Source organism: Prionailurus bengalensis, chromosome E2, assembly GCF_016509475.1.
Source record: "Prionailurus bengalensis isolate Pbe53 chromosome E2, Fcat_Pben_1.1_paternal_pri, whole genome shotgun sequence".
Lineage (NCBI taxonomy): Eukaryota > Metazoa > Chordata > Mammalia > Carnivora > Felidae > Prionailurus > Prionailurus bengalensis.
Window position 1 is genome coordinate 1,109,394 of NC_057352.1, and position 72,089 is coordinate 1,181,482.

General features: G+C 45.0%; 1 protein-coding gene across 2 annotated transcripts; it reads left to right on the forward strand.

Annotated features, from left to right (window-relative positions):
• Positions 1 to 23,438: 23,438 nt before the first annotated feature.
• LOC122493686 (zinc finger protein 501-like) lies at positions 23,439 to 47,061 on the forward strand. Of its 2 annotated transcripts, XM_043598201.1 has the most exons (6): positions 23,439 to 23,703; positions 23,885 to 24,098; positions 36,884 to 36,965; positions 41,169 to 41,611; positions 43,408 to 43,534; positions 44,397 to 47,061. In XM_043598201.1, exons 4-6 carry the CDS (start codon positions 41,579 to 41,581, stop codon positions 45,680 to 45,682), a joined length of 1,446 nt encoding a protein of 481 aa, XP_043454136.1. In that variant the 5' UTR covers positions 23,439 to 23,703; positions 23,885 to 24,098; positions 36,884 to 36,965; positions 41,169 to 41,578; the 3' UTR covers positions 45,683 to 47,061. The 2 variants fall into 2 exon arrangements, with proteins under 2 accessions (XP_043454136.1, XP_043454135.1); XM_043598200.1 differs by lacking the exon at positions 23,885 to 24,098.
• Positions 47,062 to 72,089: the final 25,028 nt, after the last annotated feature.

Consider the following 72,089-nt stretch of genomic DNA (forward strand, 5'->3'; position numbering starts at 1 on the left):
CGTTAGGGCTCCACCCACCAAAACCAGTTAATCACTTGCTTCTTCTGCTCAAAACTTACTTCAAAAATACCCATATGGCTCATTCTTTACCTCTTTCAAGTGTTTTCTCAATGGACCTCTAATTAAGGAGAACCTCCTTCCCCCTTACTGTGCTATGTAATATATTCCATTGTCTTCTTGTTTTCATTGTTTTACCACATGCTAACTTACTGTGTAACTTCATGATTTTCTTTCATATTACCTGCCTGTGTTCTTTGAAGAATGTTAGCTGCCTGAAGACAATGTCTCTCTTGTGTCCCAAGGTCTCCCATTCACCTACAATACTACCTGAAACAGCATTTGCTCAACGAACATTTGTTAAAGATGTGAATAAACAGGACACCTCAGCTTTGTGTTCATTTTTACAAATCTGGCTACTGTAAATATCCACTTCAACTCTCCTTCTGACCCAGCTGGTATTGCTTAATGTTTTTGAGACTAAAAGCCCTGATAAAAATTCTCTAATATCTTAACTTTCTTCAAAGTTCCCTGATATTTCCCCAGAGCTATGTCTGATACTGTCTTGAATAACTGCATAAGCTTTACAACTAATTTTCTGAAATTTGCATTTTAAAACACTTTTGAGATAACCTCAATCCCCTGTGCAGAACTGTCCCTGCAATTACTGGAAGATAATAATCACCTTGCAGCACAGAGAGGAGATCATGGGACTCAAATGCCCCATCTCAGAGTTCAGATGCTCCCTTTATACCTTGACCTTTACTAAATAGCAATAGTTGGGGTAAGAGAGAGAGGGTTTTGTGTTGCTCTCAGCCTATCAATAATGATGCAATCAGCTAGGAATGCCTGAGGTTTGGTATCACTTGTGGCGAGCCCCCATAGATATTTCCCTGGAGCCAGTGTTATGGCTGGACCACACCTCATGGTTTTTATTATGATTGAAGGATGCAATCAGGGAAAACAATCAAGGAACTTTGAAAAACCAAGGTTAATTACTCACAGGTCGCAAAAGATACAAAGCACACCCAAGGGCCACACAAGGAGGTCGTAATTAGAGAGAAAGAGGGAGTTTGGACCTGGGGCCCTGCCTTGATTATAGTCATGAGCGGGCTGCCTAGGGTTTCACAGGCTCCCTCTTTATTGGAGAAGTTAAAACATAAGAGTGGGAATGAGGGCACAAAGGGAAAAACAGGGTCACTTCAATGGTCAGTTATTTAGGTTACCTGGGGCTTTATACCAGTTGTTTTACTAGTAGCTGTTATATAGCTGGCAATACACTTTCCAGATGCACGTGTTTGAAATTGATGTCTTGGCGATCAAAAGCTTATTGTCAGTCCCTTACACTACAGGGAGGGATGAATAGGTGGAGCACAAAGAATTTTTAGATCAGTGAAACTTCTCTATATGATATTATAATGGTGGATACTTGTCATTATACATTTGTCCAAGCCTATAGAATGTACAACACCAAGAGTGAAACCTTACACAACTATGGGCTTTGGATGATAATGATATATCAATGAAGGTTCATAAATTGTAACAAATGTACCACTCTTGTAGGGGTATACTGGTAATGGGGGACCTTTGGAGGGAATGCAGAGATATAAGGGAAATCTGCTCAATTTTGCTATGATCCTAAAACTGGTATAAAAAATAAAGCCTATTACACACACACACACACACACACACACACACACACACACAAAGATAGCATTAGTTAAGTTGCTTTCATATTGAGATTTCTCAAATTGCTAAAAGAAATTGAGTACATCTTAGTCTATGGGGTAAAACATATGGATAACAAGTGTTTTTCAGTGTGTAGGACACAATCACTGATGATATAGGCAAGGGAGTTTTCTGTGGGATCCAGGCGCAGAGCTCCTGTTTGTCCACCGGCTTCAGTCTGACATCCTTCTTCCTTCCCTGTCACGACCCCCATCACGACCGTCTATGGAGCCTTTCTAGGCTTCCTGTCCAAACATAATGAAACAACACCGAATAGCGCTTCAGGCCACAGCATTTGAAGAGCAATAATATAACGTTTCCAGCTATTCAAGGACCATTTTATGACTGAATGATTATGGGACGATAAGGCCATTTATGTTGCGTAGATCTGGGAGCATCTCACATGAGATTTTTAACCTCTGGGAGCATGCTGATTTGATGGAGTCTGAAACAATGTTTTTCCTCCGCCTTGTCAACCGGCGAACCTCTTCCTCCCTTGAGGTAGGAGTCCCATTTTCCAGCTTCCCTCGCAGCGTCGCGCAGCCAAGGCTCTGGGTCAGGATAGAGAACGCGCTCTCCCGCCACCTCGCGAGCTCCAGGACCACATTACCCAGAAGATCGTGCGTCAAGAAGAGCCAATGACCGACCAGGACGAAGCATATCCGTGCGTGCGCATCGCGTGAGAGGGACTTCCGGCCCCTTGCCCGCGTTTTTGCGGTTCTTGGGGATCCCTGGCGCAGCGTTGAGACGCGCATGACAGAACGGAGTAGGCATGGCGAGAGCCATGCTCACAGCCGAGACGCGGGCTAGCGGCTCGGCGACGTTGCCGGTGCTGCTCTGCGCCGGGGCCCGGACAGGCATCGCCCGCCCGGGTGTCCGCTCCGCCCATAGAGTCCGATGGCGACGGCCGCGCGCAGGGACCCGGCTGAGGTAAACGCGTGGCCCGCGCCCCCGCCCCCCCCCCCCCCCCGCCCCCAGACCCTCCAGGCTGGAGCGCGGGGCGTCTGCTCGCGTCCCTGCGGCCCAGGTCTGGTGTCCGGGCCCGGGAGGTGCTCGCGGGCAGGGACCCCCGCGTCTGAGCGCCGGCGTGAAGGGGTGCGGGAACGGGCTGCTGGAGCGGGGTTGGCTGGTGCAGGGCTGCAGGGGGCGCCGAGGGAGAGGATTCGGGAGTGTGGGGGTCCACCCTCTAACCTCGGGAAACGGAGGGTGTGCGGCGGGGGCACGGCGGTCAGGAGGGTTGTCCCTTCATGTGAGGACTCTAGACGGCAAGGAGAGTTCTGGCTAAAGGAGGGACATGATTTCCATTAGGTTTTTTTTTTTTTTTTTAACATATGAAATTTATTGTCAGATTGGTTTCCATACAACACAACACCCAGTGCTCATCCCAAAAGGTGCCCTCCTCAATACCCATCCCCCCCCCTCCCTCCCACCCCCCATCAACCCTCAGTTTGTTCTCAGTTTTTAAGTCTCTTATGCTTTGGCTCTCTCCCACTCTAACCTCTTTTTTTTTTTTCTTTTTTTTTCTTCCCCTCCCTCCATTAGGGTTTTAAAACTCCCCCAGGCAGTTCAAAGGAAGAGCAGATTGGAGGAGGGTTCGTTGAGACCCTGGGAGGGTGGATCTTTGTGCAAGGTCCCACAGCTGCTAAAAGGCCATACTGAGCACTGACGCCCAGTGGTTAGACAGCCAGTCTGAGGTCACTTGGCTTCAGGACCTGGGAGGGGTAGAGAAGGGCATGAGCCCATCCACCTCCCTTTCCACCACCATCGCATGACACCTGCCTTTTCCCGCAGAGTTCCAGGACTGCAGAAATACTTAGGGAACCAACACAGGTATGTAGAGGGGGCCCTGATCCCTTACTGGCCCTGAATGCCACTCAGATGGCAGTCCTGGGACTCTTACGTGCCATTTTCCTAGTCCTTGGGTCTGGGGACCCTAGAGAAACCCCATCTCAAGGTCCTGAGCTCATGCCAGGGGTTATACGCAGGTGTTCCATTCCTGTCAGCTAACATGAAGGAGTGTGTGGAGTTAACCCAGGGTCAGGTACCAGGAAGTGCAAATACATAAAGGTAAAGCTGAGCTCAGGGTGTTCAGGAACCACGTGTCTCCTTTTCTGATATGAACAAAGAGCAGGTGTCAGGATGGGAATGACTGTCTGAAAAGTTGAGTGTGAATTCTGGAGGTAGTGGGAGGTTTGGGCCAGAGGAGAGAGGTAATGTTAGCAAGGTGGAAACAGTCTCCTTCTGTAAAGTGGAGAACAGACCATGGGAATGAGAGAGGAGCAAGGAAAGCCAGGGTGGAAGCTACTACTATAGTCTAGGTGAGGGTTAATGGACCGGGGCTGTGGTTTAGGGTGGTTGCATTTCTGGATGCGGCCGTGGGATACAAGTTTTAAAACAGGGAAACTGGGGGCGCCTGGGTGGCGCAGTCGGTTAAGCGTCTGACTTCAGCCAGGTCACGATCTCGCGGTCCAGGAGTTCGAGCCCCGCGTCGGGCTCTGGGCTGATGGCTCAGAGCCTGGAGCCTGTTTCCAATTCTGTGTCTCCCTCTCTCTCTGCCCCTCCCCCGTTCATGCTCTGTCTCTCTCTGTCCCAAAAATAAAAATAAACGTTGAAAAAAAAATTTTAAAACAGGGAAACTGGGTTTTCTCATGTGGGTGGTGAGGGAGGCAAACGGAGGTATCAGGGATAACCCCAGAGTGATTGATCTTCGCGCCTGTAGGGATGGAAGTTCCAACTGAGATGAGGAAGTTGGTAGTAGGAATAATATTCACTGGGGATATCAGGAGCTTTGTTTTGGCCACGTTAGGAGTCTGAGGTATTTCAGAGATCACTTAGTGGAGGCATCGAATTGGCATCTAGAAACACAAGTTGGGAAATCAAAAGAGGGGTTCAAATTGAAGACATTCAAAATGTGGTAGTTACTCTATGGGCCCAAGTAAGTAACCTGTGGTTACATTTAGGAGATATAATCTTCATATTCATGTTCATGAAGCTGTTTATGGGCCAGGAGGTGGAGGGTAGAGACTGAGCACTAGGTCTCTTGCTTGGGACCTGAGTGACGGCATTGGAATTCTTAAATGCAGGTGAGGGAGGTATGTGGCACTTAAGGTAGGGTGTATCAGACAGACTAGTCTAGCAGGTGGCTGAGGCTTCCAGGATAAGAGTGGACATGAAGACATAGCAGGAAGGGGTAATCAAGGCAAGATGTCACTCAGGCCAGAGCTCTTGTTTATTCACGTCTCTGTGGATCCACCAAGATTTGTGAGGATTTGGTGGGGGCTGGGATGTTTCATTCAGCCTGGTGGGTATGATCAGGGCAAATATATGGTCATCTGTGAGAATCAGTAGGACTGGGGTGGGTGATACATGGACTGGGCTCTGAGTGAGGGTTAGGTGGACACAGAAGGTTGTCATTGCCGAGGAGACAGCCTGGGCAGCACAGAAATGGAAGAGGGCCCTGGGTATTGAGACCCACAACTGATTCTGTGTGGCTGAGTCTCAGTAGGGAGGCCTTCATAGAAGGATTAGGTGTTTCCAACTCTAGTGGGAGCCATGGGCATTCTTGGGTTGTATTAGGTTCTGTTAGAATTTTCCAAGTAGCTCTGGATGTTTTCTGTTAAGTTCATTTTATGGCTTAAAATGAAGGCCCATTTTTATGTGCTGCCTTGACACCTGTTGAAGCCCCAAGTGGCTGATGTGGCCAAGAGTGTATTCTTGGGTAAAGTGTCCTAGCCAGGCATCCCTTTTCATCGAGAGGACCAGAGCACTTCCTGCTTCGGCCTTTGAAGTGGGCTTCACTTGTCTACCGGCCCATGGAGTTATTCACACAAGCCGTTCACATCATCCTGTGGGAACCAGATGGTACCCCAACTCTTGATCTTGTAAGACTTGCATCTCACAGCCCCTGGTGGTTCACTCTTTTCTAGTATACAGCATTCACATGGCCCTGTAAGGTGTGTGGTGTCCTCCCCTCTGGGCTGTGAATATATGTAGTAAACTGCTGTTGATCTCATCTGTCCAGTGTCCGGTACTTTGTGTTTGGCCGTCCCCATAAGCCTAGGACAGGAATTCTCAAACAAAAGTGACTTACAGGGAGGCCAAGGAGGTGCCTGTTCCACGTGGCATTGTGCCACCAGTGTCCAGGAACATGAGGCTGTGCATTCTGAAGAATACTTGGAGAGGGAGTATGTCTGAAGGTCCCAGGGCCCTAGGAATGACACTTACACGACAGATCATATCAGGGTGGAGGAGTAGCTTGACAGAAGTGGGTGCATTCATCCACCCAGGACCACAGCTCAGACATCTGTTCACCTGTGTGTTGTTGCTGATGATCGGACCTCATGACTCATGACCCCACGAGTAACCAGCAGTGCAAGCTGTCCCAAGGCCTGGTTTGTTTCCTAGGTTGGAGGCTTGGGAGGAGGGTGATCTTGGGGTAGATGTGTACAGGAGGGATTGGGTACTCAGGAGAAGGGCTCTTGGTGGTTTCATCTGTCACCATCATGACAGGACACTGTGACTTTTGAAGACGTGGCTGTGTACCTGTCCCGGCAGGAGTGGGGTCTCCTTGATGAGTTTCAGAGACACTTCTACCACGATGTGATGCTGGAAAACTTTGAACTTACAGTCTTTCTGGGTAAGGCCCTCACACCACCCCTGTACCCTTAGATGTTCTCTGCTCTTCCCCTTTTTCCCAGGGGCTCGTCTGTGCTTCCTGTATCAGGACCATGGACACTACTTCTTGCCCCAGCTCCCCAAGTATGTGCTGTGGCTGGTAAGGCTGAGGTATGTGCACTGCCCTCTCCTGCAGCAGTCCCAGCATGGGGTCAGGCGTCTAGCAGTCACTGTAGTTGATTCTACTTCGCTTGCCCTCTTCTTGGCCTGTGACTTTGTACAGATCCAAAGCACCAGAATACACCAGCGGCTACTTCTTTCCTCTAGCTGACATTTCTTCATGCCTGCTGTGCCAGGAATTGCTAACACTGACACGGTTACGACTGTCTTGCGAGACACTCTTCTGAAGTTTTCTGTAATCGGTTTCGCCCCCTGTGGTCTATCACATGCTGAGTTGTGGCCCAGTACCGTCTGCTCTTTTGTAAGGTCTTTCCCTTCGTAGTTGCGTTACACAGGTGCCATGTATTTGCTCATCTGGGGAGGGTGGAGAACCTTTAAGCAGTTCACAAATGGCTGTTCAGCCACAGCAACATGGGTTCAGGGAGACCCTGATCTTGACCGGGGGTGCCTGGGTGAGGGTATAACACCGGGGCTGTGTTGAAACTGCAGCAAGAGTCTATGCTCTGTGATTGGTGTTTTGGTACCGGCAAGTACTTCTCATGTCTGCTGTTTCTTCCCCAGTCTCGATGCTTGGCCTCCTTGTCAGCTCTGCATGTCACTTCCGCTCTCACGTCCTGTGCGAGACCAGTCTGTCCCTTTTGGGACTCTATGTCTTACCGACTTCCCTCACTGCTCCCTTCTGCAGTGCTTCGCGGCATCGACCGCTCCGTATTGTGTCATGAGGTGTGCATGTGTCTTCAAATAGTACTTGACCATGAGCTGCTCTGTCGCGGTTGGAGTTTCTTGGTCCTGGACGTACCCTTCTTCATAGTGGTGACATGTCACTGGTAACAAGGGCCTGCTGAAGCTCTTTGCGGAGAAACCGGTTATAGACCCTGCTCTCCTGCACGTCACACGTTGTAGCCATGTCCCTCGCCATTGGACCCCTTCCCCGTGTTCTGCTCTTTATTTCCTTGCAACAGAGCAGCTCTGTCCTCAGCCTGAGCCGATTCGGGTTCTGTAGACAATCCCTGGACTTGTCCTGAGTTTGTCAAACACATTCTTGTGCGTGGGCGGTCCCCCCAACTGCAGTAAGCATGGATCCTCCTCATTTGGTTCCTTTCAGGTTGTTGGTGTGGAGGAGACCACGAGGAGGAGCATTTCTGTAGGCGTGCCACAGGTGAGGACTCCAGGGCAGGTGTGTCTGCCCAGAAGGCCTGCTCCTAGGAGATACGAAGCTTCGTCTCGAGGGACATTTATGTGCACCAGGGAGCACATACCACGTGGAGGCTGTACACCCATGGGGCAGGTGGGCAGTGAATGTTTTATTGCAGACCTCCTGTAGCACCAGAAGCAGCACATTGGAGAGAAACACTTGCGGAGCAGAGTCTCATTTGTGAAGAGCTACAGGTTCTGTGTCCCAGAAGCGCTTTACCTACATGGCGAGGCGGGGCGGGGGGGGGGGGGTGTCGGGAAGGACCTTAGGAATGACTTCTTGAGCAGCTCAGTGTCTCTTCGATGTAAGTCCCTCCCATTGTGGAGAAACCCAAGAGAGTACCGAGTGTGCAGTGGCCTCACATGGTATGAAAACTCATTCGAAACGGAGGACGCATGAAAGCTTTCAAGAACAGATACACATCTGTCCAACACCAGAGACCGCTCTAGAGGAAGACCTTCCATGTGTGGTGCGTGTTCCATGTGTGGAAGTCTTGCAGCAGAAGGCACCGCCTCAGTCACCATTGGAGAGGTCACACTGGAAGAGGGCCTCAGGGGTGCAGGGAACGGGGGAGATTATTTAGCAAGGTCAACCTCACTGAGCATCACAGAGGTTACACTGGACAAAGGCCTTGTTTGTGCAGGGAATGTGGGCACCTCTTTACTTACAGATCCAGTCTCTTGAACCTGAGGTTTCATACTGAATCCAGGCCTCACGGGTGCAGGGAATGGGGGAAATCTTGTAGCCAGAGTTCTGTGCTCCTTCAGCATCAGAATTCATGCTGGAGAAGGCCTTTTGAGGACAGGGAATGTGGGAAATCCTTTAACTGAAGCTCTGTGCTCCTTCAGCATCAGAAAGCTCACACTGGCTGGAGGCTTCCTGCGTGTGCGGAGTACTCAGGTGGACGCCCCGTCTCACTGAGGACCCAGAAAGTCACATGGGAAACTTAGGTCATTACTGTAGATGTGCAGGGTATGTGCGATCTCTGTACTGCTGAGAACCCTGGAGGTGGTCCCTTGTGAGGGATCTAAATTCCACCTGAATTTAAACTCCTACATCTGAACAACCACCAAATTCCAGGTATGTGCGAGGTATGTTTTCTTTTTTCATTAAAAAAAAAAAAGAAACTTAATAAGTTTATTTTATTTTTGAGAGAGAGAGAATGCAAGCAGGGGAGGGACAGAGAGGGAGGCAGACACAGAATCTGAAGCAGGCTCGAGGCTCTGAACTGTCAGCACAGAGCCTGATGTGGAGCTCGAACTCAATGTGGGGCTCAAACTCCCCAACCGTGAGACCGTGACCAGAGCCATAGTCAGATGCTTAAATGACTGAGCCACACAGGTACCTCTGGGAGAGGTATGTTTTAAAATCTGTCTTTGCCTGGGGTGCCTGGGTGGCGCAGTCGGTTAAGTGCCGACTTCAGCCAGGTCACGATCTCGCGGTCCGTGAGTTCGAGCCCCGCGTCAGGCTCTGGGCTGATGGCTCAGAGCCTGGAGCCTGTTTCCGATTCTGTGTCTCCCTGTCTCTCTGCCCCTCCCCCGTTCATGCTCTGTCTCTCTCTGTCCCAAAAATAAATAAACGTTGAAAAAAAAAAAATAAAATCTGTCTTTGCCAGATTTATGCCCCCCAGTTCTGTTGCTGAACCCGTTCTACGTCTACCCTGTGGAAGGTGCCCATGGTATGTATCATTCACTAACTACATTGTGTTCAGGGAAGTAGCACTTTCCTGTTGGTGGAAGGGTGTCTGAGAAGCCTGAGCTTTCATTCCTTTCTCATTTCCTTCTCTCTGATGATTTAGGCCATGGATCTGATCCAGTTTGGGCCTGGAAGACTTTGCTCATGACTTGAAAACAGACTTCCTTTTTCAGGGATGTTATTGGTCTCACATGACTTTTTTTTTTTTTTAATGCTTATTTATTTATTTAAATCATTTATTATTATTATTTGATTTACATCCAAGTTAGTTAGCATATAGTGCAACAGTGATTTCAGGAGTAGATTCCTTAATGCCCCTTACCCATTTAACCCATCCCCTTTCCCACAGCCCCTCCAGTAACCCTCTGTTCTCCATATTTAAGAGTCTCTTCTGTTTTGTCCCCCTCCCTGTTTTTATATTATTTTTGCTTCTCTTACCTTGTGTTCATCTGTTCTGTGTCTTAAAGTCCTCATATGAATGAAGTCATATGATGTTTGTCTTTCTCTGACTAATTTCATTTAGCATAATACTCTCTAGTTCCATCCACATAGTTGCAAATGGCAAGATTTCATTCCTTTCTGATTGCCGAGTAATACTCCATTGTATATAAATACTACATCTTCTTTGTTCACTCATCTGTCGATGGATATGTGGGCTCTTTCCATACTTTGGCTATTGTCAATAGCACTGCTATAAACATTGGGGTGCATGTGTCCCTTTGAAACAGCATACCTCTATCCCTTGGATAAATACCTAGTAGTGCAACTGCTGGTTTGTAGGGTAGTTCTATTTTTAATTTTTTGAGGAACCTCCATACTGTTTTGCAGAGTGGCTGCACCAGTTTGCATTCCCACCAGCAGCGCAAAAGAGATCCTCTTTCTCCTTTCCAACATCTTTTGTTGCCTGAGTTGTTAATATTAGCCACTCTGATAGGTATGAGGTGGTTTTGCTTTGTATTTCCCTGATGATGAGTGATGTTGAGCATTTTTTCATGTGTCGGTTGGCCATCTGGATGTCTTCTTTGGAGAAGTGTCTACTCATGTCTTTTGCCCATTTCATCACTGGATTATTTGGTTTTTGGGTGTTGAGTTTGATAAGTTCTTTATAGATTTTGGATACTAACCCTTTATCTGATATGTCATTTGCAAATATCTTCTCCCATTCTGTCAGTTGCCTTCTAGTTTTGCTGAATGTTTCCTTCACTATGTAGAAGTTTTTTATTTTGATGAGGTCCCAATAGTTCATTTTTGCTTTGGTTTCCTTGGCCTCTGAAGACGTGTTGAGTAAGAAGTTGCTGTGGCCAAGATTAAAGAGGTTTTTGCCTGCTTTCTCCTCAAGGGTTTTGATGACTTCCTGTCTTCCATCCATTTTGAGTATTTTTGTGTATGGTGTAAGAAACTGGTCCAGGTTCATTCTTTTGCATGTCGCTGTCCAGTTTTCCCAGTACCACTTGCTGAAGAGACTGTCTTTAATCCATTGGATATTCTTTCCTGCTTTGTCAAAGATTAGTTGGCCATATGTTTGTATGTCCATTTCTGGGTTCTCTATTCTGTTCCATTGATCTGAATGTCTGTTTTTGTGCCAGTGTTTGTTTATTTTTGGGAAAGAGAGCGAGTGCATGTGCATAAACTGGGGAGAGGCAGTGAAAGGGAGGGGGACAGTATCTGAAGAGGGCCATGTGCTGACAGCAGAGAGCCTACACAGGGCTCAAACTCAGGAACTGTGAGATCGTGACCTGAGCTGAAGTCAGTTGCTCAACCAATTGACCCACCCACATGTCCCCTTCATGTGGCTCTTGTGATGGAATTTTCCAGCCTCCAAAGCACAAACCTGGGACCACTGTTCTGGTTTGTGTGATGAAGGCCTTATTTCAGGCACCTTTAATCTTGGGGGTTCCAGTCCCTGTGTTTGTGGCGGCTTGAAAACAACCTTTTGAGCTGTTCTGCTGAGAACAGTTGAGTTGTGCTAGCATGAAGGTGTGACCGGCTTTTGTTGGGATTCCAAATTTGGTGCACCTCAGATGGGATAATATTACAGCAGAATACGTGTAGCTCTCTCCTTTTGGCCTAGTTTGTGTTGCTGCTCTTAGCCTCCCGGAAAGACTGCAGGGCCTTATGGTCCTTATATGTAGCTTCGATGTTGTGGTGGTTTGTCGGTTCAGAGGTCAGCCTGAGGAAGAGACCATTGTGACGACGTCTGGTGTTTGTGGGAGTAACAGAGTATTCTGTTACTCATTCATAGGGGATTTTGCGCTTTGCTCAGCACTGGTAAGGGAAATCTGTTCCACAGATTCCTGCAAAGGAGCATGTGCCCTGGTGTCCAGAATTCTTTAGGTTAGTGGTACCGGTTGAAAGATTATAGGAGGATGGGGCTCCTGGTGACTCAGTTGGTTAAATATCTGACTCTTGATTTCAGCTCAGGTCGTGATCTCACAGTTGTGGGATATAGCCCCACATCGGGCTCTGCACAGACACCGTGGAGCCTGCTTGGGATTCTCTCTCTCTCTCAAAATAAGTAAATAAACATTTTAAAGAAAAATTATAGGGGTACTCATAATTATTATAAAAGACTGGACTTATAGGGAGTGAGGAGACTACAACAGACTGGTTGGATTGTGCCTCTTCTAAAAGAGCATCCACGACGTTTAGTTCCTGTGGCTGTGAAGGATGAGAATCCGAAATTCTCAGGATTTCCAGAAGAGTATATCTTGTGTAGCCGAGGGCCTGTCAGAAAGAATAATCTGAAGGTTTTACGAATCTTACAGCTCTTTTTGGGCTATCTCAAGGCTGTTGCTGTACAGGGAGGAAAACTGGGGGCAGGGAGGGGTAGAGAGAAAGGAGATGTCTTGGTCAGTGATGTGGCCTTTGTGCCTCAGACTGCAGTCCTTTTGAATCAAGTGGAAATGGCTTTCATTGCTCACCAATATTTGTTATCACTGAGGAGGGCATCTGCTCCAGGAGCATGAGGAGAGATGGTGGAGTGGATATTGGAGGATTTTACAAAATAGTAGGAAGTCCAGATTTTTATTTCAAACCATGTTTCTAAAGCTTTGATAAGGTGTAGATGGCATGCAGTAAACTGTACAACTAAATAACCCAGGAAACCCCTCACTGTCATGATAATGGACGTGCCCATCACGCCCATATCTATAATGATGCCTTTCTCTCTCTCTCTCTCCCTCCCTCCCTCCCTCCCTCCCTCCCTCCCCCCCCTCCCCCTTTCTCTCTCTCTCGCTTGCCTGTCAGGCAACCATTGGTTTACTTTCCTTTATAACAGATTAATTTGCATTGTCTGGAATTCTACATGATTGAAGTAATACATTGTTTACCCTTTTTCTTTTACTGCCATGGATGCCCTCTGCAGAATGTTTATTTTCAGATTCAGCAATGATACTTACATAATCATTCATTATTTTTATATTACTGAGAGTATGATGTTCTATGAACTACCACTATTTGTATTTTCATTCGTCTCTTTATGGATATTGACTTCTTTCCAGTTTGGGTGGTTACAAATAAAATTGCTAGACATTTTAATACAATTCTTTATGTGGCTGTGTTTCATTTCTCTTGTGTTAGTACTTCAGAGTGCAGTGCTGGAGTCACAGGCTAGGTGAATGTCTTAGCTTTTTAAGAAATGTCAAAACTGGGGGTGCCTGGGTGGCGCAGTCGGTTAAGCGTCCGACTTCAGCCAGGTCACGATCTCGCGGTCCGTGAGTTCGAGCCCCGCGTCAGGCTCTGGGCTGATGGCTCGGAGCCTGGAGCCTGTTTCCGATTCTGTGTCTCCCTCTCTCTCTGCCCCTCCCCCGTTCATGCTCTGTCTCTCTCTGTCCCAAAAATAAATAAACGTTAAAAAAAAAAAAAAGAAATGTCAAAACTGGTCTAAAATAGTTCTCTCGGGGTGCCTGGGTGGCTCAGTCGGTTGAGCATTGGTCATGATCTTGCGGTTCGTGGGACTGTGTCGGACTCTGTGCTGACAGTTCAGAGCCTGGAGCCTTACTTCCGATTCTGTGTCTCCCTCTCTCTCTCTGCCCTTCCCCTGCTTGTGCTCTGTCTCTGTCTCTCTCTCAAACAATAAACATTAAAAAAATGGTTCTCTCTACTAGCGTTGTATGAGAGTTCTGGTTCCTCTATATCCTTGCCAGTAGTAGATACAGTTTTTAAAAATTTTGACCCCTTTAATGAATATTTAGCAGTATTTCCCTGTGGTTTTAGGTGAATTTCCCTGATGTTTCATGATGTTGAACATTTTTTCATTTGTATATTTGCCAGATACATGTCGTCTTTGGTATAATGTTGGTTCATATCTTTTACCTGCTTTTTTTAAAAAAAAGGTTAGAGGTACCTGGGTGGCTCAGTCAGTTGAGTGTCCCACTTCAGCTTAGGACATGATCTCATGGTTTGTGGGTTCGAGCCCCATGTCCAGGTCTGTGCTGACAGCTCGGAGCATGAAGGCTGCTTCAGATTCTGTGTCTTCCTCTCTTTCTGCCCCTCTCCTGCTCATGCTCTGTCTCTCTCTCTTGAAACAAATGAAAACATAACATACCAAAACATATTGGATGCAGGGAAAGCAGTTACACAGAAAGATTATAGATCTAAATGCCTACATTAAGATAAAAGATGGATCTCAAATAAACAACCTTACTTTACACTGCCAGGAATTAGAAGAATAAGCCCCAAATTAGCTGAAGAAAATAAATGGTAAAGATCAGAACAGAAATAAATGAAATAGAGACTAGAAAAACAACAGAAATGATCAATGAAATGAATAATTTTTTAAAATATTTATGTATTTTGAGAGAGAGGGAGCAGGGGAGGGGCAGAGAGAGTGGGAGAGAGAGAATCCCGAGCAGGCTCTGTGCTGTCAGTGCAAATCCCATTGTGGGGCTCAATCTCACCATGGGGTCACGACCTGAGCCGAATCAAGAGCTGAACACTTAACCAACTTAGCCACCCAGGTGCCCCTCCTTTTTTTTTTTTTTAATGTTTATTTATTTATTTTGAGAGAAATTGTTCTAAGAAAAGCAAAATTGACAAAACTAGATTAGCAGAGATAAAAAACAGGATCGAATTAAAATAAGATAAAAAGTGGAGGCTTTGCAGCTAATACCACAGAAATAAAAGGATCACAAGACTACTGTGAGCAAGTATAGAGCACTGAGTAAGAAGACGAAAGCAGTGGGGCACCTGGGTGGCTCGGTCGGTTAAGCGTCCGACTTCGGCTCAGGTCATGATCTCACGGTCCGTGAGTTTGAGCCCCGAGTCGGGCTCTGTGCTGACGGCTCAGAGCCTGGAGCCTGTTTCAGATTCTGTGTCTCCCTCTCTCTCTGCCCCTCCCCTGTTCATGCTCTGTCTCTCTGTCTCAAAAATAAATAAATGTTAAAAAAAAAAAAAGACGAAAGCAGTAAGGTTTGGGGTTTTAAGGTCCATCTGGTGACAGCAATGACTGAAAAACTGTCCTTGTGCCCTAGATGAGAGCTGTTGAAATTCTAGTTACAGGGAGAAAACCAAACATTCACATATTTTTCGGAATCTGGGAAGAGAGCTCTCCACATCACAAATGACGTGTGTGTTCTTGTACATTCTGTCAAGACAGAATTCCACAGTCCCTTCGGTGTTAGGTTGGTTTTGTTTCATTTGAAACAGTATTTCTTCTCTCAAACACGGAAGTCCTACAAGATTTTTGATTCATAATTCATGACCACTTACCCATTTGTAACGCAAATGAACTCATAGCAAACCATTTGCCTCATCCCTGGAATCCAGTCACTCAGACCACAAATAGGATTTAAAAGGTTTTCCTAAAGCACAGACATTTGTGAGTAGGAGGAATGCAAAGAACAGAGGGGTTGAGAGATAGGATGAGCTTAGATGAAAGCTGCTTACGTAAGGAAAAACATCTTAGGGAAACATTTGAATTTTGAAACTCATAAAATCACTTAAAACCTTTGCTCTCTGAAGTAACTCAGTCTTTTCCTGAAATTCATGTTTTCTCCCTTTAAGGGGGGAGGGAAGATTTTTCTCTTTTGCAGGTCACAGGGTTTTTTCCTATGGAAGCACAATCCTGATTTCTTAAGCATGTTCTCAGCCAGCTACAGAAGCATTCATCATAATCCAGATGGTGTCATGAGATGTGGAGCCTCTGCCTGGACTGGGAGCTTCCCACACACTGTGCATCTTCCCTTCATCTGTGAGAGTACGTGACAGACACGGCCGCGGCTCTGCAGCGGGAACAGGCAACGTGAAGGTTCCAAAAGGCAGACGGGACAGCAGACGGAAGACAGATGCAATCTGATTGCACTGTAAAGATGAGGTTTCATAACTACATCAAAACTACACTCCATTCTTGAGGATTCTACCAAATCATATGAAAAACAAAAGATGTCCGACATCTAGGAGCTGTCCTAAATTCAACTCCATAACATTTCGTCTTCATTTGTCAGGAATAAAGCCATATGAAGAATATTCCAAGTCTGAGGAGCCTTTCCAGATGGCTCATTGTTCTCCTGTGTCCCGGTTTCTGGAAGTTTAGTACACTTTTACAAGTGAATACATTTAGTAAGTTACGCATGGCCAGGTGTGATCTTGGATCAATAAGCTAGAGAACAGACACATAGGGTAAAGCAAGAGAGAGTGATACAGCAGACAAAGGTGAGAGAAGAGGGAGGGGAAGAGAGAACAAGAGATGAATCATGTGAGAAGCCAAAGATTAAAAAAATATCAGAAAGTGGCACAGTTCTAGGAAAATGGGACAGATGGGACAGTATAAGTCTTCAGTAGTGACGAAAAGGACTGCGTGTCAGGAACTGAACGAAAGTACATTTTCTAACAATTCAAATGGACTTAAACGGAGACAAATCAATACAGAATTCTGGTAAAGATTTATTTTGCCGAGCCAGCAAAGTGTCTCCGTGCCCCTATGTAAAAAGAATTGGTAAGAACAGTTTTTGGAAGCACAGTGGATTCACAAAGGAAAGCATGCATTCAGACAGCAGTTACAGGAGTGCACTGGGATGCTGTGCTGCTTGTTGGGGTACTCCTTTCTGAGTCCTAGTCTCTGTTGGGTTCTGAGCCTGGCACTCCCCCTCTTATCAGGATAACGTCCAAGCTTCTGTTGTTAGAGAACAGGTGGTACAGCTGTGCATTGAAGATCTGTATGTATGTGACTAGGACCCTTTCCCATCTTCTAGAATCATGTGCTAATGTCCTGAAACTCAGATTCATAATACAGTTGGATGAGAATTCATCATCGATCAGTTTCTAGAATCTAGAATTACTTTCAAGGTTCTGAATAACTGTCAGGAGCTAAGAATAAGCAGTGAAGACTTTGCCCTCACAGCCTACAATCTAACGTATGTAGAGAGTGCCTAAAATTTTTTTCTCAAGTAACTAGCTGCAGGACATTTTTACTATAAACCTATTTTTCATATCGACTTTCACCTAGAGATCAAAGGGGAAAGAAGAGCTACTGACACTCATGTATTCCATGCCCCTAAATGTTTACGTTTCCCCATTTAAATGTGTAAAAGCTTTTAATTAAAACTGTGATGATCTTTTTTTAATTTTTAAATAAGCTTATTTTTTACAGTTTATTTATTTATTTTGAGAGAGAGGGAGAGAGAATCCCAAGCAAGCTCCACACTGTCAGCATGAAGCCCGATCTCACAAACCGTGAGATAATGACCTGAGCCGAAATCAAAAGTCATTCGTGCAACCGACTGAGCCACCCAGGCATCCCATCAAAACAAACTTATCTGTTTTTTTTTTTTTTTAATTTGTAATGTTTTTTTTTTGAGAGAGAGACAGTGTAAACATGAGAGGGGCAGAGAGACAGACAGACAGAATCTGAAGCCAGCCTCCTGGAGCTGAGCTGTTAGCACAGAGCCCGACGCGAAGCTAGAACCCACAAACTGCCAGCTCGTGACCTGAGCCAAAGTTGGACACTTAACCAACTGAATCACCCAGGCACCCCTGAAGTAAATTTATTTTAGAGCAGTTTTAGGTTCAAGACAAAATAGAGCAGAAAGTTCGAGGAGTTCCTATATACTGCCTGCCTGTCCCCAGATGCACAGCCTCCTATGAACATTCAATATTAGCGATGTCCATTTGTTACAATCAATGAACCTAAACTGACACATCATTATTACCCGAAGTTCATAGTTCATTTTTTTTTCATAGTTTAAGTTAGAATTTGCTTTTGGTGTTGTACATTGTATGGATTTGGTGCATGTGTAATGATACATATCCATCATCATAATATATGGAATAATTTTACTGCCCTGACAGTCCTTCATGCTCTGCATATTCATCCACCCCGTGCCTTAACCCCTGGAAACCACTGATCTTTTTACCGTCTCCAAAGTTTTGCCTTTTCCTAAATGTTATATAATTGGAATCACACAGTATGTAGCCTTTTCAGATTATTTTCTTTCACTTAGTAATATATTTTTTTGGTTCCTGTGTGTCTTTTTCATGGCTTGAAAGTTCATTTCTTTCTAGTGCTGAATGATATTCCATTGTATGAATGTACTAGGGTTTATGTATCCATTCATCTATTAAAGCAAATCCTGGTTGCCTCTCAGTTTGGCAACTATGAATAAAGCTACTATGAACATCTGTGTGCAGGTTTTTGTGTGCATGTGTTTTCAACCCATATGAGTAAATACGAAGGAGTGTGATTACTGGATTGTGTGATACCAGTATGTTTGGTTTTGTTAGATACTGTCAGACTGTATCCCAAAGTGTCTTATGCAACTGTTCACTCCTACCAGAAGTGAATGAGAGTTCCTGGTGCTCCACATTCTCACCAGCATTTGATGTTGTCAGGGTTTGGGATATTGGCAATTGTGTTAGGTGTGTAGTAGTATCTCACTCTTAATTTGCTATTTCTTAATGACGTGATGTTGAACATCATTTCATATGCTCGGTGGTGATATATGTATCTTCTTTTGGTGAGCTGTCTGTTAAGGTCTTTTGCCCATTTTTTAAACGGTGTTTTTTGCCCATTTTTAAATCAAGTGTTTTACTGTAGGGTTTTAAGAGTTCTTTGTATATATTTGATAACAGTCTTTGATTAGATGTGTCCTTTGCAGATGTTTTTTTCTGGTCTGTGGCTTATCTTCTATTCTCTTGACATTGTCTTTTGCTGAGCAGAAGTTTTGAATTTTAATGGAGCCCAGCTTATCAATTATTTCTATAATGTATTGTGCCTTTAGTTTTGTATTGAAAAAGTTATCACTATCCCCAAGGTTATCTACGTTTTTTCCTATGTTATCTTCTAGGAATTTTATAGTCGTTGTTGTTATGCATTCAGGTCTGTTATCCACTTTGAGTTCATTTTTGTGAAGGGAATAAAGACTATGTTTAGATTTTTTTTTTTTTTTTTTTGCATCTGGATGTTCAGTTGTTCCAGCGTATTTGTTGAAAAGGAAAAGATTGGGGCGCCTGGGTGGCACAGTCGGTTAAGCGTCCGACTTCAGCCAGGTCACGATCTCGCGGTCTGTGAGTTCGAGCCCCGCGTCGGGCTCTGGGCTGATGGCTCAGAGCCTGGAGCCTGTTTCCTATTCTGTGTCTCCCTCTCTCTCTGCCCCTCGCCCGTTCATGCTCTGTCTCTCTCTGTCCCAAAAATAAACAAATAAACGTGGAGAGAAAAAAAAAAGAAAAGGAAAAGATTATCTGTGTTCCATTACATTGCATTTGTTACTCTCTCTGTCAAAGATCATTTGACCATAGGTCTGTTTCTCAGCTCACTGTTCTGTTCCATTAATCTTTTTATCGATTCTTTGGCCAGCAACACACTGTCTTGATCACTGTTGCTTTAATTTTTTTTAATGTTTATTTTTGAGAGAGACGGAGGTTGAATGGGGGAGGGGCAGAGAGAGAGGGAGACACAAAGTCTGAAGCTGGCTCCAGGCTCCGAACTGTCAGCAGAGAGCCCAGCGTGGGGTTCAAACCCATGAACTGTGAGATCATGACCTGAGCTGAAGGAAGTTGGTCATTTAACTGACTGAGCCACCCAGGCATCCCCTGTCACTGTTGCTGTAGTAATCTTGAAGTTGGGTAGTGTCAGTCTTTGACTTTGTTCTTTTTCTTGAATATTGAATTAATTAGCTACTTTGGTTCATTTGCCTCTCCATACAAACTTTAGAATCAGTTTGTCGATATCCACAAAATAACTTGCTGGGATTTTTACTAAGAGTGTATTGGATATGTAGATAAATTTGAGAAAAACTGACATCTAGACAATATTGAGTCTTCTTGTTCATGAACCTGGTATGCCTCTCCATTTATTTAGTTCTGGATTCTGTGTCTCTGTCTCCTCCGCGGAGTCCTACCCAGACAGGCGTGCTCTGAAACCTCAGGCTGGCCGCCCTTAAACCTCAGCCCCAGAGGCTAGCATCAGAGGTCAGGTGCACCAGCCGCTGCATCCCGGCTTCCTCCTACAGAGGCAGTGTCCTCACTTCAGGCTCAGAAGCCGGGGCCCCACTTCCTCCTACTACAGAAGGTGATGCCCCACCTGTGGCAACCAAGCAGTGCTGGTGCCTCTCTTGCACATGTGTTCATGCAATCTTGGGAACCTGCCCTTGGGTCAGGAGACTATGCATTAGGAATCTCAGGTGAACCTGAGCCCTGGGACATGGTTGCCAGCCTCTAGGCCTTCATGCTGTCATTACTTGGTCTGGTTTTTCTTCCCATGGGGAGCTGCAGAGGGGCTTGACCAGCCCTTGAGGACTCTCCTCACAGAGGAGTTTTCTTTGGCCTTAGAGAAGGGGTCCTGCCGGGACTGGGAGGTGACGGATAGCCACAAGCCCTGCTTCCTCACAGCAGCTGGCCGGGTTTAGTACATGCAGTGCACAAAATGCATAACAGTCTTTAAAAGAAGGCAGCTTGGGGCGCCTGGGTGGCGCAGTCGGTTAAGCGTCCGACTTCAGCCAGGTCACGATCTCGCGGTCCGTGAGTTCGAGCCCCGCGTCAGGCTCTGGGCTGATGGCTCGGAGCCTGGAGCCTGCTTCCGATTCTGTGTCTCCCTCTCTCTCTGCCCCTCCCCCGTTCATGCTCTGTCTCTCTCTGTCCCAAAAATAAAATAAAAAACGTTGAAAAAAAATTAAAAACAAAAATTAAAAAAAATAAAAGAAGGCAGCTTTAGGGGCGCCTGGGCGGGGGGGGCGGGGCTCAGGCAGTTAGGCGTCCGACTTCAGGCAGTTAGGCGTCCGACTTCAGCTTAGGTCATCATTTCATGGTTCAGGAGTTTGAGACCCGCCTCCGGCTCTGTGCTGACAGCTAGGAGCCTGAAGCCTGCTTCGGATTCTGTGTCTCCCTCTCTCTCTGCCCCTCCCTTGCTCACGCTCTGTCTCTCTAAAAATAAATAAACATTTAAAAAATTTTATGAAAAAATTAAAAGAAGGCAGCTTTCAGTCTACAAGGTGTCAAGAGAGGGAAGTATCAGGTAATGGGTGTAAAATGAGAAAGTAGCTTTAGGTTGTCCAAGATGTATTAAGTGAGAAAATCAAAACATGGGTCAGTGTACAAAGTCTGACTTAATTTTTCCTGAGAAAAACAGTTGATACAGGCATACATTTGAACACAGACACACACGTGCAGATACAATTCTGAAAAGATAATGCTCTACTGTACGTGTTTTTCTCCAAGAGGGAGAACTGTCATAGACTTTTCACATGCTATTTTATAATTGTATATAATGTTTTGTATTAGGGAAAGTAACCTGTACTGATCTCTTCTCCCCCTCTCCCTCCTCCTTTTCAAAATCCTGCAGATTTAGAGAGGACTCCAATTACTGTGAGAAACACCATGACCTGAAAATCACAACAGTACAGTGGAATGTTATCAAATGTACCAGAATCACCTGGAAAATTGTTAAACCACAAATTCTAGGTCCTGATCCCCAGAATCTCTATTTCACTAGGTTAGTTTCTGAAGTGAGGATGAGCTTTTCTTTTCTTTTCTTTTTTTTTTTTAATGTTTATTTATTTATTTATTTTGGGAGAGAGCAAGCAGGGAAAGTGCAGGGAGAGGGAGAGAGAGAGAATCCCAAGAAGCCTCTGTGCTGTCAGTGCAGAGCCCAATGTGGGGCTCAAACCCACAAAACATGAGATCATGACCTGATCTGAAACCAAGAGTCGGACGCTTAACCGACTGAGCCCTGAGAATGAGCATTTCTAACAAGTCACCAGGTGACACTGATGGTGAAGGTCTAGGAATCAAACTTGAAAAACAGGGTTCTATGAAAAATGAGGCTGCCTAGTTCCAGGCCTTCAAGTCCACCACTATGAAGAAATGCAGGCTCCCAGAAGCAGAGCCAAGGTTTCTCACGTACATCCCCTGAGCATCTGTGCAGGAGCAAGTCAGGCTAATGGCCTACTTGGCTAGAGTCCTTCACTGTGGAGCCCTTTGAGTGCTTTATCCACCAAAGCTATCTAACCACCTGTGTATTTTGCCTAGAGCTTATTCCAAAAATGCCCACCCAGTTATCCCTCATATATTATCCTTCAAGTTTTTGCTCAATGACCCTCCAGAGAGGCCCGCCTTACTGCTCTATGTAATACACATACCATACTTCTAAGCACATTCACCTTATCTTCTTCTTGTGCCTACCACATTCTAACATGCCGTATGATTTAGTATTTCTTCTTTCATGATTTCTGTGACCTCCTTGTATATAATATAGCCCCCAGGAGGACAGAAATCTTTTGTCCCTTTTGTGTCCTAATGTCTCCTATGCGTGTACAATAAGTTCTTGAAGCCAAATACTCATTGATCATTTGTTAGAACAGAGAAAAAACACACTTTAGCTTCCCTTTATAGTTTTACAGTTCTGCCTATTCCTCATGTGCCTGTTAGCTTTCCCTGAATGCCAATATCGCTTCATTTCAAGAATGAGTAAGAATCAAATTTTGGAGACAAAGTCTTCAGAATGATTGTTACAGTCACATGCTCAGCTTAATTGTATTTCTTCTCAGACAACACTGATATAATTTCTCTGAGATCTTTTTGCCATCCACTGATATTTACATTAATATCACAATTCTGACACAAATTCTGAATCCTTACATAGCCACTATTAATAGCTTTCTGTAATTTGCATTTTACAACTGTTTTTCTCAGATAATGTCAATTCCTCATGCAGAATATTCTCTGTAATCATAGGGGAAATGATAACCACTTTCCAGTAATGAGATGAAATCATGGATTTAAGTTGCTCCCTACATTTTGAAGTTCACAACACCCTTTTCATACATGCTACACCTGTGAACACAAGCCACTGAAGCTGTCAAAGTAGCAGGTTCTTCACAGTTCTATTTTTGAGACTATTTTCATTTTTGAAAATGACTATCAGGCTATCCAAAAAGATTAAATAGATTTTAAAAAAGAGGTAAACATGTCGCTCACTAGGTTGGACACAATAATTTACAGTCAAGGGAGACATTTTCTGTAGTAATTACAGAGCTCACCTTTTATTCCTGCTTCAGGGTAGCCCAGCCTCCCTCTACAATATTTCCTGTCATGACGCAACCTGTTTTTTCTCTTGTCCCTAATCAAACATAGACCGATAAAACGACTGTTCATACACTGCACAGTATATGGATTTGAACTGCAACGTGACATGTTAGCTTCTGCTACCAGTGGACACATTTTGTCTGAATGACTACGGATAAGTGCATTTGGATCTGTAGCCTCTGGGAGCAAACTGAACTTCACGAAGTCCGAAGTTAACACTTTTCCAAACGCTTGGGTGAACAGCTGCAGACAACACACAACACGCCCCAGAAACTTGAGTTCTGCTCCTTGAGGAAGGGACAAAGACCCTTCTACTCCCTTGGACTCGCAGACGCCATCCCCCAGGGCAGCTCGCGGCTCTAAACTCGTCCGCAGGTCTGCTGGGGAGCGCTCTTGCCCGAGGCACCGGAGTCCGTGGGAACTACATTACCCGGCAGGCTCCGCGTCTAACGGCCCCCTCGCCGAGCCAATGAAGGTTTAGCACAGGGGCCTTCCGTGTGTGACACCTAGCGCGGGGCGGGACTTCCGGCGTCCTCCTCCGGGCGGTCATTTTGGCTTCTCCCCTGTGTTCATCCGGGCAGAAGTTCCGGAGCGGTGGGTCTGCGCGGAGGTGACGTGCCGGAGAAGGAGTCGGAGGAGCCGTTGTCCCCGCCGCACAGAGGCGGGTCTGAGGCTCGGCGACACCGCCCGGGGCGCCCCGCACGAGGGCCTGCCCGCTCCCCGCCCCGCTCCGCCCACAGGCCCGGATGGCGGCAGCCACGCTGAGGGACCCGGCTCAGGTAAACGCTGCGTTCCCCGGCTCCTCACCGCCTCCCAGGTCCTAAAGCGCCGGCGGAGGGGCGCCTGCTCACGTCCTCACGTCCCAGGCCTGACTGTCTGGGACAATAGGGCACGGGTAGGTGGGGTCCCGTTTCTGACAATGGCCGTGAACAAACATGACATCTCCGCTTCTCTGTTCAGCTTTACTGTTGTGGTTGTGATGAGGAGCGGGGGAGTGTTGCAGGCAGAGGAGCCGACCCGTGCCGAGGCTGGGAGGTGCGACTCAGCTGGCAGCGTTCGGGAAAGCTGGGGTCCGGTGTGCCTGCGAGGAACAGTGTTTGAGGCGGAGTCACACCTGGAATAGCAGGCCGAGGGTTCTACCTGCATCTCGGGATTCTGGAAGCTGTGGAGAACGGTAAAGAAAGGAGCGACACGAATTACGTCAGGGCTTTAAGAGCTTCTCAAAGGTAGTTGGTTGAGGGTGGTGGAAACATTGAGGCGCTGGAAGGTTGACTCTTCAAGGACGCAGAGCTAGGAAGAGGAAACCCTGAGGCACAGAGGTGAGGCATCCGGTCCCAGATTCACCTGGCTTCACGGGCCAGCCTGAGCGCACTCAACCTGACGTGGCCCTGTTCCTCTGGAACCCGCCTGTTAAAACATGGCTACGGACGCTCTCATGGAACCTGCACCGGTCCGCGTACGGTGTCCCGGGCCCACACTGGCTCCTCCCCCTCTTGTGTTCTCTGTCCCCTAGTGCCTGGGGACTCTCCGTGCCGTTCCTCCAGACCTTCCAGACCTTGGGTAGAGGGACCCTCGAGAAACCCCAGGCTTCCCCCCGCCCTGGGTCCATACCAGGGATTATATAGAGGTGTTTCCGTTTTGTGCGCCTGAGGGAAACAGCCGAGGAAAGGTTATCTCCATACTGGCACACAAGAACGCTTAGAGCTTTAGGGAAGCTGGGAGCGTTAAGGAAACCACAGATTCCTTTTCCTTCAGGTGGGAACAAAGAGCAGTGAGACAGGATTCAGGACTGAAATGGCTGCCTGAGAAGTTGCTTATCTGTTCTGGAGGTGACTCGAGCTTTGGATTAGAGGACGGAGATGATCTTACCCAGGTCTTCCTCTGGCTTCACTGTGGAGAAGAGATCGTGAGGACGAGGGAAGAGGAAGGAAAACTAAGGTGGAGCCCAGTGTAACATTCCAGTTCAGGGTTCACAGAACAGAGTGGTGGCTTAGGAGAAGTAACTGGATTCTGGATCTGTTTTTATTAAGGGCCAATTAGATTTCCTAATGTGGAAGGGAAGTCGCATGCTTGGTCTGCTGCTATTGCTGTAACAAAATGCCATAAACTAGGTGATTTATAAACAGCAGAAATTTATTTCTCATAGTTCTGGAGGCTAGAAGTCCAAGATCAGGCTGGCCAGTTTCTGTGTCTGGTGCGGGCCTGCTTCCTAATTTCAGCCCAAAGGCCCCAGCTCCTAATACCATCAGCTTGTGGGGGGTAGAATGTCAAAATATGAATTGGGGTGGGAGACATAAACATTCTATAACAGTGGGAAAGTGAAGCACTTTCAGAGATGACCCTAGGGTTTTGATCTAAGCAACGGGAAGGATGAAAATTCCATCAATTGATACGGGAAAATTGGTCATAGAGTAATTTTCACTGGGGATATTGGGAACTTTGTTGTGGCTATTTTAAGATCTGAGGTGTTTCAGACACCACTGGGTAAAAGCATCAAGTAGGCAGCTGAACACCCATGTTTGGAAATCTGGGGAGGGCTTCGGGATGGAGACATCCAAAATATTGTGGCTACTGTATATGTCCAGGTAAGTGAGCTGTGATTACAAGAAGCAGTCTCTAGGCTATGATGGTAAAACCATTTTCAGACTAGGAAAGGGAAGTAGCCGAGGTCTGGGCCTCTTGCTTGGATGTCTGATTGATGGCATTAAGTTTTACATACTGAAGTTAACAGAAGTGAGTAACATGAAGGGAGAAAACATTGAGGATGGCGTAGACTCATAGCCGATGAAGGGTACCAGGAGAAGAGTGGACATGAGATGGACACAGAAGCATAGGAGTTGGCTCATTAATACTCAGTCCTTGGAGCTAGTGTTTATTCCACTTAAGGGACTTCATGGATTTTGTGGCAACTTTGGTGGGGCCTGGGATATTTCATTCAGTATGGAGGATAAGATTAGGGGCAAATCTGGGAGAAACACTGGGACTCAGGTAGGTGACCAGTAGGGCTGGGCTTTGAATGAGGGGTTAAGTCAAAATCAGAAAGTTCTGACTGAAGAGGGCACAGCAAGGGCAGCACAGAAATGGAATGAGGCCATGGGTATCTGCAATCTGCAGGTCAGTCTGGGTTGTGGAGGTTGTAGCAAGAGATCAAGTTAAGCAGGAAGGACTACATACCAGGCTTCACAGCTGCCTCTGGCAGTGAGGATCATCAGAGGATCAATGGAATCTTGATTGAATTTACAAAAAACTCTCTGGGTACCATGCAGCAAGTAACATGGGGAGGCCAGGGAGATGCCTGTACCTTCCTGTGGAGCACGAAGTGGCTGTGGCTTCTAAGAAGCAGCAAGGGAGAACCTCTCTAGGAAATGAAGGTATTTAAAGGCAATCATATATGCTGTAGCTAACACACACACTCAAACACAGGGAATATGCATTCCCAGAAAAGATTTGAGTGATCCCAGAACCTCTGAGGTAAGGAGATTAGTGAAGGTCTTCCCCTGCACAGGGCCAGTTCTTAATGACTGGAAAAGTTGGCTTTTATTTATTTATTTATTTTTTTTTTTAAATTCAAATGCCTACATCTCAACAAAAGATCACAGAGCATACAAAGAAATAAGGAAACATGGCCCAACCAAAGGAACAAAATAAATGTCTGGAAACTGGCCATATAGAAATGTAGGCCTCTGAATTACTTGGCAAAAAGTTAAAACAGCTGTGCTAAAGATGCTCAGTGACTTAAGAGAACACAAACAACAATGTCAGAAAACAATTCATGCACAATGTGAGAATGTCAATAAAGAGATAGGGACTGTAAGAGAGAACCAACCAGAAATTCTAGAGCTGAAAAACAATTAAGCTGAAAACTTTACTAGAGAGGTTCAGTAGCAGACTTGATCAGGTAAAGAATCTACAAACTTGAAAACAGGTCATTTGAAATTGACCAAGTCAGAGGAGCAAAAAAAAAAAAAAAAAAGGAGAAGAAGAAAAGTAAAGAGAGCTTAAGGGGCATGTAGGATACTAGCAGCTGACCCATATATGCATTATGGCAGGCCCAGAAGGAGAAGAGAGGGACTTTATTTGCAAAACGTATCTAAGGACAAGTATCTAAAATACATAGAGAACATTTATAACTCGATAGTTAGAAACAGTTTTTAAAAACAGGCAATAGGGGGCGCCTGGGTGGCGCAGTCGGTTAAGCGTCTAACTTCAGCCAGGTCACGATCTCACGGTCTGTGATTTCGAGCCCCGCGTCGGGCTCTGGGCTGATGGCTCGGAGCCTGGAGCCTGTTTCTGATTCTGTGTCTCCCTCTCTCTCTGCCCCTCCCCCGTTCATGCTCTGTCTCTCTCTGTCCCAAAAATAAATAAACATTGAAAAAATAAATAAAAAATAAATAAAAAATAAAAAATAAAACAGGCAATAGATTTGAACAGATATTTTAAAAAAAAAAGTTTGTCAAAAATTTACATAAAAAGATGCTGGAAAGAGTCATTAGGAAAATGAAAAACCCATAATGACTTAACCACTGTGCACTTTTAGAATTGATAATGTCACGGAACCTGTTCTGGGTCACCTGGCAGAAGAACCAAGCAGCACTCCAAGATGTTGGAAGGCTGGAGGTTTATTTTATGCTGGCAGGCTCAGAGGAGATCCCTCTCCAGAGGTCTGAGCCCCGAGCATAAGCAGAGGGAATAATTTACAGTTTGTTACTTCTGCATTCTGCATTAGTAGTAATTTGGTGTCTGTGAGCGTGGCAAGTGGGGTGGGAAGAAGAACCCGGAAGGGAAGTATTCAGTCGAGGACTGGAATTTCCCTATCAGTCCTGTTGGCCATCTTATAACAGATTTTTCCCTATCAGTAACATTAAAAACTGGCCATACCATCTTTTGTTAAGCATGTGGAGCAAATGGAACTCTCATCCACTGATAGTAGGAAGGGAAATTGTACAAGCACTTTGTAAAGCAATTTGGCAGCATCTTTAAAATTAAACATACAGGGGTGCCTGGGTGGCTCAGTTAAGTGTCTGACCCTTGATGTCGGGTCGTGAGACCGATTGAGCTCTGTGCTGAGCATGGAGCCTGCTTGGGATTCTCTCTCCCTCCTTCTCTCTGCCCCTCCTCCCCTGGTGCACACACTCTCTCAAGATAAATATACATTTTTTTAAGTTTATTTTTGAGAGAATGCATGCATGTGTGAGCAGGGGAGGGGCAGAGAGCAAGAATCCCAAGCAGGCTTCCCACCATTAGTGCAGAGGCTGATGTGGAGCTTGAACTCATCAACTGTGAGATCATGACCTGAGCCGAAATCAAGTTGGATGCTTAACCACTGAGCCACCCAGGTGTCCCAATAAATAAAATTTTTTTAAAGTTTATTTGAGGGGCGCCTGGGTGGCTCAGTCAGTTAAGCGTCTGACTTCAGCTCAAGTCACGATCTTGTGGTCCCTGAGTTCGAGCCCCGTGTTGGGCTCTGGCTGATGGCTCAGAGCCTGGAGCCTGCTTCCGATTCTGTGTCTCCATCTCTCTCTGCCCCTCCCCCGTTCATGCTCTGTCTTTCTCTGTCTCAAAAATAAATAAACGTTAAAAAAAAAAAAGTTTATTTATTTTGAGATAGCATGAGTCAGGTAGGGGCAGAGAAAGAGAATGCCAAGCAGGCTCCTTGCTGTCAGCACAGAGCCTGATGTGGGGCTCAAACTCACAAACTGAGATCATGACCTGAGCCAAAATCAAGAATTGGACACTTAACCAACTGAGCCACCCAGGCACCCCTAAATAAACATTTTTTAAAAATAAAATTAAACATACAGCTTTCATACAACCCAGTCATCCCATTCCTAGGTATTTATCCGAAGGAAATAAAAGCATATGTTTATGCAAAGACCTGTGAACAAATGTTTAAAACAGCTTTACTTTTAATGGAAAAGGGAGAAAAAACTCAAAGTCCATCAAAAACAGTTGAATGAATAAACAAATTGTAATACCTCTATATAATGGAATATCACTTAGGAATAAACAATTTTCTTTGTCAGCTGTAACAAAATACCATAGACTAGGTGGCTTAAAGAACAGAAATGTATTGTTCAGAGTTCTGGTAGCTGGGAAGGAAGTCCAGATTAAGTGCTTATTGCTTTGGTTCCTGATGAGGATTCTTCTTGGTTTGCAGATGGCTCTCTTGTGTCTTCACATGATGGAAAGAAAGGGAGTGACAGTTCTCTGGTGTTCCCACTCCCCTCTTTTTTTATTGAAGTATAGTTGACATTAATTTTAGTTTCATGTGTACAACATAATGATTTAACTATTACATACTTTACAGAATGCTCATTATAAGTGTACTATCTCTCACCAAAGTTATTACAATGTTAGTGACTATTGTCTATAATGTACTTTTCACCTTTGTAACTTGTTTTAGAGCTGGAAGGCTGTGCCTTTTAATCTACCTCACCTGTTTTGTCCATCACCCCACACTCTTCCCTTTTGGCAACCACTAGTTCTCTGTATTTGTAAGTCTGCCTCTGTTATTGCTGTTGATAGTTTTGTTTTCTACATTCCATAGATAACTGAAATCCTATCTTACTTGTCTTTCTGTGACTTATTCCACTTGGCATAATACCCTCTAGGTCCATCCTTGTTGTAAATGTCAAGATTCCTTTTTTTTTTTTTTTTTTTTTTAAGGTAATCTCCATGCCCAGTATAGGGTTTGAACTCATGACCTGGAGATCAAGAGTTGCACTGTCTACCAGCTAAGCCAGCCAGACACCCTATGATTTTTTTTTTTAATGGCTAAGTAATATTCCCGTGTGTATCATGTCTTTATTCATTTATATATCAGTGGACACTTAGATTGTGTCCATATCCTATTTATCCTATTTATTGTAAATAATGCTGCAATACAATCCCTGTAAACAGGGATGTATATATCTTTCTGAATTAGTGTTTTCATTTTCTTCAGGTAAATACCCAGAAGTGGAATTACTGGATCATATGGTTTTTCTATTTTTAGTTTTCTAAGGACCCTCCATACTGTTTATTTCTTTGTGATCCAGTCTTGGAAGGTTATATATATATATATATATATATATACATATATATATATATATATATATATTTTAGGAATTTATCCATTTCTTCTATGTTGTCCAATTTGTTGGCATATAATTAATCCTTTATATTTCTATGGTGTTAGTTGTAACTCCTCTTTGATTTCTGATTTTGAGTCCTCTCTCTTTTCCTTTATGAGTCTGTCTAAAGGTTTATCTCTTTTATCTTTTCAAAGAACTGTCTCTTAGTGTCCCTGATCTTTTCCGTTGTTTTTCAGCCTTCATTTCTTTCTACTCAGACCTTTATTATTATTTTTTTTTTCATTCTACTAACTTTCGACCTTGTTTGTTCTTGTGATTACTTTAAATATAAGATTAGATTGTTTGAGATTTTTCTTGTTTCTTGGTAGGTCTGTATTGCTATAAACTTCCCTCTTAGAACAGCTTTTGCTTCATCCCATAGATTTTGAACTGTTGCATTTCCATTTTTATATGTCTCCAGCTGTTTTTTAATTTCTTTGACCTATTGGTTGTTTAGTAGCATGTCGTTTAGCCTCCACGTGTTTGTGTTTTCCATTTTCTTTTCTTGTAATTGATTTCTAGTTTCGTACTGTTGTTGGAAAAGACACTTGATATGATTTCAATCTTAAATTTATCGAGACTTGTTCTGTGGCCTAACATGTAATCTATCCTGGAAAATGTTCCAGATGCATTTGAAAAGAATGTATTCTGTTTGGAAATGATGTTCTGTGTATATCTGTTAAGTCTATGTGTCTAATGTGTCTTATTGATTTTCTCTCTGGATGATCTGTCCATTGATGTAAGTGGAGCATTGAAGCCCCTTTTTTAAGAAGAAAAAAAAAATTAAACATTTATTTATATTTGAGAGACAGAGAGAAACAGAGCACAAGCTGGGGAGGGTCAGAAAGAGAGGGAGACACAGAATCCAAAGCAGGCTCCAGGCTCTGGGCTGTCAGCCCAGAGCCCATCACGGGGCTTGAACTCACAGACCGCGGGATCATGACCTGAGCCGAAGTCAAGACACTCAACCGACTGAGCCACCCAGGAGCCCCGAAGTCCCCTTCTATTACTGTATTGTTAGTTTCTCCCTTTATGGCTGCCAATATTTGCTTTATATTTGTAGGTGCTCCTATGTTGGTTTCATAGATATTTACAGTTATTCTATTCTCTTGTTGGATTAATTCCTTTATAGTTATGCATGACTTTTGTCTTTAACAGTCCATGTCTTAAAGTCTACTTTATTATTATAAGTATTGCTACCCCAGCTTGTTTTCACTTCGGTATGCATGGAATATGTTTTTTCATTCCTCTATTTTCAGTGTGTATGTCTTTAGATCTGAAGTGAGTCTGTTGTAGGCAGCGTATAGATAGGTCTTGTTTTTTTTTTTTAATCCATTCAGTCACCCTACATCTTTTGATTGGAGCACTTAGTCCATTTACATTTAAAGTAATTATTGGTAGGTATGTACTTAACTGCATTTTGTTTTTTTTCTTTTGTGCTCTTCCCTTGTGATTTGTTGGCTTTCTTTAGTATTACAAGTTTTTAAGTTGGTGGTCATGTAAATTCTAAAAGCACTACATTTATTACTCTCTTCCCCCACGAAGTTTTATGTACATGATGTCATATTTTACATCTTTTTGTTTATATTGCTTAACCAATTTTTGTAAAAGAAAATTAATAAAACCAAAATTTTACTACTTTTGCTGTTTAGCCTTCATACTAGCTTTATAAGTCATTGATCCACTACCTTTATTATATACTTGTCTTACCAGTAAAACTTTTCCTTTCATAATTTTCTTCTAGTTATATGTTTTTCTCTTTTCTGCTTAAAGAATTCCCTTTAACATTGCTTGTAAGGCCAGATGAGTGGTGATGAACTGTAACTTTTGTTTGTCTGGAAAAGTTTTATCTCTTCTTCAATTCTGAATGATAACCTTGCTTGGTAAAGTTCTTGGTTGTAGGTTTTTTTCCTTTCAGTATCATGCCACATGCCACTCCCTTCTGGCCAGAAGTGTTTCTGCGGAAAATTCAGCTGATAGCCTTATGGAGTCTCCATTGTATGTAGGTAACTGTTACCTTTGCTTTTGCTGCTTTTTTTTTTTTTTTTTTTTTTTTTTAATTTTTTTTTTTCTCTCAACGTTTATTTATTTTGGGGACAGAGAGAGACAGAGCATGAACAGGGGAGGGGCAGAGAGAGAGGGAGACACAGAATGGGAAACAGGCTCCAGGCTCCAAGCCATCAGCCCAGAGCCTGACGCGGGGCTCGAACTCACAGACCGCGAGATCGTGACCTGGCTGAAGTCGGACGCTTAACCGACTGCGCCACCCAGGCGCCCCTGCTTTTGCTGCTTTTAAGATCATCTCTTTAGATTTTGTTTCTACTTTAACTGTTATGTGTTTTGGTGTGGACCTGCTTGGGTTCATCTTGTTTGGGGCTCTCTGTGTTTCCTGGGATTGGTCATCAGTTTCCTTTCCCCAGGTTAGGGAAGTTTACACCATTTTCTCTCTTCTTCGGAGACTCCTACAGTGCAAATGTTGGTACAGTTGAGGTTGTCCCAGAGGTCCCTTAACCTATCCCAGTTTTAAAAAATACGTTTTTCTTTTTGCTATTCAGCTTGAGTGCTTTGCACTGCTGTATTTCCACTGCCATATCTTCTGGCTCACTGATCCATTCTGCTGCATCTTCTAATTTGTGAATTCCCTCTAGTATAGTTTTCATTTCAGTTACTGTATTTTTCAGCTCTAGTTCTTTTTTATATCTCTTTATTGAAGGCCTCACTGAATTCATCCACTCTTCCGCCAAGACCAGTGAGCATCTTTATGACCATTACCTTGAACTCTTTATCAGGTTGATCGTTTCATTTAGTTCTTGTCCCAAGGTTTTGTTGTGTTTCATATTTGAAACATACTCCTCCTCTTTTCACATTTTGTCTGACTCCTTGTGTTTGTTTGTATGTATCAGGTAGAGTGTACAGCCATACCACCCTGAATGTGCCTGGTCTCATCTGTATGTATTAGTAGATCAGCTACGGGGGTTCTGGTCTTGAAAAGAATGACCTTTTATGTAGAAGGCATCCTGTGGGGCCCAGTAGCCCAGTCCCCCAGTCACCAGGACCAGTTGCTGCAGGGTGTGTCCCCTGTGTGTGCTTTATGAGCTCTTTTGTAACTGGGCCAGGACTGCTGTGGGCATGCTAGTGGGTGGGGCTGGCCCTCAGCCCATCTGTGTGCAGTGACCAGCCGTGACTACTACAAGCATACTGGTGGGCAGGGCTGGTCCCTGGTGTGGCTGACTGAGAGGCCAAGCTGTAGCTGCTGCTGGTATGCTGGTGAGGGGGGCCGATCTCTCCTCCCTGGGGCAGGACAGGAGTTGCTTTGGAGAGGTGCCTGTCTGGGGCTGCCTGCAGGCTGAGGCAGGGCAGGAGCTGCTTTGGACGGGTACCTGCTGGGGTGAGTAGCTTAGGTCGAGTGGGTTTGCAGGGGGATGCCAGGAAGGGGGGAGGGTCTAGCAAGGTAGCACTGACAGACGGTCCAAACTGACTCCCGCAAGCATCCAGTCAGCTAGGCTGAAGGAGAGCAAGAAAAATGGCTCCTGCCAGCACTTCTCTTCCTTAAAAAGGCTTCTACAGATCCTTGCTCCTCTGGCATATGCTCTAAAATTAGTCAGTAAATCTTCATATGTAATACAGTTATTTTTCAAACTTCTGCCTTTTGTCCTGGGTTTCAGCCTGAGTGTTATGGTATGCTGACCCTTTAAGAACAGAATCTCAGTTTCCTATATAGCCTTCTGGCTCTCGCATTACCAGAGTTAAGCTCTGCTTATTTCAAAGTCAGACATTGTGGGGCTCATCTTCCTGGTACAGGTCCCCAGGACCAGGGGTGCCGGATGTGGGGATCGATCCTCTCATTCCTCAGAGAGGACCTCTGTGCCTGTGGTATCCCTCCTGCTTGTGGCTTGCCATGCTTGGGGTTTGGTTATGGACCATATCTCTGCTCCTCCTACCCTTCTCGATTTGGCTTTTTGTCTTGAGCCGTGGAATAAGTGTTCTGCTGGCCTTAAAGTCATTTTCAGAGTGAGTTGTGTTATACTTAGTTGTTGCCTTGTTGCGTTTGTGGGAGGAGGTGAGCCATGCTGCTCTGCCATCTTCCTCTGTTGTCTCTTACGTGGTTACTTAGATCACTAATCTCTTGATGAGAGTCCCAGCCAGATGACCTTATCTAACATAATTACCTGTCCGTACTTCACCTTCTAATTCTACTACATTGGGTTGGGGGGTTCAGCCTATGAATTTGGGGGGCACATACCCACTACATAACAGGAATGAAATGTGGCTATATGTAATAACTTGGATGAATCTCTAAATAACTATGCTGAGTGGAAAAATTCAGACAAAGTGAACACACAGCATGGTTCTGTTTAAGATTCTTGAAAATGCAAACTAATGCATTATAACACAGGCAGATCAGTTGTTTCCTGAGAATGGTGGTTGAATGGGGGAGAGATGTAGTGGAAAGGGTTGTAAGAAAATTTTGGATGGTGATGAATATGTTTCCTGTCTTGATTGTGGTGATGGTTTCAGTGGTGTAGGTCTACGTTAAAACTCACCACATTGTACACTTTAACTGTATTCAGTTATTATAATTCAATAAAGCCACGAAAATACAAATAAAAAATACTTTTGCTTCTAGCAAAATAAAGAATGTATCTGAGGAGAATGGTTGGAATGAAAGCAATAAGGAGAAGAAACTGTAGCTACCAGCATCACATCCTGAAGAAGAGAGGAAACTGCATTTGTTTCTTCTTTCTTTTCCTCTGCCCAGTGGTATCAGTATGCAGTTAAGGATAAAGCAGAAACCCCCCCTAAAAAGATAAGAGTTGTTGGAGTCAATATCATACCATTAGGGCTTGAGGGGGATCCAGCACCAGATACTCCTAAAACCATATAACCCAATGTTCCTAATGAGAGGGAAGTTTGTGCTGGATTTTGGGAATTATAGTCATTTTTAAGCCAATGGGATAGGCAGAAAACTGCCCCACTTAAATGTCCTTGTCTTTTTTAGGTTTATTTATTTATTATTTTGAGAGAGAGAGAGAAAGGGCACGTGCACAAGTTGGGGAAGGGCAGAGAGAGAATCCCAAGCAGGCTCTGTACTGTGAGCACGTGGAGCCCGACTCAGGCCTCGATCTCACAAACCCGGAGATCGTGACTTGAGCCGAAACCAAGAGTTAGATACTTAATTGACTGAGCCACCCAGGTGTCCCTTAAATGTCTATGTCTTAATGTCGGATTACACAGCAAAGGAGAGTTAAGGTAGTAGGTAGAATTAAGAGTACTAATCCACTGAGCTAGAAATGGGGAGATTATGCTGGATTACCTGAGCCTGCCCAGTATGATTGTAAGCGTTCTTACATGGGGAAACGATAGGCAGAAAATGGAAAAAGTTCAAGTGATGCAGGGTGAGAAAGACTCAGCTGGCCGTTTCTGGCTTTGAGATGAAAAGGGGCCATGAGCCCAGGTCTGTGTGTGGCCTCTGAAACTGGAAAAGGCGAAAGAATAAATTCTTTCCTAGCGCCTCCAGAAAGGAAGGCAGCCTTGCTGACTCCAGTGGAGACCCGTTGTGGACTTCTGACTTCCAGAACTGTAATTCAATGTTTGTATTGTTTAAGCAGCAACAAAAAAGTCAGAAGGCCAGTTTCACATGTTAAAATGATACCCAGTTGAAATTGTGCATTATCAGTATACTTAGGGTTGCCAGATTTAGAAAATAAATAATATATATATTTTTTACTATAAGTATGTCCCATGCAATAGACCTTATAAAGTTATTCATTACTCATCTGAAATTCACATTAAACTGGGTATCCTATTCTGTTAGGGAATTCTAGATATATTAGAAAGCACTGTGAGCATGTTTTGCTATTTTAAGAATCCTGGTTATTCTTTGTGATGAAGAAGGATAAAACAAATGCATTTATTACTTAGCTGACTGCTGGTAGGATAACCTAGGATAAGATCTGAAAGTGTACACAAAAGTGTCCAGTTAGCTTCAGGCTATTAGGAGAACCTTGTGAGTGACTTGGAGAACATTCTGGGGCCCTGACACAGGTATGCAGATGCACTACTGAGTGTCAGAATAATCAAATCGTTTATGAATCACAGTTTGATCAGCGTTAGGAGCACCCAGAAACACCCCTTACTTGTCCCTTTTCCATGCCCTACCCAACCACAAATATTCAAACACAAACATGCACACATCCCCCTCTCGTGCTTTACTTAATAGAAGATTATGACCTGAAGTTTCAGCAGTGGGAAAGTTACCGATCACATCCACAACTACCTAATGCTCCATGAGGATTTATTCAATTCCCAGTTGATAGATGTTAGGTTGATTCTGTGATTCTCATCTTTGTCATTAAAAAACAATGTACATAAAATAGTTTTGTAATTATGAAAGACTTGGTCTTATGATTATTACTAAATTGAAACAACTTGTTATGTGAGCAAAGAAATTTTCTGGTATAACGACCCAGTGTTCCTTCTTTGTCACTAGAGTCTTATTCAATTAAATCAGCCTCTAGCACACTCTCTAAATTGGTTGATAAAGTAGTTTCTTTTAACCTAAATATTGTCTTCCTCATTCAGACTAGAGTTGATATCTTTGGAAATTTCTTGCAGTTTTCTCTATAATTTTATGACTTAATATTGACATTCCCATGAGAGTGCCAGTTTGTTGAGCAGAAACAGGAGTGGGGGGCGGCGGTGGGAATGTATACATTTTTCCTGGGATATTGCAGATTGGAAGGCTTAGGAGGCATAGGAAATTTAGTCAGCATCTGTGATATTAATGTAATGTGTTTGAGCTTCGTGGTCTGGGCTTTTGACTCCACATTGTCTTTGTTCTTTACAGGTCCAAGCAGTGGGTTCAGTACCTTCTCAGCAGTGGACTCTCCTCCTGTGAAGCCAGAGCCATATGCACCATCCTGATCCTGGTATGTTTGACTCTTTTTACTCATTTACTTGTGTTTTTTCCTTTTGGGTAACCCTGACTCACAAGCACCTCTCTTCTCTTGTGTCTGCATGCTTCTCAGCATTTCCTCCCATTGTGCTCATTAGCAGTGACAACTTGTTTCTCAGTTCTGCTTGAGGGCAAGGAAAACATCTTTTTCCAAATACAGGCTCTGGGCTCTAAGTTCCTTCCAGAATATAAACTGTCATTTGAGCTGCTGGGAATTTTGCTTTCAGTGTTGAATAGCCATTGTAGGATACAAAAGAAGCTGTTGTATGAGCAATTATCCAAAGACAGAATTTCATGAAAATGTAAATGTATGTCTTTTTCAGATTTTGAGAGTTTAACGGTAGGAATCCAGTGCTGATCTGAATTTTAAGCTAACGTCCAAAATGTTTATTTTGTAAACATTGGATGAAAAATGTTTTGTGTGAAGGTATGGACAGTGCATGTGGACCTTGAGGAGTATAAATCTCTAAATTGACTACATAGTATTTTAATCTAATGCTATGAATGATGCAGAAAAGGTCACATGTCTTGTGTAGGGACCTGTTTCCCTTTATGTCCTTAGCAGAAGAAGGTAAAAATGTGAGAAAGCTAGAGGTTGGTTTGTGTAGTTTGAGCTCAGTTCCAACTTTCTTCTGAGGGAGGGTGGATTGAGAACACTACTCATTTCTAAAAAGTTTCTGCTTTTATCAGATGGATGCTCAGGAAGGCTTCTTTCTGCCTATGTTGATTCTTACGCCAAAGTAGCTTATTTTAGGCCATCAACAGAAACACTTTGGGTACAAATTTGGTTCCACACCACTGCAATAAAGCAAGTCAGATGAGTCGTTGGTTTCCCAGTACATACATAACTGTTGTCTTTACAGTATATAATAGCATTATGTCTTAAAAACAGTATACATACCTTGAGAAATACTGTCTTCTAAAAAAAAACATTAACCCTCATCTGAGCTGTTAGTGAGTCATAATCTTTTTGTTTATGACCCTGAACGTGGGGGTGGCTATGGCAGTTTATTAAAATAAGGCAGTGAAGTTGCCATATCAGTGGATCTTCCTGTCACAATTTCACCAAAGCACACGATGCTGTTTGATAGCATCTTATCCACCAAATGGATTTCTCTAGTCTTCAGGCCTCTCCCCAGAGTAGGTTCCCCCTCAAGCAACCAGTTCTCTGGTCATCCACTTCCGGTTTTATTGTGAGCTTGTCCCTTGCAGCAACTTGGTCACATCTTGTCTACTTTTTTTTTTTTTCTTAACATTTATTTATTTTTGACACAGAGAGACACAGCATGAATAGGGGAGGGTCAGAGAGAGAGGGAGACACAGAATCTGAAACAGGCTCCAGGCTCTGAGCTGTCAGCACAGAGCCCGATGTGGGGCTTGAACTCACGCACAGCGAGATCATGACCTGAGCCGAAGTTGGACGCTTAACCGACTGAGCCACCCAGGCACCCCGCATCTTGTCTACTTGTAATTCTAGTTCTCTTGCCATTGCCAGCGCATCTGCAGTGACTTCTTCCAAACTCCTGCTACCGATGAATGGCAGCTAAATGGAATTCCAGAAGGATTTCAGTTTACTTTTCTGGCCTTACAAATCATATTCTTAAGACTTGAAAGTCAAAATTACTCCTTGATCCACAGGCAACAGAATGGATGTCGTGTTAGCAGGCATGAGACATTAGTCTCATCATACATCTCCATCAGGATGCTTTGTCACTGAGCAGTGATATTTTGAAAGAGATCTTTTTTTCTGAGCACTGTGTCTCAGCAATGGGCTTAAAATATTCAGTAAACCAGGAGCACTTGGGTGGCTCCGTCAGTGAGCGTCTGACTTCGGCTCAGGTCATAATCTCGCCGTTTGTGAGTTTGAGCCCCACATCAGGCTCACTGCTGTCAGACTGTCAGTGCAGAGGCCTGCCTCTTTAGATCCTCTGTCCCTCTCTCTGTCCCTCCCCCACTTGTGCTCTCCCCAAAGTAAATATTTTTTAAAAAATTATTTAGTAAGCCATATTATAAACAGATGTGCTGTCATCCAGACTTTGCTGTTCTATTTATAGCACAGGAAGAGTAGAATTCCTAAGGGCCCTGGGCTTTTCAGAATGATACGTGAGCCTTGGCCCTAACAAGCTTGACTTTTCCAGCTATGAAAGTGCTAGATGGCAATCTTGCAGTCGAAGGCTGCTCGGTCTGCATTTGGAAAATCCGTGGTTCAGTGTCACCACCTTCATGAACGATCTCCGATCTCCGCTAGGGCTACCAGAGCACTTGCTGCAGCTTCTGCGTCAGCACCTGCTGCCCCACCTGGTCCTTTGCTGTTAGGAGACGGCTTCTTTCCTTCAGTGTCACGAGCCAACCTCTGTTAACTTCAAACTTGTGTTCAGCAGCTTCCTCACCTCCCCTGGCCTTCATAGAAGGGAGAGAGTTAGGGCCTTGCTCTGGATTAGGCTTTGGCTTAAGGGAATGTTGTGACTGCTTTGAGCTTCTGTCCAGAGCACTAAAACTTTCTCTGTATCCGTAGTAAGGCTGTCCTGTGTTCTTATCATTTGTGTGTTCACTGGAGTAGCACTTTTTTTTAAGTGCTTATTTTTGAGAGAGAGGGAGATAGAGGATCCAAAGCAGGCTCTGCACTGTCAGCGCAGAGTCTGATGCAGGGCTCGAACTCACAAACCACGAGATCATGACTTGAGTTGAAGTTGGATGCTTAACCAGCTGAGCCACCCAGGCGCCCCTGGAATAGCACTTTTAATTTCCTTTAAAGACTTTGTGGGTTTTTTGCATTCATAACTTGGCTATGGGGATAGTTTTTGGCCTGTCTCGGCTTTCAACATACCTTCCTTACTAATCTTAATCATTTCTAGCTTATGATTTCAATGAGAGAGACTTACAACTCTTCTTTTCATCTAGAAGCTATTGTAGGATTATTAATTGGGATAGTTTCAATATTGTGTCTCAATAAGGAAGCCTGAGGGTAGAGCAGTCAGAATACCACAGCATTTATAAATTCTAGGTGGCCCTTTGAATAGGGCCTCATTACCTGCAAATCCCAAACCTGTTAAGTATTTCACAAGAGAGTCATGAGGTTTAAGATGTTTTCTAATTGAATGTCCAAAAAGATTATTCTTGGTGCATGTACTGTTTGTCCCCCGCCCCCCCGGAACTGTGAGAAACTCTTAGCATCAACACACAACAGGTTTCTCTCAGCCTTTCATACCATATCCTTTAGGTAGCAAATCATGGGGCACCTGGGTGACTCAGTTGGTTAAGTGTCTGACTTCGGCTCAGTTCATGATCTCCTGGTTTGTGAGTTCGAGCCCTGCATCAGGCTCTGTGCTGACACCTCAGAGCCTGGAACTGCTTCGAATTCTGTCTCCCTCTGTCTCTGCCCCTCCCCCATTCACGTTCTGTCTCTGTGTCTTGAAAATGAAGAAACATTAAAAAAATGTATCAAATCACAAATCATGTTCTTTGCGAACTCAATTCAGGAGTATATACATCAAAATATCCTTCATGAGTCTATATCTTCATCTGTTTAAGCCCCCTACATAGATAAATTATACAGTTTTATTTGCTGCTTTCTCAGACACATGGAGTAACTCAGAACTACCTCTACAGAAGTGAGTACTCGTGCACGGTGCTCCTGTCTTTCTGTTCTCTCTTCTCAGTCCTTGCATAGGTAATCCTCTTATGGTAGGTGCTACATAAAGCCGTAGGAGCTAGTGAGCACAACTGGTGTCGGTCAGATCTCTAACGTGACACAGAATTCGCTTTGGATCCTTCTGTTTTATAACCCACATCTCTTGAGAACCCTAATAACATTTGCAGAGTGTGGAGAAAGTTCTGCATGGAGAATTGGGCTTGGAAAGCCTTGGAATCCCTTTCATTTCCAAGTGTGTGAGGCTATAATGGTCTCCGTCATACTCCTCTGTAAGTGGCTGTAAAACTGGACCAAATACCAGAATCCATGGCCTTCGGGTGTTGGAAAAAAGCACTGACTGGGCGGTGACCCTTGAGAAAACAAAACCATGGCAGATGAGGTCCCACACGCTATGTGAGTGACAATGGAATGCTGTGTGCATTTGGATCTGTAACCTTTGGGGGCATCTGGGATAGAACTTGTCGCCTCTGGGAGCACATGGACTTCATGAAGTCTGAAGCAGCATCATTGTTGCTAACTCTTTAGGTGAGCAGTTGCCGGCAACTCCCCAGGAACCTGGCCTGGCCTGTTGAGGAGCGAAGCTGCTTCACCCGTGTTCCAGGAGGTTCTGATGTGCGGTGCCCTTCGCAGAGGCCCACGGAGCTGTGAGAACCACACTGCCCAGAGGACCCTGCACCAAGCGACGTCAGCGTGGAGCCAATGAAGGTCCAGGAGACGGGCGTTTCCACGTGTGCCAACTCCTCAGGGTGGAACTTGCGGGGTCCTGGTGGCAGTCATTTTGGCAGCTCTCGAATCCATTTCCTGGTCAGAGGCTCCAGAGTGCTGGGTCGAGACGAGGTGAGGACTGCAGCGGCCCGAGAGGAGGTGTCCCCACTGCTCAGAGGAGGGTCTGAGACGCCGGACCGCTCCCAGCCCTGCTCTGCCCACAGAGTCCGATGGCGGCGGCCGCGCCCAGGGACTCAGCTCAGGTAAATGCACAGCCCCTGGGCCTGAGCTCTGGGCACCCGCTGGCTTCCCTGCGGTCCAGACCCTGGGGTCCCAGACAGGGAGGCGCTCGTGGGCGGGGGCCACGTGTCTGAGCACCCGCTTGCAAGCTCCAAACCGAGGTGTGAGTTTTGTGCATGCGTAAGCAGAATATGAGGCAGAGTCATGCCTAGACTTACAGGCCAGGGGTGGGAGTGGGGGGTCAGAGGAACAGTGGAGACCAGATTTCGTTGAGCCCCACCCTCTACAGATGAAGCACTTTTAGGACCTATCGAAGTAAGAGGAGGGTGTTCAGGACCCTGGAGAGACATTAAACTAGAGGTTATGTGGGGGGAGGCCTTCTCCATTCTAGCGGTCAGTAAGATGAGGTTGTCCTGGGGCACAGCTACCCGTTTGCCGGAGCTGTGAGTATTCAGAGAACTGCAAATGTTCTTTCGTTCTGATGGTCTGGATCTTCTCTTACCCATGCTTCGTAGCTGCAGAAAACATACCGGGAAGGTTAGCGGGGAGGCTACGTAGATGTAAATTGTGGCCATGGAGGTAACGGGAGTTGTTGGATTTAAACTTCCTTCTTCAGGTAGAACCAATCTGATTTTCTACTGTGGAGAGTGAGTTAGAATAAAGCCCTAGGGGCCACCCCTGTCTCTTTGTCTCAGAAAGCTTTGAGTGCAGGCACGAAGTGGGCAGCTGGATATAAAGTCTAAAAATTTGAGGTGGTTCAACATTAGATGTGTAGGTGGCGCTTTGTGTTGCATTTAGGAAGGGAAATTCTGATTATGGCAATAACATTATTAAGAGGCCAGGAATTTGGACACTGAGTTCAAACCTCTTTCTTGGAGCAAGTGGCCTCTCAAACACGGGTAAGGGACAGAAGACTTTCAGGGGAAGAGTGGACATGAGCAGGCTGCTGCTTATTTGTGGCAAGCTTTCATGGAGCCTGGTGGGTGAGCTCAGGGGCAAAGATCATTAATTCCCAGTATTTGGATATAGGGTCTTTAAAGACCTTATAAAGTGAGGCTCTAAATCCAATATGATTAGTAGTATCCTTAAAAGAAGAGGAAATTGGAACACATACAATGAAAGGCAGGTCTTCATAGTGGATTTGAGGTTGCCCTGGAAAGTGGGGTCCATCTTGCCAAGCACTTTTTTTTTTTTTTTTTTAATTTTTTTTTCAACGTTTATTCATTTCTGCGACAGAGAGAGACAGAGCATGAACAGGGGAGGGGCAGAGAGAGAGGGAGACACAGAATCGGAAGCAGGCTCCAGGCTCTGAGCCATCAGCCCAGAGCCCGACGCGGGGCTCGAACTCACGGACCGCGAGATCGTGACCTGGCTGAAGTCGGACGCCCAACCGACTGCGCCACCCAGGCACCCCTTGCCAAGCACTCTTGATGCTGTGGGCTCAGTACTAGGGAGAGGCACTTACGGGGTAAAAGAGGTGTGTGAACTGAGGGACCCCCCCCAGTCCTTCAGTATCAGGGACTTAGGTGGGAGGGTGGAGTCTATCTTTGGTTGTACCTGGCCGGTACACTGTGGAGGATTTCAGGGACATTGCCTGGTTGGGGGCTGGAGAGGCCATGCCCACCCGAGCTTAAGATTATGTCTGTCTGCCCACATCGTCCTTGTTCTTGTAGAGGGTTGGACATAGTGATTTACTGGCAGCAGGGCTTGGTATCTCCTCTCAGTCGGGCGGCCTGCGAGGAGGATGAGTGTGGGATATATGTGTGGGTCCTGTGGAGAGGGGACTGTTTGTAGTTTCATCTCTCCCCCATTACGACAGGATACTGTGACCTTTGAAGACGTGGTCGTGTACTTCTCCTGGGAGGAGTGGGGTCTCCTTGATGAGACTCAGAGATGCCTGTACCACGATGTGATGCTGGAGAACTTTGCACTTGTGATCTCACTGGGTAAGACCCTCACCCCCACTCCGTGGTATCCTGCCCCTCACATTTGGGTTGTAGAGATTGTAGGGACTGCCATCACCAGGGCCGGGCTCAGCAACTGCCCTCTTGCTGAGCCCGCAACATCAGCGTCCAGCACTGTTGTCCACATCCATGGCCCCTGCCCAGGTTTTTCCCCTCCTTCTAGCTCATGTTTCTTCTGGTCTCTGGCAGCAGTTGCTTGGAGGACCAGGGACTGTTTGTACACACAGTATTATTTTTGTTGCCAGTTTTTGGTCGTGTGCAGAATTGCTCTGGGGCATTGCTAGTCCCTGCCTGTCCTTGCCTCAGGGATTTGTGTCATCCAAGTCCCGCTTCACTCACCCGGGGTTTAGAAGAGTCCAGGGTCTTAGCAGGATGGCCCACTGGTGTATTTATGCCAGTGGTCGCACACATCATTTCTGTCTTTCCTTCCCCCTTCCTCAGGTTTTGTCCCTTGCTGTTTCCATCTTCCATACATCAACCTTTCTTCTCTACTGTTCCCAGTGTTAGGTTACGCGTCCTTAGTCTTTGAATACCATCTAGTCAGTTGCAACCAGATGTTCTGGTGCCTGGACATAAACTCCCACACAGCACTCCCAGCTGCAGGCCAGTGGCAGGGGTGCATTGGAGAACCTGCTTCTTCCTGTGCTGCTGCCCCCCCGCCCCCAGTCTTATGACATTAGAGTTCCAGGACTGCAACCCTTTTACCAACCCGACCCCAGCACCCTCATCTTGAAAACACATCCAGTGGACTCGTTCTTTAGTGTGCCCGACAGACATTTGTGTTGAGCCCTCCCCTTCCACCAAAGATAGCATGCACTTCACACCAGCGTCTCTGGGCTTTCAGGTTGCTGGTACGGAATGGAGGACGAGGAGGCACTTTCTGTGCCACGAATGTCACTGGGCAAGGCTACAGATCCAGGTCCACCCGTGTGGAAAGCTCATCCCTGCGAGAAGTGTGTCTTGGTTGGGAGAGATATTCTGTACCTGGCAGAGGACCAAGGACCACATCCGGGCCAGAAATCCTACACCTGTGAGGCATGCGGGAAGCAGTTGTGGTTCAGCACAAGCCTTCACCAGCACCAGAAGCACAACGAAGAGAAGCCATTCAGGTGGGACATGGAGGTTGTGACAAGCTACAAGTTGCACGTGTCAGGGAAGCCCTTCCCCTGCGGGGAGATAGGGAAGGACTTCCTGGCCATATTGAGTCTCCTCCAGCATCAGGCCACTCTCAAAGGGGCAAAACCACACAGCAGCTTCGAGCATGGGGAGTCCTTTCAGGGCGGAAAAAGTCCACACACATGCAGCGACTATGGGAAATCATTCAGCTGTGACTATAATAAACTTTTCCAGCCTCAGCAGCTTGACCCTAGAGAAAGTTCCCATGCCTGGGAGAACTGTGCAAAACCTTTTAACCAAAGCTCCATCCTGAGTAATTGCCAGAGAGCTTACCCAGCAACAAGGTCTTACGAGTGCAACGAATGTGGGAGATCCTTCAGCCAAAGCTACAACCTCATTCAACACCACAGAATTCACACTGGCGCAAGGCCTTACAAGTGCAGTGAATGTGGAAAAGCCTTCAGCTTCAAATTCAGGCTTGTGCAGCACCTGCAAATTCACACCAGAGTGAGACCCTATGCGTGTGGCGAATGCGGGAAAGCCTTCAGCTACAGCTCTACCCTCATTAAACACCAGAGAGTTCACACGAGAGAGAAGCCTTACAAGTGTGGCGAGTGTGGGAATTCCTTCAGCCAAAGCTCCAACCTCATTCAACACCAGAAAATTCACAGTGGAGCAAGGCCTTATAAATGCAACGAATGTGCAAAATCCTTCAGCTACAAATGCAAACTTGTTCAGCACCTGCGCATTCATACCGGAGAAAGGCCTTATGAGTGTGGTGAATGTGGGAAATCCTTCAGCCACAGGTCCACTCTCAATCAACACCAGAGAATTCACACTGGAGCCAGACCTTATAAGTGCAACGAGTGTGAGAAATCCTTTAGCCAAAAGTCCAACCTCATTCAGCACCGGAGAGTCCACACAGGAGAAAAGCCTTATGAGTGTGGGGAATGTGGGAAATCCTTCAGCCAAAGCTCCCACATCATTCAGCACCGAAAACTTCACACCAGATAACCTCATGAGCTCAACAACTGTGGGGAAATGGCTCGTAAGCTACATATATGTTACATATGTGCAGCAGATGTCGGTGGAAAGCCTTCATCTAAACGTCCGGCCTTGTTGGGCCCCAGAAGGTCCTGCTCAGAATATGGTATTTCATAGAACTAGAGACCTTGTGAGGGAGCCAGCTCTTGGCAATTGAACGTCACACACATGTGAACGTCCACACTGGGGAGATCCCCCAAAACTCCTAGGTTTGTGGGGAAGCTTCGGGAGCCCTGCATATTCTTACTCTGCTCTGCCAGGTTCCTCATTCAGGGCAGAGGTCCTTTCTCAACCACTGTCAGTGATGGGTGGGGGGGGCATGTAACACAGCAAGTCCCTTCTTCCTCATTCGGGTTCTGACCCAGTTTTGACAGTGCCAAGGGGTTGAAATGAAAATACTGTTTACCTTCTAGACCTCCTTGCAGTGCACCACGAGGACATCGTATTTCTCTTCTGACCACCTGTAGGGCTCCCGCGAGAGTGGTTCCTCTTTCCCAGGGCTGTCGCACGATGTTGAGCATTATCATGGGGAAGCTGTTCCCGAGCACTGCAAAGGAATCATGTGCCTTCATGTGTAAAGTTCACTTTCTGGTGTCATTGGCTGGTTGTAAAACTACGATAGGAGCCAGGTTGAAAACCCGTGATTGTACAGAAACAGAAGATGGCAGGACTTAGGATATATAAACATCTAACAAAACTTGCGTCCACTGACATGCTGGTTTGTACACTCCACACCAGTGTTCCTCCTATAGTTGTGGAAATCGAGGCCATCATGCCAATCTTAATTTTTAGCCCATCTCACAGATATTTGCTGCGTAGGCAAGAAAATGGCAATAGGATTAGAAAATCCCACTGAGATCTGTAGCTTTTCTGACCAGTTGCTGACCCAGATAGAAATGACCTTGAAACTCTTCTTTGATGCAGGGCATCCCTTCCCCAGGCATGAGGAAGGATGGCGGACTCTTGTGCAAAAATATAGGGGACCCAGACCTCTATTTGATTTTTAAAAAAAGCTTTATTGAGGTATAATTAACATGCTGTAAAACTGCACATATTTAAATTGTATACAAAACCATGGGTGGTTATAAATCTATATAACTCCTTTTATTTTGTGCCCTTTTTAAACCTCTACCCTGCACAGTAAATTATTTTGTATTTTTTACATGATTCGAGTCAAATGTTTTACTTTTTTAAATTGTGGTTTCCTTTATGCTGAATAATTTTGAGAGAGCACATTTTTTTATTGCTGAATGCTATTCTGTATGGATGTACCATGATTTTGCTTACCCCACTTACCTATGCGCTTGCTGATCACCACAAATAAAACTTCAAATGTACGTTTTGCTGAACCTCTTTGAACCTTCCCCATTCATTGTTTATTGCCTTGCTCCTACTATATTACTGACCCTGCAGCCCATTACCACCACGAAAAAATCATTTCAAAGTCAGTGGAGACTCTATGCAGCAATGTTGCCACTAAAAATACTGTAGACTTTAACAGATTACCCACAGAACTACTACTGTCTTAGGTAAAAACCTGAAATTCTTAACAAAAAATTTTAACATTTATATGTATTTGAGAGAGAGAGAATCCGAAGTAGGCTGCAGGCTCCCAGCTGACAACACAGAGCCCAAAACAGGGCTCAAACCCACAAGCAGTGAGATCCAGACCAGAGCCGAAGTCTGACACTCAACTGAATGAGCCACCCAGGCGCCCCGAGAAATTCTTTCTTATCCCCAAACCATGAAATGGAAGACTGGTAAGCATGTTCAAGAAAAAAATCTCACACACACCGGGGAATTCTTGCAAGAAACGCATTAGCATTTGGTTTCCCACTGGGATTTCTGTATACATGATGGCCTTTCTAAAACTAGGAAAAATAACATTGCAGCAGACTGCCTGCCTGCCTCACTCCCTTCCTTACTCCCTGGTTTCACACCAGGAAAATCGCACTCAAAATGGGATTCATCAACTCAGGAACAATGTGGAGAGGGTTCCAAAACTAGAAGCTTATGATCTGTTACTGGTTCCTAAATTCAGCACCTTCACAGCAGCAAGTTCTTCCCCTGTTTGTCTTCACCGGATTGTTCACACAGTGTGATTATAACCTTCAATTCGAATTCTGAGGCTGGTTTTGCTTGTTTCCAACAGTGGCAAGAACAACCAGTAAGGCATACCTTCTTTCTTGCAATCGTAATACTTAGGTACAAAATCTTTAATGCTTACTTTTTAAGTTGCTACCCCTGTATAAAAGCTGTCGATAGCATCCTTTCTGCCAGCAAACACCTTGACGACCCACAGACCCACACGCCCACTTCTGGTGGGCAGATACCCCGTCTTCTCCCTGAAATTACCAGTGACAAGTGAAACCCATCAAACCCAAGACCCCCCTCAGAGCCCTGCCGCTATGCTGTGAGCCATACCACGAGTCACACTGAGTCATACAAATCCTATTCTAAACTCCCGCCCCCGCCAATGGTTTTTGGGTGAGCGCATCACAAGATCATAAAGAACCACCAGGCCAGAGGTATCACAACTATAAATTAGGCAGTGTGTTAAGAATGGACTCACAGCGCACACCCACTTTTATCAAATTCTGAACATAATTGAATATGCACTTGGAACTTAAATGCCCCTCCACAAGATTACGTCCACGGAGGTGTACATACTTCTTTCTGAGGTGAAATCACAAAAGGAGTTGGTCTTGGCCCCAAGCGCTGGGTTAACATGGGTGGTTCATGCTCGGTACGTTACCCTTTCCCTTTATACTTTCGGACAGATCATTTTTATTCTTTTAAAGTTTGTTGTAGGGGAGGGAACGAATCCCCAACAGGCTCCTGAGCCAAAATCAGGACTTGGACTCCCAACCAACTGAACCACCTAGGCACCCCTTGAACAGCTTTATTAAACCTGTCCCCAAGGAAGGGGACATCTGGATTAAGTAGGGATTGCCGCATGTATTCATACTGAGATGGCACAACTAACCCTAACCCAATCGAGGATGACCTTTACTGCTAAACCTTCTTGGCTCTCATCAGTCCTTATTAATTACACACAGCAAAGTCTTTTTCACAGCCAGCCACACCAACACCAAAACACAGGAACCAGAGCAGCCGAAAACTCGGCTCTAGAGTTTTCCCTGTTCCACGCGGCACCAATCGCCTCGGGCGCCCCTCGGGGAACAGCACGACAGCCCGCGCGGTTCAGCCACCACCAGGGCGGGGCGCACCTGGGCTACCACGGAGCCCCTGGCCGGGAGGGGTGCGCCGGGCGGGCTGTGCACTCTCCCGCTTCCCTGCTCCGCGCTTCGGGTCCTCTCCAGTGCCCTTCCCGAGTGCTTTTCAACTCCCGCACCTGTTTTCCACGGTCGGCCTCACGCCAGCTTGAGCCTCAAGTGGACCCTAACCAGGCGCTCTGCGTCCCAAGCGACCTGACACCGGGAAGGCCCCACTGGCCAGGAGGCCCCAGCAGCCCCGGGACTGGGCCTCCTGACGCCACACTCGCCGCGCCCCACCCGGAGGCAGGCTCCTCCCTGGTCTCTCATCGTTAGACCGACTTCGTGCTTCAAATTCAGCGGGTTACCACTTCCCTTGGGAGTCCGGGCCACCGTGATCAACTGCCGGCAGTGCAGGGAGAGATGCCGCAGAGAGCCAGAGGAGATCTGGGCACCGGGCCACCGTCTACGCCCATCTTCACCCCCCCATGCCCTGAGGGAGAAGGGGACACAGGCGGTCACAAGCCGGCCGGACCGGGAGTTCCTGCGGGGGAAAGAGGACGGCACCATACATGGTGTGGAGCAGGACTCCGGCCTCCCGCCCATCCGCCCGGACACGTGCGCCAGGGGTCCCCATGGCCAGTGGACCCTGCCGCGCCACCACCGCGGGCGCAGGCCCACGCACGACTCGGCCACGGACATAGCTCTCCAGCAGGGCCGGGAGTAGAGGGGGTGCAGCCCGGGGCGGGAGTACATTCTAAGGGTCCACGATCAACGTGGCCTGCAACTCACTCCACCCTCGGCTGCAACCTAACAGCCGCGGGAGTTTCATTGGTAGCCCCCTCCCCCCGCCCCACCCCGGGTGGAAAGGCCCCAAGCCCGTCCCCAGAGAGGACCCCCGCCGAGATCAGACCCCAGAGGTCAGAAGGCTTAACCTGGAGCCCGAGCTCGGAAGCACCCCCCCCCCCGCCCCGCAGAGCGCAGTGTCCATGTGCTCAGTGGTGTCACCCCTGACCTGGGGGACAGTCCGGCAGAGGACGGGGCCTCCCGACTGTCCGTGGGCACCGCAACCCGAGGTGGACAGGGGATCCCCAAGGGCCTTTAAGTCTCCACGCCAGTACGAGCTGCCCGGGCCTCCTACTCCGAACCATGCCAGAGCTTCTGGGGTCCGACCCCCAGTCCCTCTCCGCACCTGCTCCCCTCACCACCGAGGGCGCACAGGGCTCGGGGCGGGAAGCCAGACACAAGGCTCAGGGCCGGGGTGGGGTGTGGGGGGAAGAGCCTCGGGGGCGGGATCTGGGCACAGGGCCAAAGACCCTGCACCACGAGGGCAAAGGTAGCTCCGCGCGGAAGCAAAGGTGGGACCCGTGACACGCGTGGTGGGAGGGGGATGCCACAGGCGGTGGGTAGGCACGGAGCACCCCCTCACACGGTGACCTCGGGGACGACCCAGTGCTCGCTCGGAGCTGCCGCCGCCCTCACCGATGACCCTGCAGGTTCCACTCCTGGCACTGCTCTGGTCCCAATTCCAGCTGAGTGGCCGCGCGCCTCCGAGACGCAGACTCCATGTACACAGCTTCCCCCGTGTGGTCAGGGGGTAGCATGCGGTAGACCTAGCACAGAGGGCACCAGCTCCTCAAACCGCTGACCTGCACGTGTCCAAGAAGCCCACCTCCGCCCGCAGAGGAGGAGGGCCCCAATCCATCCCTCCCGAGTCATGGCCTCAAGTCCAGAAAAGAACCACACGGGGGAGCCTGGGGGCTCAGTTACTTAAGCGACCGACTGGATCCTCACACTCAGGTCTTGATCTGAGGGGTCAGGTGGACGTGAAGCCTACTTAAATAAAGAACCAGCAAACGAACCACATAGAGCCATGGTCCCACAGCTCATGAATACCCAGCTGTGGTATCCAATTTCAAAGTAACTGCTTCCAGGCCAGTAAGGACACTCAACTGTTGAGGGCAGCAGCAGCAGCCACCCCCAGGGCCAAGTGACCACCTGCTCCCAAGAGCCAACTTATCAACAATACCCTCTCCTGGAGCTGGGGTTCCCACGGCTGCTGGCACCAGATTCACCCTCCAGTGGGTCAGCGCTAAGGACTTGGAGTGGACTCGTTCTGAGGCCAGGGCCCCGGGGAGCATCCTGTATCACTTCTCACCGTGGTCTGTGGCCCCAGCAGGTGCTTTGGGTGCCTGCTGCCTTCCCTGGACGTGGTAGTCCTTTCTCAGGCTCCCTTTCCGGAACTGTACCCAGATTTCCCAACCCCTGGGGTCCCCATCATCACAGCAATTGCTCCTGGAAGAGCAGGGCCACAGGTCAGGTTAGACGGGACCTGACCCAGGTTCTGGTGTCAGAATAAGGAGCAGCCCGGGACACACCTTTGCCCACACACACCACTGCTGTGGAGCCTCAGCTTGGACACGGAGGGAGCCACAGGGGCCTGGTGAGTGCGGCCCCAGGTTGACAGCATGACGGGGTGGGCACCACACGGCAGGGGCAGCAAGGGACCTTGGGTGCGGCGAGGGGTCGGGGACATCTTGGCTGCAAGTTGGCGACCAGGAGAAGACACCCCAGGAACCCAGAACGCCCACCGGCCTTTGACGACCCTGTCCCCGTTGAGGCTCCGCCCCCACAACCGCCCACGCCCGGCCTCCCCTGGTCTGCAGCTCGGGCAGGATGCCTGCAACTGGGACACCGACAGCGGGGGGAGGGGGTGGGGGCTGGGCCGACACCCCTGTGGCAGAACTGGCTCCGGCAGCAGGCGAGGCTGCTCGGTCTGGCCTGCTTGGAAAGTGCGCGCAGGGACCTGCAGGGCAGCTCGGAGAGCCGGGTGCAACGCGGAAAGGCCGGGCAGGAACAATTGGAATGCAACTGTGCTGCCGGGAAAAGGCGCTCCCCCGCCCTTCCCCACCCCCATAAAACACCGCCAAAGAGACAAAACCACAAAGGACAAAGGCCAAACATCCAAGAGGAATGTGTAAAGAGCTCTCAAAATGCAACAATGTTACCTCCAATACACAAAAACACCCAAAAGCGAAAGAGACAAAACACGCAGAACTTTTCACGGAGGGGGAGAGACACCGCTGGATGCCAAGTAAGCACACGAAAAGCTGTGAGCGGTTTCCTGGGAACGCAGGTAAATCCCAGCAGGTATCAGGATACGGTGGGGAACAGCATCCAAATGCTTGCGGGCTCATAGAGAAACTGGGCCATTCATGCATGGCTAGTGATGTAAAATGGCACGCCTGCTCTGGAAAGTGTGGCAGTTTTGAACATGCGACGAAAACAAAAACGACAAACTTGTAAATAACTTACAACCCAGAACCTCAACCTGGGCTTCTGTCCCAGACAAATGAAAACACGTTGTACAGTGAAGGGTTGACTGAGCAGGTCTAGAATACTCAGAACTTACATATTCCAAAGAAAGGTCTGATCTCACTCCTCTTAGAGAGGAAAACTCTAAGCCCTTGGGTAGTTAAGGCTAACAATGTGATTTTTATGGTGGGGGGCCCTGGGCCATGTACCAGTTTGACTTCCAGGAAGTCAGCTTTTGTAGAGTCCTGTAAGTCCTTCTAGGAAGTGAGGCATCAAACCCAAGAGTAGACGGGAGGACCCCTCCCTGGGCCCGATGACACATGTTCGGAGAAAATCCTGGTCATGAATCTTGTTAGCAGCTCTGGTCATCATAACCCTGAACTGGAATCAACAACGATGTCCTTCAAGGAACACGTGGTTAAACAAACAGTGGGGAGAGTGGTTACGGAAATGGAAATAAAGTGTGTGGATACACGTATGAAGGGAGAAAATGGCCATGACTGGACAACGGACTGTCTATTGTGCGGGGTGATACAGGATAAGGAAACGCTTCCAGAGTTTGGAACAGGGGCAGTAGGTAAATTATGATAAAATCCATTCACGTGGGAAGTCTGTGGGCACAGCCAATGCAAGGAAGGAAGAAGGTCAAAATTTTATGGCCAAACCATTTTTAGTATGATGTACTATGAGACACCTGATTCAGAAAACCAACTAGGTGGTTGTATATCCAAATCTGGATGGAGATGAAGTCTAGTGTTTATAGAGTTCACAATTAACGTCTTACAAGTGGACTAGATCACACAGAGGTTGGTTTAAAAAATCATTAACAATGGCGGACTCTGAAGGGCCCTGGGTTGTGCAAAGGGTGCGCTTCAAAGTTTAACACCCAGGCAGTGGAGGCTGTGCCAGCAAACGGTGCCGTGGAGGCCGTCAGGAAAAGTAGGAATGAAGGGAGAACGTTCTGGTTGTCAGGAGCCAGAGATGAGAGTGTCTTGTGGAACAATGATAAGTAGGCCACTTACCTGGACTCGTCTGAAGGAAACCAGAACACGACACCCCAAAAAGATGCCTCTTTGGTATGTGGGTTTGTGTTTTTTTCAGTAGGCTTCATGCCCAGCACAGAGCCCAGTGCAGGGCCTGAAGCCACGACTCTGAGATCAAGACGCAGGCTGAGATCAAGAGTCAGATGCTCAGTATAAGACACAGAACATGGCAGAGAAGAAGGGGAATCCGAACTTCCCACGTCTCTTAAACACAGAAGCGTTGAAGCCAAAGGACTTTGAACCCCAAAAGTCTGGGAGGAAAAGAGACGACTCAGCTACCAGGGATACACCGAGACAACCTGACGGGCCACAGGTGCGTGACTGCGAACTGGGAGAGACAAAATGAGGGATCCCGTTCTGCGGAGAGACAAAGGAAAGAGAAAGAGCAGCTGGGGAAGCACAGGGCTATGTCTGGCCAAGAGGAAAACCTCCGACTGGGATGAAAAAAGACCCAATCTCTAACTGCAGGGCTTTCTCCGGACTGGGGCCAGCTTGCCGGATCGCACGTGCACCTGGAGAGGAGGGGAGCCAGCCCTGGGCTTGGTGGCTAGGTCAGGGGCTCAGTCTGCAGGCAAAGTGCTCCCCTTCCTGGAGTGCTGCAAGATAGGACAAAACCAGCTGGACCACATATTGGGCGTGTGGAACTGCACTTCCCTGGTACCAGGGTGCACGGAGTTTGAATCCCGGCCAAGCACCGGGGCATGGGAGTCGGTGGAGTGAGACAGACCTCCTCATCTGTGCCTGTGGCACAGTGAGGAGGGCTCAGACAGAGTGATTTGGGACACCGGTCCGTGGAGGAGAGACTGGGGGGTCGCCATTTTTGTCCCCACCACCACCAAGGCAGGGCCTCAGGGATGGGTCCGCAGGGCCCACAGTGGAGTCGGGACCCACATACACGAAACCTCGCCCCTCCGCACGGGGTAAATGTGTATCTACTGGAGCAGAATAGACTCTGTGGAACCAGGCAGACCCCTCCGCTTGACCAGTGCTGCCGCATTGCCTGGATTAATTCTAGGACAATTCTTGCTATGTAGATATATTCTCCCCCCATTTCTCCTCCTTATCTCTTTTCAACTCAAGGCTGGTTACTCTGTTTATTGGTTTGTTTAAACAGACATATTTAATCCATTCTCTTCATACATGTTCTACACCTCCTCCTTCACATTCCTTTCTCTTTTTCCGGAATAACCAAGCCATATAGTTTCTCTGTCTGGGCAACTTTATCTTATTTTCTTTTTCCCTGCCTCCTTCTTTATTTTCCTTTCTCTCTCTCTGGATTAAGTCATTTAGTCTCTCTGCCTGGTCAATATTTATTTTTTCTTCCCCCCCCCCCCCGGTCATTTCTCTCTTTGTATGCTCAGCATACGCCAGCTTCATCAGCACTGCTTCTACCTGGTTCTTTACTTGTAGCTGATGTTTCTGGTTTTTTGCTTTTAGTTTGTTTCTTTTTTCTTTTTTTATTTGTTTGTGTGTTTGCGTGTTTTTGTTTTCTGTTTGTTTTCCTTTCCCAGGCTACTTCAAGGAACAAAGGAAAGCACACCTGGTGGAGGATCCAAAACATCACTATGAGTAGGGAAATAAAATAACCAAAATCACAACAACAGAGAGCAAGTAACACTGTCCAAAAAACACCTCCTGAAGGGCCAGGCCCTGGAGAGTGTATGGCCCCTCTTTCATATAGCAGTGTTCGCAGGTGCAGGACACATAACAAGCTTTTAAAACACATAAGGGACAGAAAACTAGCCAAAATGATGAAACAGAAGAATTCTCCTCAAAAGAAATTCCAGGAAGAAATGACAGCTAAAGAATTGATCAAAACAGATATAAGCAATATAACTGAACAAGACTTTAATGTTTATTTCTGAGATAGAGACAGAGCATGAATGGGGGGGGGGGTCAGAGAGAGGGAGACACAGAATCCGAAGCAGGCTCCAGGCTCTGAGCTGTCAGCACAGAGCCCGACGCGGGGCTCAAACTCACAGACCGCGAGATCATAACCTGAACCAAAGTTGGACGCCCAACCGACTGAGCTACCCAGGTGCCCCTGTATTTATTTATTTTTGAGAGGGGGAGAGAGAGAGAGACAGAGTGCAAGCAGGGGAGGAGCAGAGAGAGAGGGAGACACAGAATCTGAAACAGGCTCCAGGCTCTGAGCTGTCAGCACAGAGCCTGACATGGGGCCCGAACTCACGGACTGTGAGATCATGACCTGAGCCGAAGTTGGACACCCAACCGACTGAGCCACCCAGGTGCCCCTAACTGAACAAGAATTTAGAATAATAGTCATAAGATTAATCACTGGACTTGAAAAAAGCATAGAAGACAGCAGAGAGTCTATTGCTGCAGAGATCAAGGAACTAAAAATAGTAATGATGAATTTTAAAATCCTATAAATGAGGTGCAAAATAAAATGGAGGCAGCCACAGCACAGATTGAAGAGGCAGGGGGGAGAATAGGTGAATTAGAAGATAAAATTATGGAAAATGAGGAAGCTGAGAAAAAGAGAGACAAAAACATTCTGGATCATGAGAGGAGAATTCGAGAATTAAGTGATTCAATGAAACAGAACAATATCCGTATTGTAGGAGTTCTAGAAGAAGAAGAAGAAGAGAGAGAAAGGGGCTGAACGTGTACTTGAACAAATCATAGCTGAAAACTTCCTCAACCTGGGGAAGGAAACAGACACTGAAATCCGAGAAACACAGAGAACTCCCTTCAGACAACTTGAATCGATCTTCTGCACGACATATCATAGTGAAACTGGCAAAATACAAGTATAAAGAGAGAACTCTGACAGCTTCTAGGGATAAATGGGCCTTAACATACAAAGGTAGACAGTAGCAGTAGGGTAGTAGCAGACCTATCTACTGAAACTTGGCAGGCCAGAAGGAATGGCAGAAAATCTTCAATGTGATGAACAGAAAAAATATGCAGCCAAGAATCCTTTATGTATCAAGCCTGTCATTCACAGAAGGAGAAATAAAGGTTTTTCCAAACAAACAAAAACTGAAGGAATTCATCACCACTAAACCAGCCCTACAAGAGATCCTAAGGGGGATTCTGTGAATGAAATGTTGCAAGGACCACAAATACCAGAGACACCACTACAAGCATGACATCTAAGATAACACAATGACTCTAAACCCATATTTTTCAATAATAACACTGAATGTAAATGGACTAAATGCTCCAATCAAAAGACATAGGGTATCAGAATGGATATAAAAACAAAACAAGACCAATCTATTTGGTGTCTACAAGAGAACCATTTTACACCTGAGGACACCTTCAGATTGACAGTGACGGGATGGAGAACTATCTATCATGCTACTGGAAGTCAAAAGAAAGCTGGAGTAGCCACACTTATATCAGATAAACTAGACTTTAAATTAAAGGTTGTAACAAGAGATGAAGAAGGGCATTATATAATAATTATGGGGTCGATCCATCAGGAAGAGCTAACAATTATAAATGTCTATGCACTGAATTTGGAAGCACCCAAATATATAAAACAATTAATCACAAACATAAGCAATCTTATTGGTAAGAATGTGGTAATTGCAGGGGACTTTAATACTCCACTTACAACAATGGACAGATCATCTAGACACAGAATCAGTAAAGAAACAATGGCCCTGAATGATACATTGAACCAGATGGACTTGACAGATTTATTTAGAACTTTTCACCCTAAAGCAGCAGAATATACTTTCTTCTCAAGTGCACATGGAAAATTCTCTAAAATAGATCACATACTTGGTCACAAAACAGCCCTCAATAAATATAAAAGAGTTGAGATCATACCATGTACACTTTCAGATCACAATGCTATGAAACTTAAAATCAACCACAGGAAAAAGTTTGGAAAACCTCCAAATGCATGGAGGTTAAAGAACATCCTACTAAAGAATGAATGAGTCAACCAGACAATTAAAAAAGAAATTTAAAAATATATGGAAACAAATGAAAATGAAAACACAACAATCCAAACCCTTTGGGATCCAGTGAAGGCAGTCCTAAGAGGAAAATATATTGCAATCCAGGCCTATCTCAAGAAACAAGAAAAATACCAAATACAAACTCAAACAGAAGATTAGGAAATAGAAGCAGAACAGCAAAGGAAAAAGAAGCAGAACAGCAAAGACACCCCAAACCCAGCAGAAGAAGAGAAATAATAAAGATCAGAGCAGAAATAAACAATATAGAATCCAAAAAACAAACAAACAGTGGAACAGATCAATGAAACTAAGAGTTGTTGTTTTTAAAAAATAAGCAAAATGGATAAACCTCTAGCCAGGCTTCTCAAAAAGAAAAGAGAGGACCCAAATAGATAAAATCATGAATGAAAATGGATTCATTACAACCAATCCCTCAGAAATACAAGCATATATCAGGGAATACTATGAAAAATTATATGCCAACAAATTGGACAATCTGGAATAAATGGACAAATTCTTAAACACTCACACACTACCAAAACTCAAACAAGAAGAAATAGAAAATTTGCAAGACCCAAAACTAGTGAAGAAATTGAATCAGTTATCAAAAATCTCCCAACAAATAAGAGTCCTAGACCAGATGGCTTCCCTGGGGAATTCTACCAGACATTTAAAGCAGAGTTGATACCTATCCTTCTCAAGCTGTTCCAAAAAATAGAAATGGAAGGAAAACTTCCGGACTCATTCTATGAAGCCAGCATTACTTTGATTCCCAACCAGACAGAGACCCAGCAAAAAAAGAACTACAGGCCAATATCCCTGATGAACATGGATGAAAAAATTCTCAACAAGATACTAGCAAATTGAATTCAACAGCATATAAAAAGAATTATTCATCATAATCAAGTGGGATTCATTGCTGGGCTTCAGGGCTGGTTCAATATTTGCAAATCAATGTGATACATCACATTAATAAAAGAAAGGATAAGAACCATAGTATCCTGTCAACAGATGCAGAAAAAGCATTTGACAAAATACAGCATCCTTTCTTAATAAAAACCATCAAGAAAGTCGGGAAGGAAGATACTTAAACATCATCTTAGAAGGAACACAGTTAAATATCATAAAATCCACTTATGAAAAGCCCACAGCTAATATCATCCTCAATGGGGAAAAACTGAGAGCTTTCCCCCCTGGGATCAGGAACACCACAGGGATGTCCACTCCCACCACTGCTGTTTAACATAGTGTTGGAAGTCCTAGCATCAGCAATGGGACAACAAAATGTAATAAAAGGCATCAAAATGGGCAAAGAAGAAGTCAAACTTTCACTTTTCCCAGACGACATGATACTCTACATGGAAAACCCAGCAGACTCCACCAAAAGACTGCTACAGCTGATACATGAATTTAACAAAGTCCCAGGGTACAAAATCGACGTACAGAAATCAGTTGCATTTTTATACACCAATAATGAAGGAACAGAAAGAGAAATCAAGAACTGATCCCATTTACAGTTGCACCAAGAACCATAAAATACCTAGGAATAAACCTAACCTAAGATGTAAAAGATCCGTATGCTGAAAACTATAGAAAGCTTATGAAGGAAATTGAAGAAGACACAAAGAAATGGAAAAACATTCCATGCTCATGGATTGGAAGAATAAGCATTGTTAAAATGTCAATACTACCCAAAGCAATCTACACATTCAATGCAATCCCAATCAAAATTACACTGGCATTCTTCTCAAAGCTGTAATAAACAATCCTAAAATGTGTATGGTACCACAAAAGACCATGAATAGCCAAAGTAATATTGAAGAAGCAAACCAAAGCAGGAATCATCACAATCCCAGACTTTAGCCTCTACTACAAAACTGTAATCATCAAGACAGTATGGTATTGGCACAAAAACAGACACACAGACCAATGGAATAGAATAGAGAACCCAGAATTGGACCCACCAATGTATGGCCAACTAATCTTTGACAAAGCAGGAAAGAGTATCCAATGGAAAAAAAAACAGTCTCTTTAATAAATGGTGCTGGGAGAACTGGACAGCAACATGCAGAATGAAACTAGACCACTTGCTTACACCATACACAAAAATAAATTGAAAATGGATGAAAGACCTGAATGTGAGACAGGAAACCATCAAAACCCTAGAGGAGAAAGCAGGATAAGAAACTTCTTTGACCTCGGCTGCAGCAATTTCTTACTTGACACATCTCCAAAGGCAAGGGAATTAAAAGCAAAAATGAACTATTGGGACCTCATCAGGATAAAAAGCTTCTGCACTGCAAAGGAAACAATCAATAAAACTAAAAGGCAACCAATGGAATGGGAAAAGATATTTGCAAATGACATATTGGATAAAGGGCTAATATCGAAAATCTATAAAGAACTCACCAAACTCCACACCCAAAAACAAATAATCCAGTGAATAAATGGGCAACAGACATGAACAGACACTTTTCCAAAGAAGACAACCAGATGGCCAACAGACACATGAAACGATGCTCAATGTCACTCATCATCAGGGGAATACAAATTAAAGCCACACTGAAATACCACCTCACACCAGTCAGAGTGGCTAAAAGAAACAAATCAGGAGACTATAGATGCTGGCGAGGATGTGGAGAAACGGGAACCCTCTTGCACTGTTGGTGGGAATGCAAACTGGTGCAGCCACTCTGGAAAACAGTGTGGAGGTTCCTCAAAAAATTAAAAATAGAACTACCCTATGACACAACAATAGCACTACTATGAGTTTACCCAAGGGATATAAGAATGCTGATGCATAGGGGCATATGTACCCCAATGTTTACAGAGTGCTTTCAACAATAGCCAAATTATGGAAAGAGCCTAAATGTCCAACAACTGATGAATGGATAAAGAAGATGTGGTTTATACATACAATGGAATACTACTTGGCAATGAGAAAGAGTGCAATTATGCCATTTGCAGCAATGTGGATGCAACTGGAGGATATTATGCAAAGTGAAATAAGTCAGTCAGAGAAAGACAGATACCATATGTTTTCACTCATATGTGGATCTTGAGAAACTGAACAGAAGACCATGGGGGAAGGGAAGAAGGGAAAAAAAGTTACAAACAGAGAGAGAGGGAGGCAAACCATAGGAGACTCTTAAATGCAGAGAACAAACTGAGGGTTGATGAGGGTGGGGGAGAGGGGAAAGTGGATGATGGGCAGGGAGAAAGGCACTTGTTGGGATAAGCACTGGGTGTTGTATGGAAACCAATTTGTTTAAATTATATTAAACAAAAAAAGAGTCAGATGCTCAACCAACTAAGCCACCCAAGTGCCCCTGGCACATTGATTATTTCACATTCATGACCCTTAAGACACAGCAGATGCAAGAAGAATGCTTTGATCAGGGGCCTTCCATATACCACAAGACGACATTTTAGTCACCAGAGATGGGAGATGGGAGCAGGAACAGGGGGGCCAAGCAATCCACACCAACAAACTTTACTAAACTAACCTCTATCTTCCTAGTTACTTCTTCACCATGAACTACTCCAACCCAAACCCCTTGTCTTGTCATCTCCTCACAAATTTACTGATTCTTTCCTGCTCTGGTCACTTCTTGAGGTCTTCATTCCTTTGTGAAGGCTCCTGTGTACCTGTAAACACTCAACAAAATGTGTTCTCCTGTTAATCTGTCTTAAGTCAGTTTCTATCTCAGGTCCAGCCAAAGTCCAAGAGGGCAGAGGAGACATTTTCCTTGCCCACGGGTGCCAGAATGTGCAGGAAGATGGAAGATAGAAAGTGGGCATTAGATGTTCACCACAGACTCATCGGTGTCCACAGCAAGAGAGAGTAGTTTTTGGAGCAATCTGGGGGATGATTTAAGACTGCAGTGAAGTAAAGAGCAGATGTCAGGTGAAGAGGTTGGAAGGATGCGTGTTGAAAAGACAAGTTAGTCACAGAAGAATATATTCTTTAAAAAAATAGGGCTCTGTGTGTGTGTGTGTGTGTGTGTGTGTGTGTGTGTGTGTGTGTTTTAAGAGTTTGGGGTTTACAGCAAAACTGAGTGGAGTACAGGGATTTCCCATATGCCCTCTGCTCTGCCTTTACTGCTCCCTGCCCACCGCAAGCATACACACACACATTCACACACACACACGGAGACATAGAGGCACTCAGAACCCTGCCACCCCCCATCCTATCAACATCCTGCACCAGAGCAGTGTTGGTTCCTCCTGAAGGACATCTTGGTTGCCTCCAACCAAGGTCTGGCAGTTATGAATAAAGTTGTGGTAAGCATCAGCGTTCAGCTTTCTGTGCGCACATAAGTTTTTGACTCATTTGCGTCAATAAATACCGATTTATTGTCGGATCGTATGGTAAGAGTATGTTGTATTTCGAAAGACACTGCAAATATTCATAGACTTTCTTAAGATGGTCGCTGAGACCACGCCAGCAGATGGAGGAATCAAGCCAATGAAGGAGGTAGAATTCCAAGATGCCAAAAAAGAAGATGTCATTGCAGAAAAACCGTACCTCAACCCTCTTAAAGAAGATGTCATTGCAGAAAAACCGTTCCTCAATCCTCTTAAGGTTATAGCTGGGTCTGAGAACTATATGGACACAAGACAGATTAAGAGATAAACGTACACATTTATTTCCTATAACTTTTACATGACATGGGAGCCCTCCTAAGGAAACAAAGACCCAAAGAAGTGGCAAAACCTAAATGCATTTATATTGGGTGGAACAGAGTGGGGTTGGGAGAAAGTAACTAACCTGTGCAGAGACTATAAGAAGATAATAATTACTTATAACAAAATCTGTACAGAATTTTTTTTATCCTCAGCTTCCTGTCCTTGACAAGAATGTCACTCTCCTTCTGGCATAGGGAGGACATCTTCCGTAGAAAGGGTGGTATCTCCTGTTTTCAGGAAGGAAAAAGGGGGAGTTGAGTGCACCATTCAGGCACCTGATGTTTGGGGGGGCTTTTTTAAGTGTCTATAGTTCAGTAAATACTTTGGTTTCTTTATTGAATCCCCATATGTGGAACTTCCAAATGAAGAGAGGACACTCATTGGGCAAATTGTGACTCTAAGGGCTGTTTTAACCGTAACAGTTGTTTAAAAGAGTTAATACAAGAAGGATGTGAATTTACTTAATGACACTGAACTGAATGCTTACAAACGGCTAAAATGATAAATGATATGTGGTATCTATTCTTACCACAATTTTAAAAGCCAAAAGAACACCCTCTCTTTGACCTGGAGTAAGGGAGCTCTGGAGTCCTCTCAGAGAGGGTCACTGTCAGTGTGAGAAACCAGGGTTCAGCAACGTGGAAAATTTTCTTCCTCTCAAGGTGAATTAAAACTGTGAATGACAGTAGGTGTAGTTCCTGTAATTGAAAAGGAAAGGCAGGGAGAATTTCTGACATTTAAAAGCATACTCCATCACCTTTCACTGCATTTACATTATAAATTATGTGTAATTTCTTTGCAGGATAACACAGTGCATCAAAACATTGCAGAACAACCAAAGCTGCCGTCCAATCTTTGGTCAGGGCTCATGGAGGTGGGCTGTGTGTGTCCGAGGATGTACAGAAAGGGTGACGGGGTGGGGAAGACTTCTGGTGTGTACGTCTGCACTCAGCAGGTGTAGGGAAAGAAAAATGATGCTCCCTCTATTCCCCTCCTGTGTTCTCAGATGAGATCCATGGAACAGATCTGAGGGAGGAAGGGAGAGGGAGAGAGATGGAGAGGAAGAGGGAGACAGACAGGGTGGGGGGTGGGGAGAGGGAGACAGGTAAATTTATTACGGCATTCAGAGCACATTGCCAGAGGAAATCTAAACCAGAAGTAACTCAAAATGGCAGCTCAAATTCCAGCTTCTATAGCATCAACAAAGAATGAAAATGCTGTAGTGAAATGATGAGAGAAAAAGGAGCAGTTTTAGGGTTCCAGGGCTGGCATTTGTGAGAAAGGAAACATGGGAGGAGACTAATGTAGTGAAGTCTTGTGGGTAGGTGTTCTGGTGCCTTCTCTGGGTCGATGAGAATGTCTTCTTTCTTCCTGGTCCAGAGAGGGCACCTTCTGCGTGGGAGTTTTACCTTCTTTCAGGGAATTAACAGAAGAGTCAGTGTCCTTGTGCCCATTGTTTCTTAAGTGCTTTGAATGAAAAATAATCAATATACCAGGGCGCCTGGGTGGCTTGGTCAGTTAAGTGTCAGACTTCAGCTCATGTCATGATCTCATGGTTCATGGGTCTGAGCCCTGCTTCAGGCTCTGTGCTGACAACCTGCTTCGGATTCTGTGTCTCCCTCTCTCTCTGCCCCTCCCCCACTCACACTTTGTCTCTTCCCTCAAAAACAAAGAAAACGTTAAAAGAATTTTTAAAAATTCAATATGCCAAAGTGGCTTGTTTTAGGGTGAAATACTTTGGTTCCCTCCTTCGACAGGGAAAATGGTTCTTTCCTTATTATATAAAAATACATGATGTGTTCATGCTCTGCTTCATTGATGTTGTGTCTCTGGGTCTCATGGCCTGGGCTAGTGGCTCCATGGCGAGCCCCACTATGGGCACAAGAGGCAAGAATAATGTATTCATGCCACCTGACACTCCCCTGACACCACAGCCAACCAAACCATCTGGATGCTGGTGTGCATCTCTGTCACCTTCCCCCTTTCTTCCATCTTGGTAGTTTATAAGGGGCTATTTGATAACCCAAAGTTTGGTTGATAAACACCACTGCACTTAAGGAAACATGTTCCTCCACAGGGTTAGCCTCTTTGTGCTCATCAGGAACAACAACCCTGGCTGTTCCCTGCTGGGGCAAAAGGTAATTTCTCTACATTTCTCATGAGGTCCGGTGGTTTGGATTCTCTGCAACACATGCATATGTCCATTCACCCATTATGTAAGGCTAAGCCTCTACTATGAACAGGGACTTCTAGGTAATTCAATGGTACAATACATTTGACTGACCAGGGGCCCCAGTCTTTCCAGGGGTTGGCATACATTGCAATGATCTTAGGACACACACATAGTCTAACAACTCAGAAATTGGGCTGCATCATATACCAAATAGCATCTTGCACTTGTGGCTGAGTTTTGACTCAGTCCTTTGCTCCATGTGAGACACATGACAAAGGGAGAAATTGTCAAGTCCTTAAAAAAGTAAGCAATCTGGGGGCGCCTGGGTGGCGCAGTCGGTTAAGTGTCCGACTTCAGCTCAGGTCACGATCTCACGATCTCGCGATCTCGCGGTCTGTGAGTTCGAGCCCCGCGTCGGGCTCTGGGCTGATGGCTCAGAGCCTGGAGCCTGTTTCCGATTCTGTGTCTCCCTCTCTCTCTGCCCCTCCCCCGTTCATGCTCTGTCTCTCTCTGTCCCAAAAATAAATAAACGTTGAAAAAAAAAAAAGTAAGCAATCTGAAAGTAACGTTAGACTGTAGCTGATTTCTGCATCAGTAAAACTATCATGAAGACACCTCATCACAGCAATTTTCTTTCTGAGTTTCCTATAAAATAATGGTCTCTTTTATAATTGGTGGCATCTGAGCCCCGGATTAATTAAAACAATTTTTTAGCAATCCCTATCAAAATAACACCAGCATTCTTCACAGAGCTAAAAGGAACAATCCTAAAATTTGTATGGAATTACAAAAGACCCCAAATAGCCAAAGTAATCTTGAAAAAGAAAACCAAAGCAGGAGGCATCACAATCCGGAACTTCAAGCTGTAGTACAAAGCTATGATCATCAAGACAGTATGGTACAGGCACAAAAAAAGACAGATCAACAGAACAGAATAGAGAACCCAGAATTGGACCCACAATTGGATGGCCAACTCATCTTTGACAAAGCAGGAAAGAATATCCAATAGAATAAAGACAGTCTCTTCAGCAAATGGTGCTGGGAAAACTGGACAGTGACATGCAGAAAAATGAACACAGACCGTTTTCTTATACCATACACACACACACACACACACACCCCTCAAAATCAATGAAAGACCTAAACATAAGACAGGAAGCCATCAAAATCCTAGAGGAGAAAAGAGGCAACAACCTCTTTGATCTTGGCCACAGCAATTTCTTACTCAACACACCTCTGGAGGCAAGGGAAACAAAAGCAAAAATCAACTATTGGGACCTCATCAAGATAAAATTTTCTGCACAGCAAAGAAAACAATCAGCACAACTAAAGGGCAACAGACAGAGTGGGAGAAGATACTTGCAAATGACATATCAGATAAAGGGTTAATCTCCAAAATCTATAAAGAACTTATCAAACTCAACACCCAAAAAACAAATAATCCAGTGAATATGGGCAAAAGACATGAATAGACACTTCTCCAAAGAAGACATCCAGATAGTCAACAGACACATGAAAAATGCTCAACATCACTCATCATCCAGGAAATACAAATCAAAATCACAATGAGATACCACCTTACACCTGTAAGAATGGCTAACATTAACAACTCAGGCAACAACAGATGTTGGTGAGGATGCGGAGAAAAAGGATCTCATTTGCACTGCTGGTGAGAATGCAAACAGGTGCAGCCACTCTGCAAAACAGTATGGAGGTTCCTCAAAAAATTAAAAATAGAACTATCCTACAACCCAGCAATTGCACTCCTAGATATTTATCCACAGGATACAAGTGTGCTGTTTCAAAGGGGCACATACAACCCCATGTTTATAGCAGCATTATCAACAATAGCCAAAGTATGGAAAGAACCCATATATCCATCGACAGATGAGTGAATAAAGAAGATATAGTATATATATACAATGGAGTATTACTCGGCAATCAAAAAGGATGAAATCTTGCCATTTGCAACCATGTGGATGGAGGTGGAGGTATTATGTTAAGCTAAATTAGTCAGAGAAAGACTAATATCATATGATTTCACTCACATGAGGAGTTTAAGATACAAAACAGGTGAACATAAGGGAAGCGAAGCGAAAATAATATAAAAACAGGGAGGGGGACAAAACATAAGAGAGTCTTAAATATAGAGAACAAACAGAGGGTTGCTGGAGGGGTTGCGGGAGGGGGAATGGGCTAAGTGGGTAAGGGGCATTAAGGAATCTACTCCTGAAATCATTGCTGTACTATATGCTAACTAACTCGGATGTATATTAGTAGATAAATTAAAAATAAATAAAATAAATACATTAAAAATTTTTTAAACATTTTCTTCATTTATTTTAAGTAATTTATACACCCAATATGGGGCTCGAACTCACAACCCTGATATCAAGAGTCACATGCTCCACTGACTGAGCCAGCATGGCATCCCTGTATTAATTTTTAAAATGATAGTTTAAGCATCAGCAATCAGACAACAAAAGGAAATCAAAGGCATCAAAATTGGCAAAGATGAAGTCAAGCTTTCGCTTTTTGCAGATGACATGATATTATACATGGAAAATCCGATAGACTCCACCAAAAGTCTGCTAGAACTGATACAGGAATTCAGCAAAGTTGCAGGATACAAAATCAATGTACAGAAATCAGTTGCATTCTTATACACTAACAATGAAGCAACAGAAAGACAAATAAAGAAACTGATCCCATTCACAATTGCACCAAGAACCATAAAATACCTAGGAATAAATCTAACCAAAGATGTAAAGGATCTGTATGCTGAAAACTATAGAAAGCTTCTGAAGGAAATTGAAGAAGATTTAAAGAAATGGAAAGACATTCCCTGCTCATGGATTGGAAAAATAAATATTGTCAAAATGTCAATACTACCCAAAGCTATCTACACATTCAATGCAATCCCAATCAAAATTGCACCAGCATTCTTCTCGAAACTAGAACAAGCAATCCTAAAATTCATATGGAACCACAAAAGGCCCCGAATAGCCAAAGGAATTTTGAAGAAGAAGACCAAAGCAGGAGGAATCACAATCCCAGACTTTAGCCTCTACTACAAAGCTGTCATCATCAAGACAGCATGGTATTGGCACCAAAACAGACACATAGACCAATGGAATAGAATAGAAACCCCAGAACTAGACCCACAAACGTATGGCCAACTCATCTTTGACAAAGCAGGAAAGAACATCCAATGGAAAAAAGACAGCCTCTTTAACAAATGGTGCTGGGAGAACTGGACAGCAACATGCAGAAGGTTGAAACTAGACCACTTTCTCACACCATTCACAAAAATAAACTCAAAATGGATAAAGGACCTAAATGTGAGACAGGAAACCATCAAAACCTTAGAGGAGAAAGCAGGAAAAGACCTCTCTGACCTCAGCCGTAGCAATCTCTTACTCGACACATCCCCAAAGGCAAGGGAATTAAAAGCAAAAGTGAATTACTGGGACCTTATGAAGATAAAAAGCTTCTGCACAGCAAAGGAAACAACCAACAAAACTAAAAGGCAACCAACGGAATGGGAAAAGATATTCGCAAATGACATATCGGACAAAGGGCTAGTATCCAAAATCTATAAAGAGCTCACCAAACTCCACACCCGAAAAACAAATAACCCAGTGAAGAAATGGGCAGAAAACATGAATAGACACTTCTCTAAAGAAGACATCCGGATGGCCAACAGGCACATGAAAAGATGTTCAGCGTCGCTCCTTATCAGGGAAATACAAATCAAAACCACACTCAGGTATCACCTCACGCCAGTCAGAGTGGCCAAAATGAACAAATCAGGAGACTATAGATGCTGGAGAGGATGTGGAGAAACGGGAACCCTCTTGCACTGTTGGTGGGAATGCAAATTGGTGCAGCCGCTCTGGAAAGCAGTGTGGAGGTTCCTCAGAAAATTAAAAATAGACCTACCCTATGACCCAGCAATAGCACTGCTAGGAATTTATCCAAGGGATACAGGGGCACTGATGCATAGGGCCACTTGTACCCCAATGTTCATAGCAGCACTCTCAACAATAGCCAAATTATGGAAAGAGCCTAAATGTCCATCAACTGATGAATGGATAAAGAAATTGTGGTTTATATACACAATGGAATATTACATGGCAATGAGAAAAAATGAAATATGGCCTTTTGTAGCAACGTGGATGGAACTGGAGAGTGTGATGCTAAGTGAAATAAGCCATACAGAGAAAGACAGATACCATATGGTTTCACTCTTATGTGGATCCTGAGAAACTTAACAGGAACCCATGGGGGAGGGGAAGGAAAAAAAAAAAAAAAAGAGGTTAGAATGGGAGAGAGCCAAAGCATAAGAGACTGTTAAAAACTGAGAACAAACTGAGGGTTGATGGGGGGTGGGAGGGAAGAGAGGGTGGGTGATGGGTATTGAGGAGGGCACCTTTTGGGATGAGCACTGGGTGTTGTATGGAAACCAATTTGTCAATAAATTTCAGAAAAAAAATATATATATATAAAAAAATAAAATAAAATAAAAAAATAAAATGATAGTTTAAATCTTAACCAAGTATGAAAGTGCAACACGAGTGGGCCAAGATGGCGGAGCAGTGTGGAACTTGTTTTTGCATCTCTCCTCCCTGAAATGCAACTAGATCCACACCAAACCATCTTGCACACCTACAAAACTGATGTGAGGATTAACACAACTTGCACAACTTGAATTCAGCAGGTACGTGGTGTGGAGAGGTGAACTGGGGGAGAAGCCGCAGAGGGTAGGGAGCTATTTTTGTGGAGAGAGGAGAGACAGGGAGGGAGTACAGGAAAAGCACTCCCCCCCATAAAAAGCAGGTGGACGGAAAGAGAAAGAGTGGACTGAAAAAAAAAAAAGAGAGAGAAAGGAGAAAGGGACTGCAAGGGACTGAAGCAAAAAAGGAGAAAGGAGAGGGCTTAAATTCCATTAAGATGCTATAAACAGGGGAGCGCAGAGTGAAACTCATCAGCTCGTTACCTGGCGGTGTTCTGGTGGGAAGGGTGAATCCCCAGGAGCAGAATGAGATCCAGGGAGGGTCCTCAGGCCACTTGAGAGACGTTTCCCCTGCTGGAAGCACTCCCCACAGGCAAAGGTGCCTGCAGACCCGGGAGAACAGCCACATTTGCTGGTGCTGCAACAAGGCCGTTAAGGGTGAATGAAGCCCGGTGCCAGGTGTGTGTTGTAAGTTCCCATAGTCCCTGAAACGTTGCTGCTGCACAGGCACGGGAACTTTTTCTGGGGCGGCCTGGCACCAGGCCACAGTCTCTGGGCATTGGCAGTGGCACAGTCCCACGAATGTTCTTGGGTGTGGCCGGCACTGGCCACTGCTCGGTGAGACGCTCCCCCAGAAGGTTTGAGCGGGTCAAAGCCACAGTCCCTCAGAAGTGAGGGGTCGGGAAAAAGCTGCATCTGAGATAAAACTCAGGAGGGAAGTACCGCCTGGCAGCCTGATGGCTTGGTCACGGACAACGTAAAAGCGGGCAGCGGACGGATGCAGGAAACAAAGGAGTACTTAATTGCCAGGAGGCAAAAGCACAGACTTCTGATACTAGAGACTGGAAATCTGGGTGACGCCATTTTCGCCCCTCCCGGGCATGCGCGGGGGTGCGCGCACGCACACGCCTACGTCCGCCACAAAAATCAGCTAAGCAGCGCCATCTAGTGGGGAGAATGAAGCTGTTACACTCAGCCCCACCCAATTGGGCCAACCGAGCTCTTCAAGAACACGAGTCTCTCCACCTGCTTAGTTTAGGGACTATAAAGTGCTTCACAGTTTGACTTCTAGGAGAAATCGATGTAATTTCAATGGTATTTCAGTCTGTTCACTGGTCCATCTATTCAATTTTTTTCTTTTCCTTTTCTTATTCTTGAATACATGAAGAGAAAAATTTTATTTTCATCGTTTGTTTTTATTTTAAAAAGACATAATTTTTCCTACTTTATATTTTTAAACTTTTTTGTAAATGTTTTAAATTCTATTTTAGTTTCATAATTACATTTTATTGTTTTTATTGTATTCATTTTTAAAAATTTTCAAACCTTTTCCTTTTTTTCCTCTTTTCCCCCCTTTTCTTTTCTTTCCCTTTTTTCTCTACTCTATCAAGCTTCCTTCAACAACCAGACCAAAACACACCTGGGAGCTAGTATCCTTTATTTGATTTTTTGTGTGTTTTGTTTTTAACTTTCATTTTTTAAAAATTCTTTATCTTCCTTCAAAATGATGAAATGATGGAATTCACCCCGAAAGAAACAACAGGAAGAAATCACAGCCAGGGACTTAATCAAAACAGATACATGCAAGGTGTCTGAACCAGAATTTAGAATCATGATAATAAGAATACTAGCTGGGGTTGAAAAAAAGCATAGAATCCCTCTCTGTGGATATATGAGAAGTAAAATCTACTCAGGATAAAATTAAAAATACTATAATGGCATGGCGGCTTGATCGATGAAGCAGGGCAGTCAATCAGTGACATAGAGGACAAAATTATGGAGAATAATGAAGCAGAAAAAAGAGGCAAAAGAGCAAATATAAGAATTGGAGAACTCGGTGACTCATTAAAAAAGGAATAACATCCAAATCATAGGGGTCCCAGAAGATGAAAAGAGAGAAAAAGGGGTAGAAGGTTTATGTGAGCAAATCATAGCAGAAAACTTTCCTAGCCTGGGGAAAGACACAGACATCAAAATCCAGGAAGCACAGACAACTCCCATTAGATTCAACAAAACCCAACCACCAACAAGGCATATCATAGTCAAATTCACAAAATACTCAGGCAAGGAAAGAATCATGAAAGCAGCAAGGGAAAAAAAAGTCCTTAAACTACAAGGGAAGACAGATCAGGTTCAGAGCAGACATACCCACAGACACTCGGCAGGCCAGAAAGGGAGTGGCAGGATATATTAAAGGTGTTGAATTGGAAAAATATGCAGTCAAGAATTCTTTATCCAGTAAGGCTGTTATTCAAAATAGGAGAGATTAAAATTTTCCCAAACAAAAACTAAAGGAGTTCATGACCACTAAACCAGCCCTGCAAGAAATGTTAAGGGGAACTCTCAGAGGGGAGAAAAGAAAAAAAATTAAAAGACCAAAAGCAACGAAGACTAGAAAGGACCAGAAAACACCACCAGAAACTCCAACTCTACAAGGATCATAATGGCAATAAATTCTTATCTTTCAGTACTCACTATATGTGTTAATGGACTAAACACTCTAATAAAAAGGCACAGCATAACAGAATGGACAAGAAAACAAGACCCAGCTATATGCTGTTTACAAGAGACCTATTTTAGACCTAAAGACACCTTCAGATTAAAAGTAAGGGGATGGAGGACCATCTATCATGCTAATAGTCATCAAAGAAAGCTGGAGTAGACATATCAGACAATCTAGATGTTAAAATATAGACTTTAACAAGAGATGAAGAATGGCATTATATCACACTTAAGGGGTCTATCCACCAAAAAGATCTAACAACTGTAAACATTTATGCTCCAAACGTGTAAACACCCAAATATATAAATCAATTAGTCACAAACATACAGAAACTCATTGACAATAATATCATGATAGTGGGGGACTTCAACACCCCACTTACAGCAATAGACAGATCATCTAAACAGAAAATCGACAAGGAAACAACGGCCTTGAATGACACACTGAACCGGATGGACTTAATAGATACATTCAGAACATTTCACCCTAAAGCAGCAGAATACACATTCTTCTCCAGTGCATATGGAACATTCTCCAGAACGGATCACATAGTGGGACACAAATTGAGTGAGTGGTCCTCAACAAGTACAAAAAGAATGAGATCATACCGTGCACGTTTTCAGACCACAATGCTATGAAACTCAGAATTAACCAGAAGAAAAACTTTGCAAAGATAACAAATACTTGGAGACTAAAGAACATCCTATTAGAAAATGAATGGGCTAACCAAGAGTTAAAGAGGAAATTAAAAAGTCCATGGAAGCTA

What these genes read in the sequence shown, in the direction of transcription:
- LOC122493686 (XM_043598201.1), top strand. Translation starts at nt 41,579, where the DNA reads ATGGCGGCGGCCGCGCCCAGGGACTCAGCTCAG. An exon ending in CGCCCAGGGACTCAGCTCAG is followed by an intron (nt 41,612 to 43,407) that starts GTAAATGCACAG and finishes CCATTACGACAG; the next exon opens with GATACTGTGACCTTTGAAGA. An exon ending in TGCACTTGTGATCTCACTGG is followed by an intron (nt 43,535 to 44,396) that starts GTAAGACCCTCA and finishes CTGGGCTTTCAG; the next exon opens with GTTGCTGGTACGGAATGGAG.